General features: G+C 44.3%; 1 pseudogene; it reads right to left on the bottom strand.

Moving 5' to 3' along the window:
- Positions 1-14,103: 14,103 nt before the first annotated feature.
- Positions 14,104-69,840, bottom strand: LOC104670917 (annotated as a pseudogene).
- Positions 69,841-72,089: the final 2,249 nt, after the last annotated feature.

Here is a 72,089-nt window from a genome sequence, read left to right as displayed (position 1 = left end):
CTGTACAAGAATCATGCTGCCAGCATCTGCTTCTGGTGATAGCCTCAGGAAGCTTTTACTCATGGTGGAAGGCTCAGGAGGAGCCAGCATAGCACATGGTGAGAGTGTGAGCAAGAGAGAGGGAGGAGGTGCCAGGCTCTTTTCAACAACCAGATCTCACATGAACTCGGAGTGGGAACTCACACATTACCACGAGGACAGCACCAAGCCATTCATGAGGATTCTGACTCCATGACCGAAACACCTCCTGCTAGACCACGTATCCAACATTGAGGAGCACATTTCAATGTGAGATTTGAGGGGGACAAACATCCAAAGCATATCAAAGGCTCAAGCCCTCTCTAGGATTGGGGAACACACCAGGAAACAATGACATATGAATTGGCTGGGCAACGTTCAACTATTCATTTAACAAGCAGGTACTACAGGTGGGATAATAGGCTATCACTTCTGCCAGGCAAAAATGTAGTTATTCTTTGGCTACCACTACTAAAGGAGACATTTTTCTTTAGAAGAATATATAAACTTCACAGCTTGGATTTTAAGGTGCTTGGAACTGATTAGGTCCTCTCAGAACCCAGCCCATGGCCCTAACTCACAATTTCTCAGATGCAGCCAGAAAAGCCAGGTTCAAGGTGCTGTCATCCAGGACTCATTCTACATCCCTATCCTATGCTTATATATGAATAAAGCCTCCTTTTGTAGAGCTATCTATAGGTCACTAATATGTACACATATATACACACATACACACACATATATACACATATGTAGATATACATGAAAGAAACATTTCAACACATTTTTTGTGAATGAGATATTATGCCTCCCTTTGAAAAATGCTTGAAGTTTATATTGAACATGGGTAAGGGTTATCGATATGTGATTGATTTTATCTAAGTTTCCTGCCTGTAAGTGGAGCCACCAAAATGGTTATCGGAAGGACCCCCATGAAACTCCTACTCAATCTCACCTTCTTCCATGAGTTAAAAAAATAGACTGACATGAGAAGTTTTAGAAGAAATACCCTCAAGGGTGGTTCTTGGGACTTGGAGGAGGAAGCATTCATATTTGGGCTTGTAGAATCCCCAAATCAGGCAGAAAAGAGCCAACATTTCAGAGGATGATGTGGGGAGAGAACAGTTGATAGGGAATGATGCCAAAAGCAGTCTTCTCACTATGCTCTCTTGAAGGAAGGTCATTCTTTGCCTTCAAAGAGCAAAGTGCAATGGGGAAGACACAGTAAGTAAATAGGCAAATTCAATACACATGACCATCGCTTTCACAGCAACATGGGCTGGAAGCACATGCAAGACACACCTGGGCCAGGGGCTGTTTTCCTACAGGAAGCTGTGTCTGAGGCTTGAAAATGAGTGGGAGTTAGCTGAATAGCAGATTTGGGGTGGCAAAGTCCTTCCAGTGGAGGGAACAGTACCTGTGAGGGGTGGAGCACATTTAGGGAAAAAATAAACTTCCTTGTGGCTGCAGCACTGCCTTACAGGGCAGCAGTGGCAACAGTAGAAGTGAAGACAGATGCAAGGACCTTTACACCATGTTACAAAAGAATGGATTTTATCCTGGGGTCATGAGCTCCTTTCCCCTTTTAGCCTTCTAGAAAAAAAAAAATAGGCAAGAATCAGACACAGACACTTCCTCAGCAAGGTACATCCAGAAAGAGTAAACTGAGAAGAGTCCAGAGACAAGGAGATGGTGAAAGAAGGAAAGCCAGGCCCCAAAAAGCAACTCCAGCAGCAAAAAGGTGGACGTGGATGGTGGGCAGATGGGTGGGGAGACAAACAGGCCAGGAGACAGTAACAGAGAAAAGAGCCGTGAAAGACAAAGAATCTAACAGGAGAGGGCAAGGAAGAGGGTGTCAGAGCCCCCCAAGATGCCACAGTCACACAGGCAGATTCAGACACTGAGGCTCAGACCCCGCTGAGCACCCAGGGGCTCCCTTCTCTGACCTTACGGTTGGCTCCCTCCATTCTCAGCTTCCAGAGAAGGGAAGAAAGATGTCTGCAAGGATTCATATTTTGAGAGGGGGAAACAGAGTAAGGCCCAATTAGAAGGGTTGACTAAATGAGCCAGGGGTGGAAAAGTAGAGAGAAAATTTTGTTTCAGGAACATTGAGGGAAGGAACAGTAAGCCCTCCTGTCCCTTCTCTCCAGGACCAAAAGTGGTCTTCAGTAGCTGAACCAGTATCATGGAAGATTATTTGAAAGGAAGGAAAAAGAGAAAGCTGACAGGAAATGAAGTATTTTAAGAGACATTTCCAGTCACCTTGGAGAGGTGCAGGCATTAGAGCTCAGTCTCTGGCCAGACTGCCAGGGTTCAAGCCTTGCTATTATACCAGCTATGTGACATTGAACAAGTTACTTACAATCTCAGTTTCTCCATTTCTTAAGTGTAAAGTGAGGATGAAACAATAGTATCTACTTCGTAGGGACGTTGGGCAGGTAAAATGAGTTCCCTAGAAAATATTTGTAGACTGCTTCAACAGTTATCTGTTGCACAGCTATCAATGTAGCTGTTATTATTATTGCTCCTTTTTCCAGGCATGGCCTCTCCTGGTACCCACTGTGATGTCATGTACTTTCCAAAACCCCATCAGGGCTTCTCTGACTTACTAGAGAGTGGCAAACCCACTCCAGGTGTTTCATTAAAGAATATATTCCTATTCAGTTGTGGCTTATGGAATTTGATTTGCAGGAATAAATTTGAAAAGTCTTGGAAAGTGTGACTACTTTGTTAGCAAAGTGTGGCTGGGTGGGATTGGCATTAGGGCTAAAAGATCTTTTCAGACTCTTGGTCTTTGAGGGTCCCTACCATTGCCTCAAGAGTGTAGCCAAGGCCGGGCATGGTGGCTCACTCCTGTAATCCCAGCACTTTGGGAGGCCGAGGCGGGTGGATCACGAGGTCAGGAGATCGAGACCATCCTGCCTAACACAGTGTAACCCCGTCTCTACTAAAAATACAAAAAATTAGCTGGGCGTGGTGGCAGGCACCTGTAGTCCCAGTTACCCGGGAAGCTGAGACAGGAGAATGGTGTGAACCCAGGAGGTGGAGCTTGCAGTGAGCCAAGATCGCGCCACTGCACTCCAGCCTGGGCGACAGCGAGACTCCGTCTCAAAAAAAAAAAAGAGTGTAGCCAAACAAGGGCCAGAGAGCCTGAGAATTGTCACTGGTGGGGTGACAGAGATTTAGTCTCCTAGTGCTCCTCCACAGGAGGTTTTAGTAAACTTCTTGAAAGAGCTTGGAACAAAATTGCCAGTGGGGACTCTTAACTGCTGCACAGTCACAGAACTGAAAGATGAACCCTGAGCTGTTCCACCTGGCAGGGAAGCAAGGCTTTATAGATGAGGGGCCTTGTGGGAGCTGAAGACAGCAACAGATGGTGGCAGCCCCCTCCAGCAGGAGAGTCCTGGGAGCAGCCATGTCTGTGAGCTCTTTGAGGCTGATGCTATGTGGCATACGTTTGACCCAGCCCAATGCCTAGAATATAGTACCCTTTAAATGTCTGCTGAATGACTGAATGAAAAGAGGTGGCTGAGGAAAGCATATGCTGACAGGATCCTCTAGAAGCCTCCCTGATTAATAACGATCAGCTGCTCCCCAAGATCTTGAAGAAGAAGACAGTGCTAGAAGCTGCTGCCCAAAATATCTAAAAGCCCGCAGAATAAATCTATGGCCTCCATCGGGTCCCATAAGTAGAAATTTGGAAACCTTGATAAGTCTCATAGTTCCTGCAAGGGACTCCTTGAAATCTTAACATAAACTGTCTAAAACCTCTCAAAGGAAGTCTTGGAGCCCCTGCTGAAATCCTTGGAGAAACCCTCCCTGGAAGCCTTGGAGCCCTGTCTGGAAGCCCTGGAAACACTGCCAGGAGTGATGGACAACCTTTTGGGGCTGAGTCAGTCGCACGTGTGTATTAGGGTACTGGGCTCTGCCTTTGCAGCAAGGGTAGGAGGTGGGGAGGAAGGTCACTGTTGCTTTGTTTTAATACCATTGGCTGTGTCTCAGCTGCCAAAGAGTCCGGTCAAAAAGGAGAGGCCAGGGAGCTTCCATGTATTTTATCAAAATAGTGGGCTTTGGAAATATTGACTCTTAGTAGTGGTCAGCTGTGGGGCTTGAAAACATCTTTTTCTATTTTTTTCTGGTTTTTAAAATTTTGGGGTTTTGTTGTTGTTGTTGTTGTTGTTGTTGTAGTCTTACTTGTGTTTTCTCCACACATGCATGGAAACCACTTCTTGATAGCTTTTTGTTGAAGGATGTTAGTGTGTCTTTGTTGATATAATCTAGGAGAGCCTGCAGGCAGCCAGGTCAGGGCACAGATTTTGACAAACATGAGTACTATCTAATCATTTCTGACCCACTGGAGCCCGGAAACAACAACAACAACAAAGTTGTTCTTTGATCACAAATAGATGATTGAAGTAGTTCTGCTCATGTACTCAGGCGGATTCTTTCTCCAGGCCTCCCTAGAAAAGATGTCTTTGAATGCATTTAGCTGTGAAAGGAAGACACACAAACATTCAAGTGCTGAGATTATGTCAGAGACAAATACAGAAACAGATTCAAGAACAGCTTCAGAACAAACAAAAAATGTAGATCGATACCATAGCAGAGGGAAAGGGGAGAGATGAATCTGAAAAAGAGATTAAAAGAAGGCAGTGAAGACACAAATCAAAACTCATAGCATCAGAAATGAGCAGACAAGAAGAGCACTGCTATCAACTGGAAGACAGTCATTCAAACAGAAAATATAGCCCAATAGAGTCATTCAAACAGACTATACAGGCATCTCTGGTACAGTTGGTGAGCTTCTTTAGAAAGCATTTCTTTCTATAATTCTGAGAGAACAAAAATGAGATATGAGAAAAGTAGTTTAAGGGGTGTGTCTGAAAGGAGCGGAAATGGAAAGAGACAAGGATATATTAGGACCAAACAATAGAAAATTGTTTTTCTCCTTCTTCTCTCCCACTCAGCTTGACCCCTAAAAGTGTGGAACCCTAAACCCAAGTTCCCAGATAGCAGCCAAGGTATCCTTTTCAAGGATAGCAGTCTCAAGCCTACTATGTTAACTCTTTTCTGCACAAGTTGCTTCTGGTGAGTACTAGCTGATGTGCTCCCAACTAGCCTTCCTTTCTAATCCAGTTAAAAAGTTAAAATCCAGCCCTGACCTTGGGTACCATTTAAGTGACCTGAAACAGTGTAGGTGCTGCTGAGTGGCTTTGCTGTAGGAAAATGAACAGAAATGCTCCCAAGCAGACTTAAAATGGAGAAAAGTCTTAGAGTTACTTCTGAAACCTGACACCACTCAACCTCACCCCTACTCCTAAACTCACAGTCCCTCCATGACCTGATAGAAACAGATCTTGGACCTGGTTGCCTTAGGGTGGGATTCCTCTGGTTGGTAGCTTCTGCCCTGTATGACTGGGAGCCTCCTCTCAGTGTCCTCAGTATAGGGCTGGGCTCGGTGGCTCACGCCTGCCATCCTAGCACTTTGGGAGGCTGAGGTAGGAGGATTGCTTCACCCCAGGACTTTGAGAGCAGCCTGGGGACTTGGGAGGCTGACACAAAAGGATTGCTTGAGCCCAGGGAGTTGAGACTCCAATGAGCTATGATTGTGCCACTGCACTCCAGCCTGGGCAACAGAGCAAGACCCCATTTCAATCAATCAATCAGTCAATAAAAATCAGAAGATCAGCTTGTGAAATGGGGGACTGTATTCTTGCAGTACCCTCTTCCCACCTCTTCGGTACTCAGGGCTATCCTTTTCTACTGCATCTCCAATATCAATCATCCAGAAGGATCTAGAATCATACTGACATAAACAAGCTTTAAAACTGTATGAATAGTTTCTTTAAGGCTAGGCTATTCCCCCATGATGAGCTCTGGAGGTGAGCCTCCACCTGCAGTGCAGGGACTCAACCGCTCCACTTCCCACCTGAAGATCACACTGATGGAGTGGGATTCCTACTGGTTTCCCTACCTGTCCCTGGAGAGATGAATGTTCATTCTCCTGGTTGGCAAAATGGCTGGGGAAAGACAGAGCCATTATGGCGTTTATCACTGGAGTCATCCTTGGGGCAAATCTAATTGTCAGCAGCTCTGTCACCTAAAATCAGATAAGGAATGGCTGGAAATTAGGAGTTAAAGGCAATTTAATGGCTATTAGGAAAAAGTCAAAAAATAAGAGACACTGGAAAGGTTGTAGAGAAAAGAATGCTTATACACTATTGGTGGGAGTGTAAATTAGTTCAACCATTGTGGAAGACAGTGTGGCAATTCCTCAAAGACCTAAAGACAGATATACCATTTGATCCAGCAATGCCATCACTGGGTATATACCCAGAGGACTCTAAATCATTCTGTTATAGATACATGCACGCACATGTTCATTGCAGCACTATTCACAATAGCAAAGACATGGAATCAATCTAAATGCCCACCAGTGATAGACTAAATCAAGAAAATGTGATACATGTATATACACCATGGAATACTATGCAGCCATAAAAAAGAATGAGATCATGCCCTTTGCAGGAACATGGATGGAGCTGGAGGCCACTATCCTTAGCAAACTAATGCAGGAACAGAAAACCTAACACCACATGTTCTCACAAGTGGGAGCTAAATGATGAAAATACATGGATACATACAGAACAACAACACATACTGAAGCTTATTGGAGGGTTGGGGTAGAAGGAGGGAGAGGATCCGGAATATGGGTATACGGGTTCTAAGAGGCTTCATATCTGGCTGACAAAAAAAAAAAAAAATCTGTACAACAAACCTCCACAACACAAGTTTACCTATGTAACAAACTTGCACATGTACCCTTGAACTTCAAAGTTAAAAAATAAAAAATAAATACATGATAGCAATTTAAAATAGGAAAACTTGATTGAAATACAATTCTTCTGGTATTTTTTACAGTTATTTTGTTTAGGTTTAGGAGTTAGAATTTCCCTGATACATCTATCTTATGAGAATTCAAGGGTTTGCAGTAAGACCAAAATCAGATTTTAGGGGAAAAAATAAGGGACAGGGAGACCTCATAGCAGTCAAATCTGTGGGATCCAGGATTGGGACCAGAAACACACTCCTTGATGGGTTTATGTTGAAAGGTTTAGAGCTGGGGGCTGCACATCAGGAATTCAGACTCGCAACAATGCCTTATACTCCTTCCCCTGCTGACGGAGATTGGGAAAGCCTTAATGTAGCATAGCTAGAACCAGAAAACTAAACATCACTTGGAAGAGAGATTTTTCTAGTGTCTTTTCTGAATCCTGTGTCTTGTGACTTGTGCTAGGCATGTCTGAGCATCCACCTTTTTTAAGGGGAATTCGCATCCTAATTGTAGAAGGCAAATTCACTGTTTGCTTAGATCCCCCTCTCAGAATTCACCCTGGGCTCGTTTGTACAATGGGGAAGTTTGTTTATAGTTCTCTCGACCTACATTTTGTGCATGTTTTGCCCTTTTTAAAGAACCTCTTCCCCTGTACCTCTGACCTTCCTTTTCTGTCTCTCCTTCTTCTCACAACTTACTCATGTAGACATAAAGATCTGATCATTTATATCCCAGAGTGTTTAATGTTTAAGAAGGTCCAGGCTCTTCACCTAAGGATATGAAGCTGGTATACTCAAATGCATTATTAGCAGGGTTTAGTTTACTTATCTCATTAACAAAGTGAGGCTATCCTGATGCTGCTTAAATTCCCAAAATGCTGTCACAGAGACATGCTCCCATTGGTCAAGGAGCCTCTCAATAGTTCATATCAAGACCCTAAGGATGGTAGCTCTTTTCCCTATTCTCTAGGGCAGAATCTTAAGAAGATTCCAGGGAGGTCAGCATTCTTGATTCACAGGTATTGTGGCATGGGACAAATAGACATTGCAACCTCATCTTGACTTACGCTAGTGTGTTCTGCCTCTGTAATTGGTTAACTACTATACTTTGCCTTGAGTCCTTCTGCCCTCCATTGCTGAGTTGGTTCTAGTCTGCCTGTGACAGTGAAATATAATGTGCTTATCTAGGAAAATCAGCCAAACATGCAAGCAATAAAAGAGACACAAAATAGTAATTAAGAGTGACAAATGTGGAAAAAGACAAATGTGATGATAATATGTACACATATAGCAGGAAATAAATATGACAGGAGAAAATATGTAAAAGATGGGACAGTAAAGCATAATAACAGAATACAGAAATTTATTCCAGGAATGCAAGAGTGGTTCAACGTACAAAAATCAATCAATGTAATAATATAATATACCAATCGCATTAATAGAATGAAGAGAAAAGGTCTACGTGATCTTTTTTTATTTTCTTTTCTTTGAGACAGGGTCTCATTCTGTTACCCAGGCTAGAGTGCAGTAGCGTGATCTCGGCTCACTGCAACCTCTGCCTCCGGGGTTCAAGCAATTCTCTGGCCTCAGCCTCCCAAGTAGTTAGGACTACAGGCACGCACCACCACGCCCAGCTAATTTTTGTACTTTTAGTAGAGACAGGGTTTTGCCATGTTGGCCAGGCCAGTCTCAAACTCCTGAGCTCAGGCAATTCACCTGCTTTGGCCTTCCAAAATGGTGGGATTACAGGCATGAGCCACTGTGCCTGGCCCCACATGATCATTTCAATTGATGCAGGAAAAGCATTTGACAAGCTCCAATACCCTTTAGTGATAAAAACACTCATAAAACTATGACTAGTAGAAGGGAACTTCTTCAACATGATAAAAGGGTATTCATTTTTTAAAAACCACAGTTAACATCATACTCAGTAGTAAAAGACTGAAATATTTTTCTAAGATCAGGAACAAGACAAGGGTGCCCACTTTCACCAGTGCTATTCAACATTGTACTAGAACTTCTAGCCAGAGCAATTAGATAAGAAAAAGAGAGTGCATCCAAATTGAAAAGGAAGAAGTAAAACCATTCACAGATGACATGATTCTATATATATATATACAAAAATCCTAAAGAATCTACAAATAAAATTATTAGAGCTAAGAAATTAACTCAGCAGAGTCAGGGTATGAGGCAGAAATCAGTTATATTTCTATACGTTAGCAATGGACAACCCAAAAAGAAAATTAAGAAAAGAATTTCATTTGTAATTATTTCAAAAATAATAAAATACTTAGGAATAAAATTAACCAATGCAGTGCAAGATTTCTACACAGAAAACTACAAAACATTGCTAAAAGAAATTAAAGACACCAATAAATGGAAAAGCATTCCATATTTATGGACTGGAAGACTTAATATTTTTAAGATAGCAATAATGCCCAATATATATTTTAAAAATCCTAAAGAATCTATAAATAAAATTCAATGCAATCCCTATCAAAACCCCAATGATCTTTTTTGCAGAACTGGAAAAGCTCATCCCAAAATTCATATGGAATTGCAAAGGGGCCTCAAATAGAACAAATCTTGAAAAAGAGGAATAAAAGTGGAATTCAAACACTTCCTGATTTCAAACTTACTACAAAGCCACAGTAATCAAAACAGTGTGGTACTAGCACAAGATTGACATATAAATCAATGGAATAGAATTGAGAGTCCAGGGTGAAAGCCATACAAGTAGGGTCAACTGATTTTCAACAAGGATACCAAGACCATTTGAAAGAATAGTATTTTCAACAAATGGTGCTTGGACACATATTGTTGAATTTTGAATTGAAATACATTTCAAATATTGTTCAAAGAATAGTATTTTCAACAAATGGTGCTTGGACAACAGACAGCCACAAGCAAAAGAATGAAGTTGAACTCTTACCTTACACTATATACACAATGAACTCAAAATGGATAAATGATCTAAATATAAGAGCTAAAACCATAAAACTTTTAGAAGAAAACATAGAGGTAAATCTTCATGACTTTGGATTTGACAATGGTTTTTCTTAGATATGACACCAATAGATTCATTCTGTACAGCAAGCAACTGCTTCTTCCCTAAACTTTTCTATGTATTATAATGCTTTAGAAAATAAACTTAAATTTTAATGCCTTTAGGGAAGTTATTTTATTATTCAAACAGAGAACCCATGGTTCTAAGATGAATGAGAAATAGCTCCTGTACCATAGGTTCTTTAGAGTTAGTGGAGCTGATCTTAGGGTGAAGCTGGACTTGGGAGATGAAACTAGGATTCACCCCTTAGAGGTAGCCTCTGTGCATGTGTTAGGAAGTTGCCTAGAAACCTCCGAACCAAGACTAGGTTTGGGTATATGGAGTTCTCAGGTGTCAGTTTCTGGGGAAGCAAACTGTGGGAAAAACATGGAATTCTCTTGACTTTTGTAGAATGTATGTCTTCACTGCTGTTCAAAATTAGGGACTGGGTCTGCCTCTTTGAGGTAGATCAGTTAACAACAAAAACTGGGTAGTACCTGAAAGGGTTAGCTTCCATGTTGATGGTAACAGTAGGTAGTAGTCAGGAGGACAACTCAAAGGAGCCCAGAGAGAGATGAGATATAGGACACCCTTGACTGACCACTTCTGACCTACTGGGACAAAGCATGGGGAGGAGGGATGAATGGGCCCTGACCCTATGGGAAACATTAGATGATGCTCTTTCTCTTATCTCCTCTTTTACCGGTTGGCTCTCCTGAGGCCCTGCCATTCCTTCTTAAAAGAAAAAAGTTATCAGATGACAGAATAAGAGATCAAATTTGTAAAAATCAGACAAACAGATGAGATACGCAGAGAATGAGAAAAATAAAGGTAGATAGTCTTGCAAGCAAATAGGGGTAGAAATAAGGCCCCAAACAGGATAAGATCAGTGACATCAAAAGTGGAGAGAGAATGGGTCACTGGAAGAAGGATAAGGGCAAGAATAAGGAAAGAAACAGGCATGAAGTTAGTAAGAGGGCTTCAAGAGGGGAAAGAGTCATCTTGCAGTATTCTCTCTCCTTTTCATCGTTTAGACACAAGCATATTTTAGCTGTCTTCCAACTCTCTCCCTCTTCTCCCCTTTCTCCTTTATTCCATAATAAATAAGTGTTCACAGCCTGACCATACCATGCAGTAGGCCAGAAATAAAGAGGAAAAAGATGAATGAAACCAACTCCCTGCTCTTCAATCAGCTACTTGTTGTGAATTATGTGATGCTCTCCAAAGGGCAGGGATCACGATAATGAACTTTTAAGTTGGGCTGTAGTTGGGTGCAAGGCTGGGGTGGCTGGGGTATTCTGTGTATATATCAGAGGAAGACTGATTTTGATCACCCCGAATTTGGGTCCACGCTGCCAGATTGGCTGAAACTATACTTGGGCTAGGGAGCCCAGTGACCTGAGTAGTGGCTAAATATATAGACCCTTAAAGTTTACGGCTCCCCTGAGTGCTAGTTGGATAATTTAGGATTGCTAGGTAGGCAGTTGCGGCATCCTCACTCACTTATATACACATATTGTGGAAGAGATTATTAGATTTTATCCACTTTTCCTGAAATAATACATATTAATGAAATTAATACCCACAGAGTTAAATACTATTATCAAAATCTGATATAAGATATTTCACCATCGAATTATGGTACCTTGTCCTATCTTCTTTGGAACTTGCTCTCTCTGCTGCAGATGGCATCACTAGGGCCCACATTTGGAACCTCTCCCAAGATGTGCCCTGGAGTCTGTGGAGTTTGGGTGTTGTATTCCATCTCCTCCTCCGCCCCTTTTAAGGCTGACAGCATTCTTCAGAGCAGGCTCCTCTTAGGTTCCTGCACATAATCTCTCCTGCCCAAATAAACTCTCAGCCATGCTTAGCAAGAAGCTGCATAATTCATAGGAAGTGAAGTTAAAAATCTTCCCCATCTTTGCCTTTCCAAGCTGCTGCTCAAAAGAGAATCTAGTAATATAGACTGAGGTCTAGGATTTCCAAGGATCTGTACTTTCCCCTATATCTGGAGAGGGGTAGCTAATGTCACTTCTAAATCTCTGGCTTGTGAATAGATTCTTATTCTGCCTGTTTTTAAACATGCCACCCTCTCCCATGGTTGGCATCTGTGGGCCATATGGAAAGAGGGGACATTTTCTCTTGAGCTTCTGGGAAGTATGGTTTATTTTCTAGTTTTTCCATTTATTTTTTCCATGCTGAAGCATTTTTCAAGACTTCCTTTTAGTCAACAAGTGCCTTCATGTTTTGTCTCCTCTTCCCTTAGCAAAAGCAAAAGTAAGGTATCCTTTGGCAAGGAGCCAGGTATATCACGTCAAGGTAAAATGACCCATAGTTCCTCATTTTGACATTCAACTTATTGCCCAAAGGAAGAGTTCAGTAGCCAACAGGAACATTGCCCCTCCAAAGTGTGCCACCTCCAGTGAGGCCTCCCTGTCATGCCCGGCCTGTGGACAGCCAGCCCCCGCCATCCCTTCAGTCCCCTGCCAAGCATGGGTGTACTGTGCAGGCAGCCATGTGGCCTGACGGTCTCTACCAGTCCTTCTGTCCCTCGGCTGATAAACCCATTCTGAATGACGGGAAATGTGTCCTCTGCTACCTGCGTTTTCTGTGGAACTCAGAGGAGGGGAAGGGCCAAGCCATTATTAAGAGAGTGTTGTTGGGAGCAGTGAAAAGGCCACATCCTTTCCAAGGGACACTTTTCCTGGAAAGCCCCTGGAGCTTAGCTGGCTCATCCTGTGAAGCTGGTTCTCACCACAAGGGCGCAGGGCCATTAACTCAGCCTGGAGGAAGCCTGCAGGGCAGCTGGCACGCTGGAGGGACAGAAAAAACAGGCCACCAGGCACAGACAGGCAAGGGAGGGAGGAGGATGGAATGGAAGACACCTGGGCTGGATGGAAGTCAGTGCCCTTGGGTGCTGGTACCTGCCTTCCCAGCCACCAGTAGATCAGGCTTCTGAGCCTGTTGGCTGTCAGGGCTGGACTGTGCCCCACAGGCACCACGGTAGTCCCCGTGGAATCCCCCAGGTGTCACCAGGCAGTATACAAGTAACAGGCCTGGAAGGTCCCCATCAGCCCAGTTGGACATGTTCAGACACTCTGGCACTCCCCGTTCAGTGGCACAAACTCCAGGAGCCAGTGAAGGAAATAGGAACACACCAGGCTGAGCAGTATGGCCAAAAGCTATTTATTCCTAAACAAAAAGCAAAATAAACAGGAGTCTCATCACCATGGAGCCACAACCCCATCCCTGCCTCCTTCCTCTGCCATATGCTATCAAATAAGTTTCCCAGCCACGAATAATTAGAAACTCCTCCCCATGTGCCAACTCCAACCTCCGCTATGTATGACACAGGGGGCAGCCCTACCCCCAGAATATACAAAATGTTGCACAGATACAATACGTACACTGAGGAAGGGGACCCACCTCCAGCAGCTCGTGCCCTTGCCTGGTCTACATTAGCTCCATTGCCCTGCCTCAGCTGCCTCTCTGAGTAAAATGGGAGCCCCCATGAGGGAAAAATTACTTTGGTGAAATTAAGGCCATCAGAGAGGCCATGAGGCTTCCTCGAAAGAAATAAACTCTGAGCCTCTAGCTCTTAAATAACAATAATCATCATCCAGAAATTTAAGGACTCAGCCCTGGCCAAGGCGGCAAAGGGTCTGCACTTGTGTGTCTCACCCCATTAGACAGGGGGCTTGTCTTGCTACTCTAAGGGTAAAAGGGTGACTGGGAAGGGGTGATAGGGACATGGTAGGGGCAGAGTCTCCAGGCCCACTTCTCCAGGCTTTGCTAACAGTAGCCTGCTTTTTATTTTTTATTTTTTAAATTTTTATCCATGACTATTTTTTAATCCCATAACTTTTTTCTATAACTTTTCCATAACTTTTTTCCATAACTATTTTCATAACTTTTTTCTTACAACTTTTTTCATAACTTCTTTAATCCCACCCATAACTTTTATTATCCCATAACTTTTTTTCCCATAACTTTATTTTTAATCCCATAAATTTTTTTTTTTAATTTTGTGGCCTGTTTTTAGATGACAGTGATGTTCGCCTCATCTGTACCTGTCTCCCTCATTAGATAGGGGTCTTATTTTGCTACTGTAAGGGTAAAGGGGTAACTGGGAAGAGGTGGCAGGGACATAGTGGGGGAGACCCTCTGGCCCCATTTCTCCAGGCTTTGCTGACAGTGGCCGGCTTTTAGATGATTGTTATCCTCACCTTGTTCTCCTGAGCTCAGTAAAAAATGGGGATGCAGGGGTTGCTGCCCAAGCCTGGGCGCTCCCGGGGGCTCTGCACCTCATGAAGCAGCCGCATGATCTGCTGTGCAATGGAGGTGTCGTGGGGAGAACCCGCCCCGGCCCCTTCTTGTTCAGGCTCCACACTGTGGGAGATCTTTGGAGACGGGGAGGCAGGGCACAGAGCACCATGTGAGCCCTCCCCTCATCCTGCCAGCCCACCTTGTCCAAGGGCTCTACTCACCACCCTGCATGTCGGCAGCCCCAATCTCCTGGGGGGCTGGGTCCCCTGGAGCGGGCTCATCAGCAGGGTTCTGGGCAACTGCCAGGAATCTACCATGCCACTCGTTGTGGTCGCCCACAAGCTGCAACACCAGCTCCAGCAGCGTCACCTGGAGGGAGGGGTGCTCAGCTGCCACGTCCATGCCCACGCCCCCCCTATCCCAACCCCTGCAGAGATGTTGCACGCCCTACCTTCATCTCCTCCTCGTCCTGGGCCAACCTGCTTACGTACTCCTCCTCCTGGTGCCACGTCTTCAGCACTGACTTCTGGCTCTGGTATGATGTGATGTACTTTCCTGCAGGAGGACAGGGCTTAGACACTGGGGCCCCTCTGACCACCCTGCAGCTGCCCCTGCCATGCCTTGACCTCTCGCTCACTGATGGTGTGTTTCTCCAGACAGCTGAATGCAGCAACATTCCAGTTTCTTCACCCACTCCTTCTCCTGCATGAGCTCCATAAAGCAGCTCTGGAGTCAAAATAACGGGGTCACATCCCCACAACAACCTGCCCCACCCCCACCCTTCTTGGCCATGCCAGGAAAGACTCACTCACCTGCAGCTTCTCCATGGTCTCCTGCAAAGCCCCGTGGGTCTGCCCACACAGAATCGCCCCCAGTCCCTGGGGCTGAGGTTGCCGCCTCTGGCTGCTTTTGGGCCAAGGCCACCAGGTGAGAAGGCACTGGCAGTGCACCGTTTGCTTTTTCAGCCGCCCATGTGGCTGTGCCTGCTCCTCTTCGGCACTGGCTAAAGCCAAGTTTTAAAATGTCACTAGCGGGCAGGAAGTGCGCATTCTTGTAGGGGGATACACAGGATGAATGGGCCAGGGCAGTAGAGAGAAGCCCTTCCCTTGGGGCCTCAGAGGGTGCACCTATTGGTCTCAGGTGAAATGGTGTCTGACCACTGGCTCCGAGGGAAGGGGTGAGAGTCCAAATAAATCAGAAGGCAGAAAAACCAAGAGCATAAGGGTGTCTGGGAGGGAGCAGAGAGGGAGGCAGCAAAGGTGGGGCAGGAGGAGTCAGGCTCACTATGGCCTCCCGGCTCTCCAGGTCCTCCAGGATGCTCAGCATGGACCAAGGCTGCTCCTCCTCCTCCTCACTCTCCAGTCCATCTCCTATGGAGGTGGGGGGTGGTGACTAGAGGGGTCCTCAGACAACCCAACATGGGAGGTACAGTGGGCCCACCTCTGCTCCCACCCTCACTGTGTAACCCTAGGTCAGCCCCTCCCCAGAGAGGAATGAGCAGCTGTTCTGTATTTTTATTGTATTTTTTTTAGAGCCAAGGTCCTGTTATGTTGCCCAGGCACAGTCCCACTACCTATCGACCTGGGAGTTCTGACCTGCTCTATTTCTGACCTGGGCCAGTTTACCCATCCTTAGGCAACCTGGTGGTCCCCTGCTCCCAGGTCACCATACTGACGCCGAACGTAGTGCGGACACCTGGTCTGCATAATGATCCGCTGTTCCAAGGCTCTCTTCCAACTCCTCAATCCTATGCTGCTAACAGTCCCCCGCTCCTCCTGGGGTTCTCTCCTCTTCCTCTGAGTGGTCTCCCCCATACCTTCCTCAGGGAGAGCCATGAAGCTCAAATGGGCCTGTAGCTACTGGTTCTGCTTCTAGGCGCTCCTAAGGGGTCAGGAAAGAGAATGAGAAGGCACAGAGGTTGCCAGGTCTCATCCCCCCCCAGGGCAGCTGCCCTCAGCAACTCCGTTTCCTGGGTCTCCTGCAACTCTTGGTGGGCCATCTCTGCTACTCTTTTCTCTGGTGCTGCAGCTGGTCCACGAGCTGGATCTGCAGAAGTAACTGCCTGTGCAGTGCCTCTTTCTCAGAGATCAGCTGCTGATAGTACGGCTGCAGGTGACCCAGGCACTAGTTTCGCTGCTGCGGCAGGCTCTGAGCCTCTTGGCTCTTCAGCTCCACCTGCAGGAAGACGCTGGGTGTGAGGTCAAGCGGTGGCTGGCTTCCAGATTCTGGGCCCAGAAACAGGGTAACAAGGGCACCGTGGGACACTGTCGCCTGCCCAGGCCCCTGGCCCCTTGCTCCAGGCCTAAGTGACTGTCTCCCTTGCCGAGAGCCCCATGCCTCCTTCCCCAGCCTCAAATCACACACCCATTTTCCACCATTTACCCTGTAAGCCACAGGTGGAAAAGCAGGAGCCAACCCCCATCTGCTACGTGTGCTACATGCCTAATGCTTTCCACGTATTATCTCATTTAATCCTGAGCACCTCTGCGAGGAAAATGCTCATTTCCTTTTTAAGTGAAAGAAACCAAGGCTTAGAGATGGAAAGCAGTTCAATGGTGAGCAGTGGAGCCGAGGCCAGAATTCAGTTTGAATCTAAGGAGCCTCTTATACCACTGTCTTTTCCCTGTGATTGGAGGGCTCCATGTCTCTAGCTGGGATGTTAGCCAGCTAGAGGATATTGGGAGGAGTCCAAGGCTACCCACCTCTAAAAGTCAGAGGGCAGGAAGCAAGAAACAGTCACGGCACTGCCCTGGAGGGTGCTGGGGTCACCTGTACTGCTCACCAGAGGGAGCTGCCTCTGGCCTCCCACCTCCCTTCCCCCAGAGGCTGGTACCCACCTCCCTGTCCTTCTTGAATTGGGCGAGGGTTACCATCTCCTTCAGCTCGCCCAGATGCTTCTTCAGTTCGTGTTTCTGGGAGAGCGCGCGGCTGATGGTGGTATGGTTGTTCTGCACGGTTTGCCTGAGCGCCTCCACCTGCTCCTCCCAGAGCTCGGCCTTCCGCTCCAGCTCCAACAGCTTCTTCTCTTGTTCCGGCAACCTCTCCTCCTGCTCTTGGTTCAGGCGACTCAAGCCCTCATTTTCTTGCACTTGGGCTTAAAGCTGTCCTGTCAGATTCTCCAGCTCCTTCCGCAAGTGCTCAGCCTCTGCTTGTAGCTGCTGCTCCACCTTGGAGGGCTCTGCTGGGGACTCCGGGGGCGGGGGTTCAGCTGAGAAAGGAAGCGGCCTTCCGCTCCTGCTCCAGCAGTCTCTCCTCCTGCTCCAGCAACTTCCCCCTGCTCTTAGTTCAGGCGACTCAAGCCCTCATTTTCTTGCACTTGGGTTTAAAGCCGTCCTGTCAGATTCTCCAGCTCCTTCCGCAGGTGCTCAGCCTCTGCTTGTAGTTGCTGCTCCACCTCGGAGGGCTCTGCTGGGAGCTCCAGGGGTGGGGGTTCAGCTGAGAAAGGAAGCGGCCTTCCGCTCCAGCTCCAGAAGCCTCTCCTGCTCCAGCGGCCTCTCCTCCTGCTCCAGCGGCCTCTCCTCCTGCTCCAGCAGCCTCTCCTCCTGCTCCCAGTTCAGGAGACTCAAGCCCTCATTTTCTTCCACTTGGGCTTAAAGCTGCCCTGCCAGATTCTCCGGCTCCTTCCGCACGTGCTCAGCCTCTGTATGTAGCTGCTGCTCCACCTCCGGAGGGCCCTGCTGGGGGCTCCAGGGGTGGGGGTTCAGCTGAGAAAGGAAGCAGACAATAAGGAATAAAGGCCTCTGGATTCTCAAAAAAACCCTCCTCTTGGTGCATAGCTCATCTCAGGTTCCCCAAACTTGGCCTCCCTGCTGCTAACGACTCCTCGCGCCCTGATGGTAGCCAATCTTCCAAGCCACTTTCAGGTACAGACAACTGTGGGTGGCTGACAACAGGCACTTTTTCCTCTTGGCTGATGGAGGCATTGAGGCTCATGAAGATGACAAGACTTGCCATCTCCTGGCACAGACCTCTTTCCCTCTGCCTCAAAGCCCTTCCATGCGCCCACCTCCCTGGGGCATTCTAAGCCATCCCCACAGCCCTCTGACGCCAGTCCTGCTCCCAGGTCACCCCAGCCCCAGCTTACCCATCTGGTTCCTTGTTCAGCCAAGCTCGTCTCCAGCTCCTGTACTCGACTCATGCTATGTGCCCTCTCCTCCCTCAACGTATGCACTTGCCCAAAGCACGGGAGGAAAGGGCCCTGGAGAGCAGGGCTGGTGGCTGGACAGGCTACCGTCTCCCTCTCTGCCCCTAACTCCACAAAGCCCAGACCCATGACCACCTCTAGCTGTGCTCCGCCCATTTCACAGAGGCCTGGAACAATCAAGTGACCTATCTGTGGTTGGGACTGAAGGGTCAGTTCTCACCTTCTCTGACATCTCCCGCATCCTCTGCCACCACATGGCGCTCTCTCCATGCAGATACTCGGCATACCATGCTGGTCTCCCTCCATTTGCAGATACTTCAGCCACTCCATCACCTATAAGAATGGGCACAGAAGTCAGGAAGGGCTGCCACTGGTCCTCACCTGTTCCTGGCCCCCTGGGGTCACCTTCTTTCCACATCCCTCCCTCTGCAAAGCCTCACCTGCCCCAGGTAGATTCCAGCTGTGCCCATTCCTCCATGGGTTGCTGTAACTGCTGGTTAGCATTAGGGCCTTCACACCAGCTACACAACTGAATGGTAAAGAAAGAGAAGTTTCTATCTGAGGAGCCTGGGCCGTTCCACACAGTGCCCCTTAAAAGGGCTCAAGCTAGGCTCAATGTACAACTTGGTCAATAAAGATCTCTACTGTGAAGCTGCTTTGCTTTAGAAATAAAAAATAATTTTAAAGAGATCTCAGGCTGGGCATGGTGGCTCGTGCCTGTAATCCCAACACTTTGGGAGGCTGAGGTGAGTGGATTGCTTGAGCTCAGGAGTTCGAGACCAGCCTGGGCAACATGGCGAAGCCGTGTCTCTACAAATACAAAAATTACCCAGGCGTGGTGGTGTGTGCCTATAGTCCCAGGTACTTGAGGGGCTGAGGCAGGAGGATCGCTTGAGCCTGGAAGGTGAAGGTTGCAATGAGCCAAGATCACGCCACTGCACTCCAGCCCCGGTGACAGAGCGAGACCCCATCCCAAAACAAACAAACAAACAAGAACTCTACTCTCTATTATTACCGTGGAATAGTCGAAGTGTTGGCTTGAACCTCAGAAGGAAATAAACAGACTCATGAGCTAGCCATATAAGTGTAATCTATAAAATAATGGTTTTCATCTATGATAGCATTAAAAAAAAAAAAAATTTAAGCCCTAACCCTAAGATTCTGATTCCCTAAGTCTACGGCAGGGCCCCAGTGTGTAGATTTTTAGCAGTCTTCAGAGGATTCTATGACAGGACCAGAACAAGGACCTAAATTTTCCAGCTCTTGGCTGGAGCCTCCCCATACCGTGCATGATCCCTAGACCATGTCCCCAGCTGGATGGGGCTCCCACCACCCCTGGGGCTGCAGCCTATTGCCTGAAGCAGGAGCTCAGCCCTCTCTCCAGCTTCCTGTGCAGGTCCTTCAAATTGAGTCAAATCCCTGACTTCACGGTCACTAGGACTTGAAGCTTTTCTTCTCGTTCTGAGTTCTTCTGCTTCAGGTCCTCATTATTTTGGCTATGGCCAGAGGCAGGAGAGAAAGGAATGAACGAAGAACAGAAAGGACTACAATGAAGAGCAGAAAGGACAGCTCCTCTAGCTTCGCCCCACAACCACAGAACCGTGGCACTGGAAGGGACTTCAGGAATCAAAAGTCACAGGTGGCACGCCAGAGAGAAGACATGAGTTGCCCAAGGCTATACCATGAGTCAGGGGCACAGCCAGTACTAGAGCTTAGCCTGTGCACACAGACAAACCTGTATGACCACCTCACCACGCTCACCTGCACCCCTCCCACCTCCCAGCACATCACCCATGCTAAGGGCCCCAGACCTCCCATCCCACCGTCCCCCATCCTACCTGTTCTTACATAACTTCAGCCTGAGGGCATCACTGTCTCCGGTTAACTGGTTGTTGTACTAAAAATACAGAAAGGTGAAGTCAGGATACAGCAGGCAGAGAAGCAGCTGGCAGACTAGGATCGACAGCTACAGTGACTATTCCACAGTAACACTTCCTCACTCTCAATCACGCTTGACACATTTTCAAGGCATTTCCAAGCCCACAGTCTCATTTGTTTCTCAAAGAACTCAGTAAGGGCGGAAGGGACAGGGAAAGAGATCAAATTTATAGCTGGTTACCACAGGCCCAGAGAGAAAAGAGAGTATTGCTGTTGTTATTACCATTATGACTGTCACTGTGGGAACCTTTATTGAGTGCTTCACCAGGCACCATGCTAGCAATCCCATTTAATCCTCACAACCACCATAGCAGGCAGTTACTATTATCACCTCTATTGTGTAGTTGAAAAACATGGGGTGTTAGAGGTTAAGTGCTTGCCTAAGATCATCAGACAGAGTTGGGATTTGAACACTCAGGTATATCTGATTTTCTAAGACCATTTTTTCGCTATCAGGCAGGAAATTAGGATCTGGACGCAGGGAACATAAGGCCTGTTCACACTTCAGCTATAACAGGAAATATCCTCCCTATGGGGCCTATGGCTAAATGACTTTGTAACTTTACTTCATGCTCTCCATTTACATAGGGCATACCCGAAGTAACCAATGGAATCCTCTAGGGGGTAAACTCCCAAAAATTCTTTAACGGTGCCTTTGAGCCCCTATGCTCAGGTGCACTCCCACACTGTGGAGTGTGCTTTCAGTTTCAATAAATCCCTCCATTCCTTCCTCACTTTGTGCATTTTGTCCAATTCTTTGTTCAAGACGCCGAGAAGCTGGACACCCTCCACTTAACAGCTGGGGGTGGGGGCACAGAAAGAAAGGGGGATAATCTGGTGTTCAGTTTTTGCAGGGTACATTCCCATAGTCCAAAACTCAGAAAATACAGAAGGGAAATATCTCCCAGCCACCCCGTTCCTCTCTCCTAAGTTTTTTACAAATTCTTGCAGACATGTTTTATGTATATTATCATCGTACACACACAAACACATACACACATGTTCCCTCTCTCTACACAAATGGTAACATACTAAAGATACTCTTCTGTACCTTCACAGTGCAAGTACCATATCCCCCACCTAGGACTTGGCCAAGGCCACAGCCAGGTAAGGGCAGGGTAGGCACTTGGCCTCCAAGCTCTGCATCCAGTGCTCGCTCCCAACAGTGCCCCCAACTCACCCACAGCAGCCGACACAGCCCCATGCTGACTCTAACAACCACGCACAAAAGCAGCAAGAAATGGCCCATGCTGCTTTCTGGGCAGGACACTCCATCCTGCAGAAGGGACCTAAAAGTCCCTCACTCCTCCATCTGGAAAGCAGGGCTGCCAGGGTATGGGGCAAGTGGTTGGACTTACCCTATCTGCCTTCCTCTGCTCCCGTTGCAACTCACCCACATGCTTCCAGCAATACTGCAGATGGCTGGCCAGATCCTCGGCCTCTTCTAGAATGAAAGAGGTTGAGATGGGGCCCAAAGGCCTAAAGGCCTATCAAAGCGCCAGGTTGAAGGATGATGGGTGCCCAGATTCCCACCTTCAAACTGCCTGGCAGCACGTTCAGTGTGATACAGTGCTGTCTTCAATTCTGCTTTCTCAAACATCAAAATTCCAATTACCTGATTTGAACCTTTGGGAGAAAAGCCAAGCAAATGCTGAAAGAAAAGGAAAGCAACATTCTCCAGAGGACAGGAGGGAACTTCACACCCTCCACTCACCTGTAATTGCCTCTCTAGGGCTCCCTGGTTTTGCTGGCTTTCTTGCTTTTCCTGTAGGAAGAGGAAGACAGAGCTCTTACTAGGGGGAGGCAGAGATGGCCCAGCAAGGGACTTGCCCCCTGAATGCCACCAATGCCCCAGGACAGGCCCACCCATGGGACCAGGTTATCAGGGACCCTGTGGGGATGAGGTGGAATCTGGGGGGTAAGCCTTCTTCTCCAGGCTGGGAGTGGGCAAGACGAGACTGGGGCCTCTACATCTGAGTGCCCCCCAAACCCAGCAGTCATGCTGTGAGCAAAGAAATCACGTTACTACTTCGATGAGATCCACAGTTTCTTGGATGTGTTGTTTCCTTGGGAGAGTCAAAGGAAGGTGACCAAGGGTGGCCCCTTCAACTCTATTCCCCAGGCCATGAAGCGGTAGGCAGAGGCCAGGAGTGGATTTTAAAGGCAAAGTTCTCAGACTCACTGGGATCATGAACTGGCCAACTCTCCTCAAGCTCCCAAGGACAGAGGATTTGAGTCTTTGTTGGTTTTGGCCCACAGCCACAGAACTGAAAGTCAGAATCTGGATTCTCCCGAAAGGACAGTAATATAAAGCTTTAGAGATGGAGTTTGAGAAAAGCTCACCCTTCTACCAGCTTGTGATTTAGAAAGGTGCATTCACTCAACAAACATTGACTGAGCACGTACGGGCCAGGTATGGTTCTTCACAGCAGACATACAGGACAGAAAAGGACAGACAGGATCCCTTGGCCCTGAGGTTTACATTCTACTGGACCTTTAAATCATGGACTCTCAGAGCTAACAGAGACTTTTGATGCTCTCTAACTCTACTTCCTTGGAAAACACAAGCCCAAGAAGGAGAGGTGGCTTATCTAGAATCAAAGAACAAATTAGGGCCTGAGTCAGGGTGGAAATACAGGGCTCCTGAAAACCAATCAGGCCAGTGCTTCCCTGAGAAGCCACAACCCCATGGCATGTGTGGCAAGAGCTGGAGCAGGGGTGTCTGGAGAAGAGACAGTAGGCAAAGAAGGCAGCGACAGAAGAGCCATGATGCATGCTCTGTGCTCTGGGGTCCCTCCACCTGAGGCCATGGCCCCCCAGCTCCCCATTTGCCCTTGGCATCAAGGACCCCCAGTCCTTTCTTCAGGGCCCCAAGGGGAAACTGCTGGAGCCCAGGACTTGCCGTGTGGAATCAGCAGACCCCATTGAACTCTTACCAATGACTCGATGGTTTTATTCAGTTGACTGAGTGTTATATAACTCGAGCCCAGGGCGACTGTTACCTCTTGGTATCTGCTCTAAGGCACATGAAGAGAGGAGGAGTTGGAGGAGGATTAAGGGGAGAGGTAGAGAGAGCAATCATTAGGGTTGGGGTGTGCGTGAGCTGTCTCAGCTGGCAGAGGGGCACCCAGCCCCCGCTGTGGGAGGAGGTTGGAGGGCTGGCCTGCAGGGTCACTGGGTCATGGCCCAGGGCCTCTTACCTCCAGATCCTTCAAGGTAGCAGATGATGCAGGACCCTCCGCATGGATACATGTTGCTGACTACAAGAGATGAAGGTGTGCATGGAGATCTTCTGTCCCCTCAGTGTCTAAGCCCTCTGACTTCCTTTCTTCCCCAGCAACTGGCAACATTTTCTTTTCTGCGTAACTCAGACCCTTCATCCCGTAACCTCTTTATGCCAACTTCTCTCATGGTTCTTATCTCCCCACCATCCCTCCCTCCCAAGCACTCTCATCTGGTGTTTCTACAGCAGGATAAAATGATGTAACCAGCCACGGGGTCCAACTCCTTCAGATGAACAGCTTCAAGGAAGAAGCCTCAGGGAAGGGCCAACTTCCTCAACATTGCCCAGCAAATTGGCTGGTCCCAGGATCTTTCCTCTCTCTTGTGATCCCTGCCTCAGCTTCTTTCTATCATACTTTCCTTCTCCCCGCACTCCCCTCTGGGCCACAATTTCTGAAGTACCTCAGAAGCAATGCCATTGAGCTGTTGGGAGAGTTGTTGCAGGCTCTCGGTTGATGAGAAGGTCCTAAGGGCAGAGACACAGACGTCAGGAGTGCAGGTGGCTCAATGGGAAAGAAGGTCTTAGACAGTGGTCTCCCTGACTCCCTCAGTCTAGAGACTGCTGCCCCGATAGGAGACACTCACTTACTTTCATCCTGAGATTGGGGCTAGTATCATGATTCTGTGTGGGAAGAAACATATGAGATGGTCATTCAATCTCTGTAAGAATCACCGAGGGCAGGGTGAGCCAAATTACCAAGCTCATTCCAACAATATTCTATCTCCCCAAACCTCAAGGAAAAGCCCAGTTTCAGCCTTCCCCCATCCCAGTCCCCAGGAAGGGCACTTCGCCCTAGGGAACAAACTACTTGTGAAAAAAGAAGAGAATCCATAGTAGGTACAGGAGGGTGGTGGGCAGAGGAGGAGGAGGCACGAACCTGAGGTGCCGCTAAGCTAGCGAGACTGGCACCAGGGCAAGGGACACCACCAGGTAACACGGTGTCATCAGCAGGTGGCTATACAGACACAGCATGGTCTTTGGCATCTGTCACAGAACAGAGCGCAGGGCATTAGGGGGCCATGCAGGAGAGAAGGTGCCTCAGTGCCATGAACACAAGAGTGTGGAACAGGTAGGACAGATGCTGGTGCAGTCAGACTGACAGTCACGCGTGCTTGGAGCCACTTGGGGGTGTGGATATGGTTTGCCCGGGCCTTGGGCTGCTAGGCAGCATTTCGAATGGCCAAAGCTCAAAGCAGGGGCTGCACAGCCTCCTTCATGAACACATGAGGACCTCACTCCCCCGGAGCTCAGCAAAAGACAGCAGCCGGTTCTGACCTGTGGCAGCCACAGCAGGCTGGAGGAAGGTGTACCAAAGTCAGGGCGGAGAAAGGCACTGTTCTTCCAGAAGGCCAGTCTGTGCCGCAGAGTGACCCTAACTGGGCCCCTCCTGGGCAGAGGACAGTGATGAGGAAGTAGTAGTCTGGGCAATGTACAATGTAGCTGTCTGCCTCTCTCTTCTCCCTTGCCTTCTCCCTTGCAGTGGCATAATCAGCAGGGATTACCATCTCCTACAGCTCACCCAGCTCCTCCGGCAGCTCCTCCTTGACGTGCTGCTCAGACTAAAGTGCACTGGTGATCTCCATGTTCTCATTGTTCTGGACAGAGACAAGCAATCACGCCACCCACTGCAGCTGGAGATCCCAGAACTTGGTGTCTGCTTCCCATGGCACCGGGAAGGATGGAGGCAGATTAGAAAAATGATCCCCTCTCCCCCACAGCCATCAAAGCAGGGCTCTGGCTCACAGGTCCCTTCAGAAGTGCCACTTCACATGAGGGCTACACTGCCCCCACTTAACAGGTGGGGAAACAAAGTCTTGGAGGGCTAGGGAGGAGGACAGTCTCCCCAGGTGGGATGCATCAGTTTTACAAAGCTGCTCTCTGCAGCTGCTCCTTGAGCTCAGGGTTCTGGGAGAGTGCAGGGCTGATGGTGGTGAGGTCGTTCTGCATGGTCCCCAGGGTTTGCCTGCATACCTCCGCCTGCTCCCCTCAGAGCTCAGCTCCAGCAGCCTCTCCTCCTGCTCCCAGTTCAGGCATTTCAAGCCCCCATTGTCTTGCATGTGGGCCCACTGGAGCTGTCCTGCCACACTCTCCAGCTCCTTCCACAGGTGCTCAGCCTCTGCTGGTAGCTGCTGCTGCAGCTGGAGACCCCAGAACTTGGTGTCTGCCTCCCATGGCACTGGGAAGGATGGAGGCAGATCAGAAAAATCATCCCCTCTCGCCCACAGCCATCAAAGCAGGGCTCTGGCTCACAGGTCCTTTCAGAAGTGCCACTTCACATGAGGGTTGTGCCCCCTGCTGGGGGCTCCAGGAGTGAGGATTCAGCTGAGAAAGGAAGCAGACAATAAGGGCCTCTGGATTCTCAAAAAACCCCTCCTCTTGGTACACAGCTCCTCTCAGGCTCCCCAGACTTGGCCTCCCTGCTAATGATTCTCAAAAAAAAACCCTCTGCATTCTCAAAAAAAAAAAAAAAAAAAAATCCTCCTCTTGATCCACTCCTCCCCTCAAGCTCCCCAAACTTGGCCTCCCTGCTAATGATTCCTCACACCCTGATGGTAGCCAATCTTCCAAGCCACTTTCAGGTACAGACAACTGTGGGTGGCTGACAACAGGCACTTTTTCCTCTTGGTTGATGGGGACAACTGAGGCTCATGAAGATGACAAGACTTGCCATCTCCTGGCACAGACCTCTTTCCCTCTGCCTCAAAGCCCTTCCATGCGCCCACCTCCCTGGGGCATTCTAAGCCATCCCCACAGCCCTCTGATGCCAGTCCTGCTCCCAGGTCACCCCAGCCTCAGCTTACCCATCTGGTTCCTTAGTTCAGCCAAGCTCGTCTCCAGTTCCTGTACTAGACTCATGCTATGTGCCCTCTCCTCCCTCAACATGTGCACCTGCCCAAAGCACAGTGGGGAAGGGCTCTGGAGAGCAGGGCTGGTGGCTGGACAGGCTACCATCTCCCTTTCTGCCCCTACCTCCACAAAGCCCAGACCCATGACCACCTCTGGCTGTGCTCCTCCCATTTCACAGAGGCCTGGAACAATCAAGTGACCTATCTGTGGTTGGGGCTGAAGGGTCAGGTCTCACCTCCTCTGACATCTCCCGCATCCTCTGCCACCACAAGGTGCTTTCTCCTTTCAGATTCTCAGCGTGTTGATCTTTCTCCATCTGTAGTTGTTTCAGTGACTCCATCACCTGCAAGAATGGGCACAGAAGTTAGGAAGGGCTGTCACTGGTCCGCACCTGCTCCTGGCCACCTGGGGTTATCTTCCTTCCACATCCCTCCCTCTGCAAAGCCTCACCTGCCCCAGGTGTGCTTCCAGCTGTGCCCGCTCCTCCATGGCCTGCTGTAACTGCTGGTTAGCATTAAGAGCTTCATAACCGGCTTCAACTCCTCCATCTGGGAAGCTGGGCTGCCAGGGGATGGGGCAGGCTGTACGACTCACCCTGTCCATGTTCTTCTGCTGCATGGAGACAGCAAAGAGAGTTCGTTCCAACTCTCCCGTAAACTGCTGCAAATACTGCAGGCTGCTGACCAGATCCATGGACTCTCCTGAAATGAGAGAGGTTGAGATGGGACCCAAAGGACTACCCCTAAAAGCCTGTCAAAGCGCCAGGTTGAAGGATGATGGGTGCCCAGATTCCCACCTTCAAACTACCTGGCAGCACGTTCAGTGTGATACAGTGCTGTCTTCAATTCTGCTTTCTCAAACATCAAAATTCCAACTGTCTGATTTGAACCTTTGGGAGAAAAGCCAAGCAAGTGCAGAAAGAGAAGGGATTCTCCCAAAAGGACAGTAACATAAACCTCTATGAGGCAGGAAAATAGGGTCTGGAGGCAGGGAACCTAAGACTGTTTCGTGCCGACTTCCTAGAACCAAATCGAATGGTAAATAGTGAGAAGTTCAGATCTGGGGAGCCTGGGCTGTTCCACATAGTGCCCTTTAAAAGGTCTAGAGCCTGGCTTAATGTACAACTTGGTCAATAAAGATCTCTACTGTCGAGTTTCTTTGCTTTAGAAATAAAAAATTAAATTTTTTTTTTAAAGATTTCAGGCCAAGGATGGTGGTTCATGCCTGTAATAACAACACTTTGGGAGGTTGAGGTGGGTGGATTGCTTGAGATCAGGAGTTCATGACCAGCCTGGGCAACATGGCAAAGCCCCGTCTCTACAAATACAAAAGTGTAGTCCCAGCTACTTGAGAAGCTGAGGCAGGAGGATCGCTTGAGCCTGGGAGGTGGAGGTTGCAGTGAGCCAAGATCACGCCACTGCACTCCCGCCCTGGTGATACAGGGAGGCCCCGTCCCAAAATAGAAAACAAACAAAAACTCTACTCATTATTACCGTGGAATAGTCGAAGTGTTGGCTTGAACCTCAGAAGGAAATAAACAGACTCATGAGCTAGCCATATAAGTGTAATCTACATAATAATGGCTTTCATCCATGATGCAATTTTTAAAAAAATGTAAGCCCTAACCCTGAGATTCTGATTCCCCAGGTCTATGGCAGGGCCCCAAATGGTAGATTTTTAGCAGTCTCCAGAGGATTCTATGACAGGACCAGAACAAGGACCTAAATTTTCCAGCTCTTGGCTGGAGCCTCCCCATACCGTGCACTGATCCCTAGACCATGTCCCCAGCTGGATGGGGCTCCCACCACCCCTGGGGCTGCAGCCTATTGCCTGAAGCAGGAGCTCAGCCCTCTCCAGCTTCCTGTGCAGCTCCTTCAAATTGAGTCAAATCCCTGACTTCACTCACGGTCACTAGGACTTGAAGCTTTTCTTCTCGTTCTGAGTTCTCCTGCTTCAGGTCCTCATTGTTTTGGCTATGGCCAGAGGCAGGAGAGAAAGGAATGAACGAAGAACAGAAAGGACTACAATGAAGAGCAGAAAGGACAGCTCCTCTAGCTTCGCCCCACAACCACAGAACCGTGGCACTGGAAGGGACTTCAGGGATCAAAAGTCACAGGTGGCACGCCAGAGAGAAGACATGAGTTCCCCAAGGCCACACCGTGAGTCAGGGGCACAGCCAGCCACCTCCCAGCACATCACCCATGCTAAGGGCCCCAGACCTCCCATCCCACCCTCCCCCATCCTACCTGTTCTTGTATAACTCCAGCCTGAGGGCATCTCTGTCTTTGGTTACCTCCTTGTTATACTGCAAATACAGAAAGGTTAAGTCAGGATATAGCAGGCAGAGGAGCAGCTGGCTGACCAGTAACAATAGCTGTAATAACTATTCCCCAGTTAACACTTCCTTACTCTCAATCACAGCTGACATATTTTCAAGGCATTTCCAAGCCCATAGTCTCATTTGTTTCTCAAAGAACTCAATAAGGGTGGAAGGGACAGGGAAAGAGATCGAATTTATAGCTGGTTACCAGAGGCCCAGAGAGATCAGAGAATATTGCTATTGTTATTACCATTATTGCACCACTGTTTGAACCTTTGAGTGCTTCACCAGGCACCATGCTAGCAATCCATTTAATTCTCACAACCACCATATGAGACAGTTACTACTATTACGTCTGTTGAGTAGATAAAAAACATGGGGTATTAGAGGTTAATTGCTTGCCTAAGATCACTCAGACAGAGCTGGGATTTGACCACCCAGATATATCTGATTCTCTAAGCCCTTTTTTGTAATAGGGGTTGGGACACAGAAAGGAAGGAGGAAATTAGTCTTTCGTTCACTTTTTGAAAGGATGATAAATTCACATAGTCCAAAACTCAGAAGGTACAGAAGGGAAATATCTCCCAGCCACCCTGTGTCTCTCTCCTGAGTTTTGTATGAATCCTTTTGTGGCAGGCCAATTCTCCCTGACAATCACACAGACAGGCCTTCATAACAGTCACACAGACAGCCCTGCACAGCACTCCAGTTTACACAAACAAATTTCCACAGAGCTGCCTTAACATTGAGCAAATAGTTAAACGTAGAGAAATTCATGCCCAGGTATCAAAGCTAGAAATGAAACATATGGTCAGTAGGACCCTTGCATAGGCTTCTCCCTAACCTGGAGCAAGTCAAAATAATAGAGACAGTCTTATAATCCTAGTCTCGGGTTGACGGAATCTGAGACGAGTCAAGGTAACAGAGGCAGCTGTTTGAATAGATTCATTGCAGAGTCTAAGGCAGCTCTCCAGACCAAGCTGTGAGGGAGATAAGATAGAAATAATCACTCTGGTACCACAGTAGACAGGCCTTGAGGGTACCAGGGCCCTCACAGCTTAATCAGACTTAGCCAGCACTTTTTGCCTCTGACTTTCTAGTTGAAACAAAATTAGTTGTCAATAGACTTAGGGGAATGCTATGCTGCACGTAGGCACATAACCCCAACCTATATGAGCACTAAGAAAATTGTAACACTTCGAGTTGGTCTGGTGGGATTATCTCCAGCCTTCTCCCTGTATCCGGTTACAGCAATAAATTCCCTTCTTTCCTAGTTTGTTTCTCATTTTTGAGCCTCAAGAAAACACAGCCAGTGGCTCTGAAACCACTTTCAAGCATGTTTTATGTATATTATCATAGTACTTACACACACAGACACACACACACACACGTATTCCCTCTCTCTACACAAATGGTAACATACTAAAGATACTCTTCTGTACCTTCACAGTACAAGTACCATATCCCCCACCTAGGACTTGGCCAAGGCCACAGCCAGGTAAGGGCATGGTAGGCACTTGGCCTCCGAGCTCTGCATCCAGTGCTCCACGTCCAAGCTCTGCTTGCTCCCCCACAGCGTTCCCCAACTCACCCACAGCAGCCAACTCAGCCCTAGGCTGCCTCTAACAACCACATACAAAAGCAATAAGAAATGGCCCATGCTGTTTTCTGGGAAGGACACTCCATCCTGTAAAAGGGACCTAAAGGTCCCTCACTCCTCCATCTGGGAACCTGGGCTGCCAAGGGATGGGGCAGGCAATCGGACTCACCCTGTCCATGTTCTTCTGCTGCGTGGAGACAGCAAAGAGTCCAATCCAACTCTCCCACACACTGCTGGGAATACTGCAGGCGGCTGGCCAGATCCGTGGACTCTCCTGAAATGAGAGAGGTTGAGACGGGGCCCAAAGGACTCCCCCAAAAGTCCTGTCAAAGCACCAGGTTGAAGGATGACGGGATGCCCAGATTCCCACCTTCAAAGCTCCTGGCAGCACATTGCATATGATAGAGTTCAGTATTTAATTTTCCTTTCTCAGACATCAGTATGTTGGTTCTCTGGATTTGAACCTTTGGGAGAAAAGCCAAGCAAGTGCTGAAAGAAAAGGAAAGCAACATTCTCCAGAGGACAGGAGGGAACTTCACACCCTCCACTCACCTGTAATTGCCTCTCTAGGGCTCCCTGGTTTTGCTGGCTTTCTTGCTTTTCCTGTAGGAAGAGGAAGACAGAGCTCTTACTAGGGGGAGGCAGAGATGGCCCAGCAAGGGACTTGCCCCCTGAATGCCACCAATGCCCCAGGACAGGCCCACCCATGGGACCAGGTTATCAGGGACCCTGTGGGGATGAGGTGGAATCTGGGGGGTAAGCCTTCTTCTCCAGGCTGGGAGTGGGCAAGACGAGACTGGGGCCTCTACATCTGAGTGCCCCCCAAACCCAGCAGTCATGCTGTGAGCAAAGAAATCACGTTACTACTTCCAGTTGATCCATAATTTCTTGGTTGTGCTGTTTCGTGGGGAGGGTCAAAGGAAGGTGACCAAGGGTGGCCCCCTCGACTCTATTCCCCAGGCCATGAAGCGGTAGGTAGAGGCCAGGAGTGGATTTTAAAGGCAAAGTTCTCAGACCCACTGGGACCATGAACTGGTCAACTCTCCTCAAGCTCCCAAGGACAGAGGATTTGGGTCTTTGTTGGTTTTGGCCCACAGCCACAGAACTGAAAGTCTGAATCTGGATTCTCCTGAAAGGACAGTAACATAAACCTCTATGAGGCAGGAAAATAGGGTCTGGAGGCAGGGAACCTAAGACTGTTTCGCGCCGACTTCCTAGAACCAAAATGAAAAGAAAACCCTAACTTTCCATGTCTGAGTAATGAAAGAACCAGAGGCTTTCACCTTTCTGTGAGGTGAAAAGAACCTTTCACCTTTTCTGTGAGGCAGATGGGAAATTGGCTGTCTGCAACAAGTTAAGACTGATTGCTGGTCAAGTCTTCATCTGCCAAGAAGTATAACTTTGTAACTTCACCCTAGCCTCTGATTGGTTGCTGGTTGCTTTTTGCAACCAATCAGATAGTTTGCACAGGAGTGTGACTTTTGTAACTTTACTTCAGCCTCTGGTTGGCTGCTTTCTGCAACCAATCAGACTGATTGCGGCTACCACTTCAGTTACACGAGGTGAGCATGAAGTGGCCGATGGGAAACTTCTGGCAGGTATTTGGACCCAGAAAGATTCTGTATCCAGGCCCTTGAGAGGTTCCTCAGGCCCACTCCCACACTGTGGAGTGTACTTGTGTTTTCAATAAATCCCTGCTTTGGTTCTTTTGTTGCTTCATTCTTTCTTTGCTTTGCTGGGCATTTTATCCAATTCTTTGTTTAAAATTCCAAGATCCTGGACAACTTGTAGTCACGACCTTCTACCAGTGACATGTATAGATGGAGTCTGAGAAAAGCCCACCATTCTGCCAGCTTGTGATTTAGAAAATGCATTCACTCAATATTGAGCACATATGGGCCAGGTACAATTCTTCATAGCAGGGATATAGGACAAAAAAGAACAGACAGGATCCCTTGGCCCTGAGGTTTACATTCTAGTGGACCTTTAAATCTTGGACTCTCAGAGCTAGCAGAGACTTTTGATACTCTCTACTTCCTCAGGAAATACAAGCCCAAGGAGGAGAGGTGGCTTGTCCAGAATCAAAGAGCAAATTAGGGACTGAGTCAGGGCAGAAATATGGAGTTCCTGGCAACCAGTCAGACTAGCACTTCCCCGAGAGGCAACAATCCCAAGGCGTGTGTGGCAAGGACTGGAGCAGGGGTGTCTGGAGAAGAGACAGTAGGCAAAGAGGGCAGCAACAGAAGAGCCATGATGCATGCTCCATGTTCTGGGGTCCCTCCAGCTGAGACCTGGGCCCCCCAGCTCCCCATATACCCTTGGCACCGGGCATCCCTAGCCCCTTTCTTCAGAACCCCAAGGGGAAATTGGAGCCCAGGATTGGCAGAGTGGCACCAGGGGACCCTACTAGACTCTTAACAATGTCTCAATCATTCTATTGAGTTGATTGTTTGTTAGATAGCTGGAGTTCAGGGTACAGTTACCTCTTGGTATTGGCTCTGAGACGCATGCAGAGAGGAGGAGCTGGAGGAGGACTGTGGGGAGAGTTAGAGAAGGCAATAATTAGGGCTGGGAGCTGGTGGGCTGTCTCAGCGGGCAGAGGGTCACCCAATTCCCACTGTGGGAGGAGGTTTGAGGGCTGGCCCAGGGGGTCACTGCACCTTGGCCCAGGCCCTCTTACCTCCAGATTCTTCAGGATAGCAGATTGTTAGAAATGAAAATTTGGAGTTGCAAGGTACACGAACACACAAACAAAAGATTTCTCAGCAAGGCAATTTTACTTCTGCAGAAGGATCCTGTTTGCAAGCCAGATTGCCATGAGAGCATACCAAACAAAGGAAAGTAGGAGTTTTTATCCCTGATGCATCAAGACCCTACTGCTGTGTCCTATCTTCATTGACTAGAGCTGGAACTCACAATCTAAACTGATTCTGATTTGCTAAAATCTTAAAACTTTCCTAAATAGGTAATGGCATGATGGAGAACAAAGAAAGGGAGGGGGTTACTTACAGGAAACTAGGATAATAATAACATTTCCAAATAAAGAAAAGGCATAGGCTACGAGCTGGGACATGCCTAGGCATGTCCAAGCATATCTAGGCAGACTAGAAACTAGAATAAACAGGCTTTGTTTAAAATATAAGGACATAGGAAACATAGAATACACTTATTTCTCTACTATATTTAACAGCTACCCAGGGCATAACAAAGAGTCATTAGTAAACTAAAAGATTTATTAGTTTGTAGCATAAAAAGAAAACTTTAAAGAAGTTTTTAAAAGGAACTATTATTCTTAACACTTATTGTTTTTAAAAGCAGAAACTTTGAAGAGGAACTTTTTATTCTTAACAAGATGATGCAGGGCCCTCCCCATGGATACCTGTTGCTGACTACAAGAGATGATGGTGCGCATGGAGATCTTCTGCCCCCTCAGTGTCTAAGCCCTCTGACTTCCTTTCTTCCCCCGCAACTGGCAACATTTTCTTTTCTGCCTATCTTGAACCCTTCATTCCACAACTCTTTTGTACCAAAATATCTCATGGTTCTTATCTCCCCACCATCCCTCCCTTCGGAGGAGCACTCATCTGGTGCTTCTACAGCAAAAAATGATGCAACCAGTCACGTGGTCCAACTCCTTCATGTGAACAGCTTCAAGGGAGAAGACTCAGGGAAGAGGCGACTTCCTCAGCATTGCCCAGCAGCAAATCAGCTGCTCCCAGGATCTGCCCTCTCTTGTGAAAACCCGCCTCAGTTTCTGTCCTACTTTCCTCGCCCCTGCACCCCACTCTGGGCTTCAATTTCTGAGGTACCTCAGAGGCAACACCATTGAGCTGTTGGTAGAGTTACTGCAGGATCCTGGTCGATGAGAAAGTCCTAGGGGTGGAGACATGGGTCAAGGGTGCAGGTGGCTTGATGGAAAAGAAGGTCATGGGCAGGGGTCTTCCTGACTCCCTCGGCCTAGAGACTGCTGCCCCAATAGGAGACACTCACTTGGTTTCATCTGTAAGATGAGGGGCATTGTCAGCATCATGTTTCTGTGTGGGAAGAAACATGTAAGAGGGTCATTCGATGTCTGATAACAGTCACCCAGGGTGGGGTGAGCCAAGCTCCCAGACCTCAAGTAAAAGGCCAGTCTCAGCTTTCCCCCAGCCCCATCCCCAGGAAGGCCACTTGGTCCTAGAGAACAAGCTACCCGTGAGATAGCGAGACCCTGTCTCTCTAAGTTCTCACCATGTTGCCCAGGCTGGTCTCAAACTCCTGGGGTCAAGTGATCCTCCCACCTTGGTCTCCCAAAGTGTTGGGATTATAGGTATAAGCTACTGCACCTATTGACTGTGTTTCTGATTCAGGCCTTTTCAGGGAAAAAAAAAAAGTTGCCCAACTAGAAGCCTCTCCCCACTCTCTGGAGGTAAAAAGAGAATCAACCATGGTCACCACCCCTACCCTGTCCTTTTACATCCAGAAACATCAACCCAACCAAGAAACCATCCAAAAAAACAGAGGTAAGACATCTGCCCTATGGCTCTTGGCAACTTAGAAATTGTGAGGCCTCTTTCCTGGAAACAGCAGCTGGGGACTATCCTAGGATTCAGGACTTGGAGTCATGTGGAGCCTCTCCCTTGCCCCTAGCTGGACCTACTTGCTTGACCACAGCCCCACCCAGCCTGTCTCCAGACTCTGGCCTTACTCTTGGCCCAAGCATCTGGCTCTAGAGATCTTCTAATATCCAACAGGCCAGGTGAGCAGACAGTGGAAAAAGCTGGCTGACCAGCTAAGCTTGACAAGAGAGAAACACCAAGGAGCCAGGGCCTGGACAGGAAGCTGGGTTTGGGGAAAGTGGCTACACCTCACTCCAGGGAAAGGACTGCCTGCTTACTGGACCCTTCGGTCCTGGCCTCTGAAAACCTAAATCTGCTTCCCTCCTTAGAGCAAGTGCTGCAGAGGCTAGCAGAACTTAAGATAATTTTAAGTCTTGTAGCTAAGAATGGAGTTAAAAAAAAATAAAGCCTACTCTCCTCAAATGGTCCCATCACATTAAGATATTTTTCTCTCTCTCCATTATTCCCTACTTCTGGAAATGTTATCAGCTCTACTCAGGATACTGCAATCACAGATCTGCACTCCTGGAGTAGAAAACCTACATGGTTGGCCGGGCGTGGTGGCTCACGCCTGTAATCCCAGCACTTTGGGAGGCCAAGGTGAGTGGATCACAAGGTCAGGAGATCGAGACCATCCTGGCTAACACAGTGAAACCCCGTCTCCACTAAAAATACAAAAAATTAGCCAGGCGAGGTGGCAGGCGCCTGTAGTCCCAGTTACTCGGGAGGCTGAGGCAGGAGAATGGCGTGAACCCAGGAGGCGGAGCTTGCAGTGAGCTGAGATCACGCCACTGCACTTCAGCCTGGGCAACAGAGCGAGACTACGTCTCAAAAAAAAAAAGAAAGAAAATTTACATGGTAATAAAAATGAGAAATTTAAAAAAACTTACATGGGAAACAGTTATGGATATAGAGAAGGTATAGAAGCAACAAGGAGCCAGGTGCAGTGGCTCATGCATGTAATCCCAGCACTTTGGGAGGCCGAGGCTGGTGGATCACTTGAGGCCAGGAGTTCCAGACCAGCCTGGGCAACATAGCAAAACCCCGTCTCTACTAAAAATACAAAAAAATTAGCTGGGCACAGTGGTGGATGCCTGTAATCCTAGCTAGTCGGGAGACCTGAAGCACGACAATCACTTGAACCCAGGAGGCGGAGGTTGCAGTGAGCCAATATCCCACCACTGCACTCCAGGAGAGAGAGCCAGACTCTGTCTCAAAAACTAAAACTAAAACTAAACAGCAAAAAGGAAATATGGGGATCTGGGCCTTTGTTTCCAGAACAGAGAGACTTGGGCTGGACACAGAATCTCAGAGCATTAGGAAACAGGCTCCAGACCCCCTAATCCACTGGACCACTGGCAGAGAAAAAGCCAAATACATGGCTGCAGGATGCCTCTAGGCCTGTACTCTGCACTATACCACTCAGTATCTCCTCTGAGCTGGCAAGGTGAGTCACAGCACCTGGACAGACCTGACGGACTTGGGGGCGGGCGGGTAACAGGTGTGAGAACTGAAAAGTCTCTAACAGCAGCCAAGGGTGCTCTGTCTCAGTCCCCCTCCCCATGCCCATCTTCAACAGGATCTGGCGCCATTTGTGCCCTGCTCCTCTGGCTTTTCAGGAGTACCCCAGGCAAGTTAGATATGAAGGAAATGCCAAATCACAACCAGAGGAAGTCATCTCCTAGCCTGTACCCCCATGCCCTGCCCCCCACCAGGCTCCCTGTGCTCCTGAAAGGTGCTCTGTGAGTTCATAATTATGGCCATGACCTCACCGCTCTCCCTGCCTCCCCTACTCCCCTTATGGATGAATGTTTACCCACCTTTAATCTTCAAATCAGCCTCAAATGCCACTTCCCCCAGCCTCGAGTCCATTCGGAACCAAGCTACCCCAGAACTGAGCATTTAGAATGTTCCAAAATTCTCTCTTGCCTCCTTCAGAGGAGTCTGCCTCCCTCAGTGTGCAGCCTAGCTTGTTCATCTATTCTCTCCATTGTTTATTTAGCAAAGTGCCTTTGCTATCAAGAGCCCAGTGAATATCGCTAAGTGTTCATTTGATTTTAAAGAGATTAGGGGCAGAATGTTTCAGTCATTTATCTGTTTGGTTAACCTCGTATCTTTTACAGTTATTTCCTCTGAAAAAATAGCTTCAATCCTTCCAACTATAACGTGAACTCATTTTCTCTTAACCCTGTGTTTTCTCTCTTAAACCAAAGTGAATTAATTTTAAAAAGTCAGAAACTTCTATGTGGTCTAATGATCTTTGCCTTTAGGGCAAAACCTAAAGGTTGGTTGGGTTTTTTCCCTCCATCCCTCCTAGTCTGAGAGCATCACATTGGGCATTCAAAAGCCCAAATCTCAGGCTGGGCATGATGGCTCATGCCTGTAATCCCAGCACTTTGGGAGGCCGAGGAGGGCAGATCATTTGAGGTTAGGGGTTCGAGACCAGCCTGGCCAACATGGTGAGACCCTGTCTCTACTGAAAATACAAAAACTAGTTGGGCATGGTGATGGGCACCTGTAATTCCAGCTACTCAGGAGGTGGAGGCAAGAGAATGGCTTGAACTCAGGAGGCAGAGATTGCAGCAAGCTGAGACCGTGCCCCTGCCACTGCACTCCAGCCTGGGCAACAGAGCAAGACTCCATCTCAGAAAAAAAAAAAAAAAAAAAAGCCCCAAATCCCACAGGCCTGCTCTGAAAGTTATTCTCAAATTGTTGTTAAACTTTAAGGTATGTCTCACCTTCTCTAAAATGATAAAAGATGTGGGGGAAGGAAAAAAAACAATCAAACGGTGAAGAAGTAGACACAAACAGGCTGAAGGTTAAGGCAGCAAGATAAAATAAGCCGAAGACAAAGTATTCCCCCAAACCAAAGAAGCCTAAGGGCATGCACAGCTGGAGAGAGCAAGCCAGAGAGAAGTCTCAGCACTCCCTCACCTTCCACATGTCCAGTGTGGGGAACGCAGCACCTTCACAAGGTCCTGAATCTACAGGAAGCAAAAAGGGAAAAACAAGGGCAGGGGGAGAAAGAGTTGCTTAGAGAGAGGCAAGAAAGTCAGGGAATGAAGAAGATACAGGTTCAGGGAAACGAAATGCTGAAGAAGAGTGGAGGATGTCAAAATCACGACCTGTGATTGTGACCTCCTCCCACCAAATGCCACCTGCTGCCTTGCCAAGGACAGAACAGATAGATGGGAAAGTCCCCTAAGTGATGCAGTCACATGGAGTGGGGTCACCTGACCAGCACAGCTCTTCATAAGCTCACCGGACCCCTCTCCTCAGGCCCAGGACATGGGTGATGAATCTGGGAGAGCTCCAGAAGACCTCCACCTCTATTTTAAAAACCAGACTTTTGAGTAAGGGTTCACTTGAACAAAGGAGTCTCCAGCTAAAAAACAAATTTGGAAGATACTGATCTTATCTGGTATCATCTTACAGAGGAGGAAACTGAGGCCCAGTGGAAGAAGTGATTTTTCTGTGATCACACAGCAAACTGATGGCAAAGATGAATGCAAAAGTTAGATCTTCTCCTAACCCTAGTGCCTGGGGTTCTCCTTACCACGTGCTGGGGCCCTTTCAGTGACTCCTAAAGGGACAGCCTGATGGCAAATGGCTGTTCTCATTGGCCTGGTTTCCCCTTGAGACTGGGGATGAGGAAAATCAAACAGTAACTACCATTTCCTGGGTGTCCTGGGTGTTTACAGGAGGCCCTGTACTAGGGATTAACATAAAAACAACAGCAATAACAAATCTCATTTAAACCTCACAAATATATATAAAACAATACCAACCCTATTTTACAGATGTGAAAAAGGAGGCCCAAAGAGAGCTCAAGCAATTTGCCCTAAATCGTATCCCTAGCAGATGGAGAGGTAGGATTTGAACCCAGAATTCTTAACCAGTACCTGACAGTTTTTCCACAATCTTAACAATTACCCTCTACTGCCCCTTGGGCCCCTTGTCCCCAGAAGCCTGGCCAGCCAAGACTCATATCCCCAGGTGAGTGGCAACCACCAGAAGTGGTTCTCAGTGCTACTGCCATTTTTTTTTCCTTTTCTTCCTCTTTACTCCTGCCGAACACAAGGGCTGTTCCTCTGCTAATATTCTGTCAACTTTGGAAAAGAAGAGCAGTAATACTCATGAGAACTATAAGCCCCTACAGTCACATCCTACGTTACGGTTTTTGCAAAATACTCTTATACATCATCTGATTTAATGCCACCAACAACTGTACAAGGTGTTGTCACAATCAGTTAAGGACAGGGATTGATACGATGGCTAAAAAAAAAAAACAAAAAGGCAATAATGAAACTTAAACTCAGTCTTCTGACTCTGAGCTCTGGGGTTGTGCCATGAATCAGCAGCTGCCAGGGACCAAAACCAGAGGCAGAGAGAAAAGTAAACATCAAGTAGGCAGGAACTGTACACTGTGCAGTTCAGAGTCACACATCGTCACACATCTGTTAGTGTAAGAAGTACACCAGCACCTCTCAAACTTTTACATCAATGTATCCTCATGACAGAAGGCAGGCTTTCTGTTAAATCTGGGAATTTATCAGAAAGAGGACAACCCAAGCCTCATTTCAGAGAGAAGTCTGGTATACTCTTAGAAATCTATGTGACTGTCACCCCTAAGTATATTATTTTTTCTCTTTCAAGAGAATCAAGCCAAACTGATGCTTCAGAAAGATGCCCCATATTTATCCTGTGCCACTCAAAGTACCCCAGGTTGAGATGACATGAGGAAGATTCAAGCTGTCAAGTTCAGTTTCCCAAGATCTGTTCCACAGAAGATGAGCAGATCTCACTCCAGAGACCACTGACTGAAAGGCACTCTGGTCTCAGAACCATGGAGAACTCAAATATGAGGTAGAGAACTCAGAAAATAAAATGCTAAAGTCTCTCTTAAGAGTAGAAGCCTGGAAGGAAACCAACCAATCCCATTCTCCCATTGACAACAGTCAATGTTTGCTCACTGGTGCAGGGGGAGGCGACGGTGGGGAGTATAAGCTTTTCACACTGTCAGTGTCTAAGTTAAGGGAGTAAGGCAACCTGAAACCTCTTGCTCCCAGGTCCCATAGTTCCCATTCCCCTTCCAGCTGGAAATTTGTGCTGCAACCGGAGGAACCAGAAAGGGGGTGAGAACAGTTAGGGGACTGGGTCCTAAGATCAAAGGCCAGTCTTGTGGCAATAATGACAGTTCCCAAGGGGATTGTGACTCACTACATTCCATTCCTTGTTGGAATGATCAGACCCTACACCAGGCCATGGGGGCTACGAAGTCCAGCAAAGTCAAAGGAATGAGAAAAGACTAGTTAAGACATAAAGTGGGACCAGGGGGCCAACGCTAGTATGGAGACTGTGAAGACCCCGAGCTCTGGGAGCCCACACTATTTATTGGTGATCAAACAAAGAAGCAGGTAGTAAGGATGTGAGTGTTGAGAGAAAGCAGTGCATCAAGTGAATGAGCTACAGCTGTGACGGTTTAGCATTTTCTTTGAAGTATATGGAACACATTATGCTACTTGAGATAATGGGAAACATGTTCTTCTAGTTTAAGATACAATCGTTTTATGAACCTGGGATTGCTAGAAGCAAGGAGCCAGCAAGTCTAGACACATTCCAGAGACCACGAGGGGTTTTATGCCCTGAGCCCTGGATTCCATCCAAGCCACAAGGGGTTTTATGCCCTGGGCTTAGATTGTGGTGCGGCAGGGCAGCCTTCCACTCTTTAGCACAGGGCTTGGTATTCCAAAGGTCATGAGGGGTTTTATACCCTGGACCCTGGACATGTTCCAAGACTCTTTTGCATTATGTCAGACATGCAAGCCCTGCCTCAGCTTCTCTCCCAACACTCAGCTTTTATCCCAACAACTCCTTCCTTGGTGGGGGCCACATTGCTCTGCAGTGGGGGAGGAGGTGCTTGGAGATATGAGCTCAAAGAGCACAGGGAGGTCTGGCTTGGGGTGGCAGGAGGTGAGGACCAAATCTGGAGTGGGGAGCCTTGGGAGTCATTAGCCCAGAGTCAGCCAGGGGTGACCAGTGAGGGTGGGGGCTGGGCTGCTGATGGGGTGGGGCTGGCTGACAAGACTTTGGCTGGGGAAGCCCAGAGGCCCAGCCCGGTATGCCTCAGAAGTGGCACAGACTCTGGCAGTGGTCCTACTGTCAGAGAGGGCTTGGGGCTGGGTCAGGTAGCCATGACCCCGTGCATTTTACCTTTCTTTCTTGGCCGTGGCCAATTGGCTGCATTTTACCTTTTTTTCTTGGCTGTGTCCAATTCACTGTGTCAGTTTCTTCCGACACCACAGGGCAGGGAGGGAGGCGGGGTTGGGACCACATCAGTGTGATCCTGGCAACCACTGCTAAACACTTCTAGCCAGCTACCACGCAGCTGTGCGACTGAGCCAGGGCCGCACTAGAACGCAGGATAAGGGCATGGCCTCAATGCTGCAAGCCCATTGGTCAATGAGAAAGGAGGTAAAAGCGAAAAAAAAGGGAAAGGAGACATGGCCAGGTGGCAGTGTGGCCGGAGGGGCCTGTGCTTTCACAAGGAAAGGTGCACAGGCAACTGCTGTCCCTGCCCACTCCAGGAGAGGGGCAGGGCTGGCTTACACTTTAAAAACTTTAAAACTTAAAAAGAAAATCTGCGCGTACTGTATATATGTGTGTGTCTATGTATGTGTATATGTGTTCCTTCAGAGCTATCTTCATTATACAGCTTCTATGCCAGGTCTTTGATTTTGGCCTTTATTATTCACCTTCGAATGGAGCACAAGAATTACCAGTATTACCTCAATTGTAGAACAAATCCTATAAAAATGGAAAACCCATAGCATGCTTGATGATTAATGTAGCAGACTATATTATCCAACATTCCAATAAGATAAAATAATCACAATGATTTCTGTTTTTTGGAAAAAGATTATTTTATTCTCTGACATTATTGTTAAGACTTTTTAAATAAGAAGCATGTCTAATATCTTTAAAAACACACAGTTTTCAATTTAATAAGCACTCAAAGCTCTTTACCAGTTTAAAAAAAAATACAACGTCCTTCTAAAGTAAGGCTAAATGCTAAGTGATGGGGGAGAGAAAAAGGATATAAATAACTCCTACTCTCAAGGGGTTAATCACTAAATCCTATTTGACGAGAATCACCTGGCCTCTCCAAACCTTGCAAATGAAACTGAATTTCTCACTCCATACTTGGCTATGACTTGTAATCATGAAAACCAAGAATCGTGTTATGTCACTGTGTATTGCTTGTTAACTGAATTCCACACTAGGCTGGGATCAAGGGCTGAATCGTTCATGATTTGCTCCATAACCTGTGTGCTTCTTGTCCCAGACCAAACTAAGCTTTCTTCTAGAGTTCTACAATTTACAGTTAGTATACAAGAATGGTTCTCAAAAATGTAGTCTCTGAACCAGCACCACCAGCATCACCTGAGAACTTTTTATAAATGCAAATTCTCAGGCCCCACCCTAGACCTGATGAATCAGAAACTCTGGAGTAGGGTCTAGCAATCTGTGCTGCAATAAGCCCCACAGGTGTTCAGGAACCTCTGGCATACAGCAGGTAGAAAAATGTGTTTCCTTCTGTAGGCCCAAAGCAAGGGATACTATATGTTCTGTCTTGATATGAAACAAAGACATGCAATTAAAAGACATAAATCTCCTTCCTACTCCCACCCTCCAGCTAATGTGTTTTTTTAAATAAGTTAAACAGAAAAACAAGTGGCAATCAGAGATTTAATCCAAAAAGTATGTTTACAGGTATCTGTTCTTATCCAGTCTGATCTTACACAATACCACTTACATCCTACATCTAAAGTTTTAGAAAGGGACCTTCACAATATAAGTCTAAGGCACACTAGGAGTTCTATAATAAAAGACCAAGTAGATCTGAATGTCCAAACTTACTAGAGAAGAAAAGTGGATCACTGGCTGTATTTTCAAATTGCATTCAACAGGAAATTAAAGTTTTGAATTTTTTTTCACCTTCATACTTCCAAGTTAATAGACTTAAACCAGAATATTCCATTCTTTCAAAGCCTCTAGCCAGGCAAAGTTTTACTTTATTACTTCTTGCTTTTGATTGATATAAAGCAGAGTCCTGGTAGGCATATTGTGTTTACTTGCAAAGATGCAGAACTAAAGTTGTTAATATTAAAACAAAAATCCTGTAAACTTCAGATGGTGAGTGTAATACTTCAGCACTAGCACTAAAGCCTCAAATATGAAAAGATACCAAAAACGCCACTAGCAAACAAAAGTAAACTCTCAGCCGGAAGCAGTAGTTCATACCTGTAATCCGAGCAGTTTGGCAAGCTAAAGTGGGAGGATTACTTGCAGTCAGGAGTTCAAGACTGGCCTGGGCAACATAGCGAATTCTTATCTCTACAAAAAAAATTAAAAATTAGCTGAGCCTGGTGGCACACGCCTGTAGTCCTAGTTACTCGGGAGTCTGAGGTGGGAAAATTGCTTGAGCCCAGGAGTTCGAGGCTGCTGTAGCTACGATCATGCCACTGCACTCTAGCCTGGGTGACAGAGCGAGACCTAGATAATTACATTCTGTCCTGCTCCTGTTTACACTAAAATCACTGAGTTAAAATGCTTTCATTCAGCAGGATAAAAATTAAGTGAAATGGCAGGGTGGGGTGGCTCATACCTGTAATCCCAACACTTTGGGATGCCGAGGTGGGTGGATCACCTTAGGTCGGGAGTTCGAGAGACCAGCCTGACCAACATGGAGAAACCCCATCTCTAATACAAATACAAAATGAGCTGGGCGTGGTGGTGCATGCCTATAATCCTAGCTACTCAGGAGGCTGAGGCAGGAGAATCGCTTGAACCTGGAAGGGGGAGGTTTCAGTGAGCTGAGATCACACCACTGCAGTCCAGCCTGGGCAACAAGAGTGAAACTCCATCTCAAAAAAAAATTAAGTGAAATGTGGCCAGGCACAGTGGCTCACGTCTGTAATCCCAGCACTTCAGGAAGGTGAGGCAGGCTGATTACCTGAGTTCAGGAGTTTGAGACCAGACTGGCCAACATGGTGAAACACCTCCTCTACTATAAATACAAAAATTAGCCAGGCGTGGTGGCAGGTGCCTGTAATCCCAGCTACTCAGGAGACTAAGGCAGGAGAATCACTTGAACCTAGGAGGCAGAGGCTGCAATGAGCCGAGATCATGCCACTGCACTCCAGCCTGGGCGACAGAACCATACTCTGTCTCAAAAAATAAAAATAAATAAAGTGAAGTGTGATTTTCGAGGCTGGGTGGCTAAAAAAAGGAAAGAAAAAATATAGCTAAACAACAAATTACTTACTAGGAGAAAGTTTTTGTAACCTCAGTGACAGAAAAAGGTTTATATCCCCAGTTCATAAAGAAAACTTTAAAATTACTCAGAAATATGATTTTAATAGATAAAATTATTTTATAATTTTATAAAATTACTCAGAAGAAAACAAATGGGGCCGGGCGCGGTGGCTCAAGCTTGTAATCCCAGCACTTTGGGAGGCCGAGACGGGCAGATCACGAGGTCAGGAGATCGAGACCATCCTGGCTGACACGGTGAAACCTCGTCTCTACTAAAAAAATACAAAAACTAGCCGGGCGAGGTGGTGGGCGCCTGTAGTCCCAGCTACTCGGGAGGCTGAGGCAGGAAAATGGCGTAAATCCGGGAGGCGGAGCTTGCAGTGAGCTGAGATCCGGCCACTGCACTCCAGCCTGGGCAACAGAGCGAGACTCCGCCTCAAAAAAAAAAAAAAAAAAGAAAAGAAAACAAATGGTTTCCAACAGAAAATGGGCAATGGAGAAACAGACACTTTCCACAAGAATAAAAATAGCCAATAAGCATATAAAAGATTCAAAAGCACTAGAAATCAATGTAATGAGAACAATGAGATTTTCTGCTTAAAGACCAGCAAAGATGACAAATGGAAGGGGGAAGCTGGAGCTCTGTCTCTGTTGGTGGGAGTATAAACTGAACCAAATTTCCTGCACGATAATTTGAAAATTTCTATTAAAATCCCTAAAACTGTTTTATATTATTTTCCTCCAGAAATTCTACTTCTATGAATTCAGTCGTAAAATGCTTGCTCGAGTCCATTAAAATGTACATATGAGGAAATTCACCTCTGGGGTGCAATGATTAACTTAATATACATCCAGCTATTAAAAATGATGATACCAAGATATATTTATTGCCATAGAAACATGCCCAAAATATAATGACAAAAGACTATATATTATGATTCTACTTTTTACAATGTTTATATGCATAAAGTCTAAAAAGCAACAAACCAGAATGTTTTGACTGGCAAAATTAAAGATGTTTCTTTATATTTTGTCATCCAAATTACTACAGAATGTGATTTCCTTTATAATCAAGAAGAAGTGTTATTTTCATTTATTTATATTTAAATTTCCTTTTCTTACTTTTTCTCATGTACATATCCCATGTAGGCTCTAGAGGTAGAATCCTTGCCTCTTGAGGTCAATCAGTCAATTTTTGGAATGTGCATTACACGAAGCTGCCCCATCTTCCTTTTATTTTAAAATATCTGGAAATATTTTTGTTTTAAATTGTTTTATTGTTCTCAGTGTTTTTTAAAATATATGAAATTGAGGAAAAGACAAAGGAAAGGCTGACTTCCCACCTTCCTGGGGTTACTCTTCCAATTTTTGCTGCTCTTGCTATGTATTAATATTCACTGGGTACTAAAAAGATGGGCAGCCCCTTAGATCCTTTTGTCTTATCTCTTTCTCATAATCTCACTTCATTCTTTCATTCACTTATTCTTAAAGGGGTAATGCATACAAACACATAGTTCGAAAAATTTAAAAATATAACTACAAAAGTATGTGGCAAAATCCTATTCATATCCTGTTCTCCCTCCACAGCCAAACACTTTTAATTGGTTTCTTATGTATCATTTCAGAATTTACATTCGCAAATACAGATGTATATTCTTATTCTACTCTTATCTCCCAACACAAAAAGTAGCATACCATATACACCATACCATTCTTTGTTCCTTTTTAAAAACCACACAATATATCTGAGTTCTTCTACCTGAGTGCATAGGTCTTTCTCATTCTTCTTTACAACTAACAGTATTCCATTGTTTGGATGTATCACAGTTTATTTAACCTGTTCCCTGTTGGCAGACACTGAAGCCATCCTCATCATACTATCACAAACAATAATGCCAAGGATAACCACCCACACACCAAGTTCATTTCTGAATGTGCCTTTGATGAAGCCTCTATTTAAATCAGCACAAGATCACAAGGCTGGAAAGTTAACTCCTTTTTTAGTTTTCATTATGTACAGCAGTATGTAGCAAAAGACTCCCTTGAGCAAAGCAAATGTACTCTTTGAGGATATATTTCATAAAATAAATGGATAAACAGAACACCCAGGATAACAATTTCTATTTAACAATGCATATGTATGTACACAATACATGCTTATGTGTAGAAAGTATAAAATAAATCCATCAAAGCATTAAGCATTGTCTCAGTATGCTGGACCTACGGAGTGCTTTGTAGATCCCCGCCTCCTTGTCTATCAATTCTAATTTCACAACAGTGAATAGGTACAATTTTTGCAATGTAAAATTTCTAAAAATGTTAATTCAAACTAAGGTGGATATATTCTTTCAGTCTGTCCTATATTTGCATAGTGTTCCAGTGTTCAAATATCACTTCATTTAAAAATATTTTTTTTCAATATAGAGACAGGCAGGGTCTTGCTCAGTCAACCAAGTTGGTCGTGAACTCCTAGATCCTGCTGGATCCTCCCACCTCTGCCTCCCAAAGTGCTGGTATTACAAGTGTGAGCCATCACGCCCGGCCAGCTTCATTTGAGAAACCTTTCCCTAGCACTCCATATATTACTAATTATTCCTTCTTCATTTTCAGATAGCATTTTCTTCATATCTGTATTACCTCACTTGTCACATGATAATCAGGTACTCACCCATCTGTCTTCCTTGATTGCTCATGGGCTCTTTGAGCAATGTGCGACCTTGAACAGTGTGTGACCTTGAACATACATGCCTCCTACACAGAGAAGGAAATGATTTCCCAACAGTATCATCTTTCCCAGAATTCAATACCTTTATTTCTAAATTGTTATAGATACTCTGCCAACAACCTGAGAATGTTATGCTCTTTCCCTAAAACTTCCATCTGTTACTGAGTATCTACGGCCATAGTTAAATCAATTGTGACATGCGCTCTGGCCAAGCCCATTCATAGTTTTTTCTGTAGGTGATTTTTAATTTTAATTTTTGATTTTGATTGTTTTCTTTTTGGTATTTTTTTAATCTAGGAGTGTTTGGTAAACTTCACCATATCTATATTTCTGTGTCTCTGCACCTGCTGGTCTCTGCTGGGAATGATGTCTCAAGGTTTTATTCACCTAGAAAGAATTCCTGCTCACCCTTAAACAATCAGCTTAAATTAACACCTTCTCTGGGAAACCTTTATATCCTCCCATTCTTTCAGTAAGAGTTGAGAATTCCTTAACTCTTGAAATGTTTGTGCCTCTATTACTATGTATCAGGCACTGAACTAAGTGTCTAGGATAGAAAGATGAAACTGTAGAACCTGCCGTCATGGAGCTCAGGGTCTAGTATGGAAAAACAGCCATATTAACAAGTAATAACCACACTATAGTATTAACTACAAAACCAAAAGGGAAATGTATTGAATATTTGACATGTGTCAATCACCTTGTTAGATGCTTTATTAACAATTATCTATGATCATATTAGATAAGTATTTGGACAGAAGGCCATGAAACTCTAGGACTGCTAGAGTTTGTTAGACTCTCAATTGTCTTCTAAAGAAACTGTCTCCTAATGGTTCTTTCTGAATATGCTATAGTCATACAACTATTGTGCAACTGTAGCGTACACAAAAAGCATATCTGTAGCCTATCTATGTGACCAACAATACATAAAACCAACCTTACTTCTTTGGCCACAAGTAACTGGGCCAAGGCTCAGTGTTTCAGCTAAGAACAACACAGAGGTTGAACTTAAGGGAGATCAATCACCAAGAACATGGCGTGGCTCAAAATTCTCTCTAATAGGGGCCTTCTGTTTTTAGGAGGTGACAGGCTAATCCAATCAGATATTCTCTCTTGGAAAATAGAAATGTTGGGTGAACAAAGGAAAAGAGGGCAGGTCTTCAGAGCTCAAATCCTATCCTATATACTGCTAAATTAATGTTCTGTGAAGTTTTGAAAGTACTAGGGCCAAGAAACAATATGGCTACTTAGATGACTTCCCATCCAAGTTTACATTCAGCCCTCATTACCAAAGATGATATGTGTGTGCCTCTTCCTTGCAACCCATCAGGGTCTAACACATCATATCACCACTTCTGAAATTAGGAAATAGGCTCAGAAGTCCAAGAGCTTGACCAAAGCGATTCAGTTGGCAGGTAGCAGAACCAGAATTCAAAGAGAAAGTCGGCATGATTCTTCTGCGATATCCTGCCAGTTACGTGGGCAAGTGGCCTCAAAATCAACAAAAGACAAGTAGAGGTTGACATGCGTCAGTGGAAAGAGGCTCAAAAGGAAGAGTTTATACCCAAGAATAGAACAGAAACGTTCTGGAAGTATGTCTGGGGATGTGAAGTAGGAAGGGGCACACCAGATTTCACCTTGGTCAAGTGACTGTCTACTTCCCCCGAGCTCCAGACTTAGCTATCTGTCTTTCTTACCGTAATATAAAATCCACAGGGCAGGACCTTAATCTCTAGCTTCACCGCAGTTCACAGCAGAATCTGGCTTAATGTAAGTGCTTAATAAAAATATGAATGAATAAATGAATGAACTATCAAAGAAGCTAAAGAAACATTCCACATTGTTGTGGGAAAGGGTTATCATGAACCAGACCCTAGCAGTCACTTACAAATACAGTTGATCTTCATTATTTGTGAATCCTATATTTGCAAATTTGCTTACTTCCTAAAATGTGTTTGTCATCTCCAAATTAATACTTGTGGAGATTTCAAGGTGATTCATGAATATACACAGAGTAGTGAAAAATCTGTCACTCCTTGCACGCGTCCCAAGCTAAGGTCAACTAAGGTGACCCTGAGCCTTCTTGTCTCAGCTCTCATACAAATATGACCCAAGGATAGAGACAGCAGAGGGCAGTGCAGGGTAGGGCAAGAAGCTCTGGCTCTGGGACCAACTGGACTGGAAGTCTGAATCTTAACTCTGGCACCTGTTAGTGAAGCAGCCTCAAGCAAATCACTTAACGCTTCTGTACTTCCTTTATTCTTTTGTAAATAAAGAAAATTCAATCTACCAGGACGAGTTGTTTTTAGGAATTAAGATTATAACCTATGTGAGATATGTATATATGTGCCTATTTTCCCTGGGAACAAGGGTTTAGTATTTCTTTTTTCTTTTTTTTTTTTGGAGACGGAGTCTTGCTCTGTTGCCCAGGCTGAAGTGCAGTGGCGCGATCTCAGCTCACTGCAAGCTCCGCCTCCCAGGTTTACGCCATTCTCCTGCCTCAGCCTCCCGAGTAGCTGGGACTACAGGCGCCCACCACCTCACCCGGCTAGTTTTTTGTATTTTTTTAGTAGAGGTGGGGTTTTACCGTGTTAGCCAGGATGGTCTCAATCTCCTGACCTCGTGATCTGCCCGTCTCGGCCTCCCAAAGTGCTGGGATTACAGGCTTGAGCCACCGTGCCCGGCCTAGTATTTCTTTAATTCAGTGTTCTAGGCAACTTTATAGAATATAACTGCTGCAAATAATGAGAATTGAATGTAACTATTTATAAGGAAATAACAGAGAAGTAGACAAAACAATTATTTGGATGAGGTAGAGACAGGCTTCAAGAAGATTTTGAAGAAACAGAACTTACCAGGCACATAAGGTGTGGAAAAGGCTTGCTAGGAGAGAGAATGGCACCTACAGAGAGAGGTCCAGATAGTGGAAAAAAAAGATAGGTTCAGGACATGGTACTTCAGGAAGTCTAGAGCAGTAGAAGATGAGGCCAGAACATGATGCCATAGTGCTTCTGCACCCTGCATACACCCTGTACTTCAGAACCTCACTCTACATTTAATCTTGGTTTTCAGTTCTCTCTTCTATTAAACGGTGAGTTCTCAAGTTCCAAGTCTCTAAGAAATCATAGCTAGAGTCCTCTAAATTTGCAAACAAGTTATTACTAAACACAAATACACCCAAAAAGACTGTACAAAAATACTTTGGTTTTCAATTGCAGTCATAGCAATTCACAACTGAGACACATTTGCAATTTGTCCAGGGTTTTTCTCTGATGACTGCTGTAACTCTGTCATAAACTATTTTCATTGTTTTAGACACCCAGACATTTGTTAGAACAGTGTTAAGATCTTGCTCTTTTTAGTGTAACTGATTGGTTGGTTGATTGACTGAGATGGGGTCTCATTATGTTGTCCAGGCTGGTTTTGAACTCCTAGGTTCAAGCAATCCTCCTGCCTCAGCCCTCCAGGTGGCTGGGATTACCGGCGCACACTGCTGTGCTGGGCTCTAGTGTGATTTATTAACAAGGCTTCAACATACGGTCCATTAGACAACGCTTCCACCTCAGAGTAAATATTTATTTTAATTCACTCTGACTTACTTCTCTATATGCAAGATACAGTTTACTATAGTAAAATACAAGGAAGCATATTGATATACATATGTGACAAACAGGATAAGGAAAGCAATATAATTTTTTCCACAAAAGCTTGCAAAATCCTGGCCAAAGCACAATAAACATGATGTTAAACTCACAGCTTACATTTCTCCACTGAGAGCTAGGAAAAAAATAATTCCAGTTTTTGTAAAGTCACAAAACTAAGCACTGAGAGAATTTATAAGATTTTGTAAACTTGTGTATTCTCCCTAACCCCATACACAAGCAGCCAAAGGAGCCTATCAATCTTACCCCGATACTTCAATTTCCTGCAGCCTCCAAAATAAAACTCTCACTGTCCAGTATCTCATTTGAAAATTTATATTTTCGGCCGGGCGCGGTGGCTCAAGCCTGTAATCCCAGCACTTTGGGAGGCCGAGACGGGCAGATCACGAGGTCAGGAGATCGAGACCATCCTGGCTAACACGGTGAAACCCCGTCTCTACTAAAAAAATACAAAAAATTAGCCGGGCGAGATGGCGGGCGCCTGTAGTCCCAGCTACTCGGGAGGCCGAGGCCAGAGAATGGCGTAAACCCGGGAGGCGGAGCTTGCAGTGAGCTGAGATCCGGCCACTGCACTCCAGCCTGGGCGACAGAGCGAGACTCCGTCTCAAAAAAAAAAAAGAGGCCGGGCGCGGTGGCTCAAGCCTGTAATCCCAGCACTTTGGGAGGCCGAGACGGGTGGATCGCGAGGTCAGGAGATCGAGACCATCCTGGCTAACACGGCGAAACCCCGTCTCTACTAAAAAATACAAAAAACTAGCCGGGCGAGTTGGCGGGTGCCTGTAGTCCCAGCTACTTGGGAGGCTGAGGCAGGAGAATGGCGTAAACCCGGGAGGCGGAGCTTGCAGTGAGCTGAGATCCGGCCACTGCACTCCAGCCTGGGCGACAGAGCGAGACTCCGTCTCAAAAAAAAAAAAAAAAAAAAAAAAAAAAGAAAGAAAATTTATATTTTCAAATGTCTAAAATCTTAAAATTAAGAGCAGCGCATTAGCTTTTCCCCATAAAAATTTTTGGTATAATTTTACTTAGGCACAACATAGTTTGTACTACTATCTAAAAACATATGGATAGAGCCAACATTACTAGAAACCAAACGAATATACCATGAAGATGAAAAGGGAATAGAAAATGTTGTTTTTAAACAGATTCAGTGCTGTTATTATCCACTCATAGGTAGGGTGTGATGAACTCACACTGTGCTGTACAGCTAAGTATATCCTGTATTTTACGACAAAGTAGGGTAACATTATTTATTGAGGATCTGTTGGGTGCACAGAGGTATGCTAGAAGCTGTAAAAGGTTTGATTCTTGCCATCAAGAAACGTCCAAGGTTATAGACTACTCCCAAAACAAATGAGTGACGCTCTCTCAACTATATGTACAACCAAATGTGAAACGGAGGTGAAGACGGGGAAGATCTTAGGCTCAGAGACTGTATTCAGGCCTTTATGGTGGCATTTCTTGATATCATTACACATTTTAAAAAAATAAGCTAAATTGTCATCAGTTTAGTCTGAAATTTATAGAGGCTTTTGTTGGTGAGAAACGTATTTTATCTATTTATCTATTTATCAATGTTATCTATTAAAGACTGCAGTTCACAATATTTCCCCCGTTAATAGTATGTACCTTTTTGGAGCTGATCTGGAGCAGTTCTTCCCAGAGTATCTGTATCCCGATTTTCAGATTCCATTTCATCCGTGGGGCAAATTTACAGGTCAGCATAGGACAAGTTTTAAACATTAATGGAAAAGAGATTGCATTACATTTATATTGTCTTTCTAATCTGGCAGCCTTGAGTTTAATTTAGAAAATTCCTCCATTTTTAATTTACCTTTGTTTTGATATATTTTACTATTATCCTCTTTTTCTTGACTTCCTCGTCAACTAACATATTTTCAGAAGCTTCTTGTTAACTTCTAATTACAGGTAAGTTCCGTTTTCTGTTTGCTTAACAAGCTCATTGACATTTTATTTGCAAGCACAGTTCTTGCATCAAATGGAAGATAACAAATGAAACATTTGTGCATTGAGGTCAATATAGGAAAGCTTAGCAGAGTGATTACTTATTTGTTTTCTGTTAATGTCCATGCAACTGCTCTGGGAATAAATGAAATGGAAGTACAGGGGACAAAATCATTCTGATTAGAGATTTACCTGGAACCTTTTTTAAAAATTCTATATATATGTCCTACTTCTCACCCTGCCAAAAGTGCCCCCACCTCGTTTTTGCCTTGATCCCCCACCAAATAATGTAGAAAATGTGATGGGTTCATTTACTTAGTTAAAGAAAACCTTGTAAAACAAGGAGACAGAGAAACAATTTTAGTGCAAAGTAGTATATGGCATATAAAAATATGTTCTACATGATTTTAAAAGGCTTTATAAAATTATTTCTTGTCTTGTTATTTATGAAATTATTTCAAGTCTAGTTGTTTTTTTTAAATCTCACTATTAGAGACAAAAACTCAAAACATGCACTGTGAATAAGGTATAAGCAAAATTTAAAGACCACTAAATTTATGAGACATTTTAGATTTAACTTAAAAAAATTTACAATTCAATACTCAAGTATATACTGAAATTAAACTATTCTTACTTGAATAGATAAATATGTAAGACTGTCAAAAGTATTAAGTATAGTCTGAAGATGTTTCAGAACAGCGAGTCACGATTCTGATTGCATTTACCCAGTTACAACAAGAACTCCATCTATAAAGAATTGCCTTTAACTCAATTCCTAACCTAAGACCATTGATTTCGAGTAAGTAGAGTGGGTCATTCATTAAGGCACTTAAAAAAAAAATATTGATTCTGACTTGGAGATACCTAGGTTAAGTGTACAGGATACAAAGATTTTGACTGAAGCACAGTGTTAAAGATTCGTTAAAGTATTTTGTATGCAGCACAAGTTAAAATTTTTCACTAAGTAACTGTACTTTTTTAAGAAACTAAAGCAAAAACAGAAAACTAAAACAGGGTGAATATCAATACGGTATTAGTTCGTTTTTATGCTGCTGATAAAAGACATACTCGAGACTGGGAAGAAAAGGGGGTTTAATTGGACTTAACAGTTCCACATGGCTGGGGAGGCCTCAGAATCATGGCAGGAGGCGAAAGGCACTTCTTACACAGTAGCAGTAAGAGAAAAATGAGGAAGAAGCAAAAGCGGAAACCCATGATTAACCCATCAGATCTCGTGAGACTTACTCACTATCAGGAAAATAGCATGGGAAAGACCAGCCTCCGTGATTCAATTACCTCCTCCTGGGTCCCTCCCACAACATGTGGGAGTTCTGGGAGATACAATTCAAGTTGAGATTTGGGTGGGGACACAGCCAAACCATATCAAGTACATTATATGAAACATCCTAAATGTCAATAAACACATTGTATTAAACATACTGTTTTTCTCATGTATCTGTACAATGGAATAATAGGATTGTTGGGCTCTTCCTAGATTATATGGATTCTGAAAGAGACACATGTTAAATCAAAACTAATTAAGTGAAAATTATTACAATAAATTTATGAATGGATTACCACTGTGCCTAAAAGTACACAGGAAACTGAATATTTCAAAAACAATTTTAACTTAATAGTCTTATTTCTCAATTCTCTACATTTTTATAAGAATAACAAAACCAAAATTGTACCCCAATAAAAATCAACAAATCTCACAGTTCATTTTTATAAGTCTTCCTACCACTGGACAACTACAAAGCTTTCTGGTTCTAGAGTCTATCTCCATATTGAGGAATCAAGTTAAAGGACGCTATCTGGATGTTAATAAAACTCAAACTCCCTTCCTCATAAATTCCATTAAAACTACAAAATATTACATTCAGATAAGAAGATATTAAGTTTCCATGACTACACATATGAATGACATTTTAAGTTAGAAATCTAAAGAATGGGCGGGGTGCGGTGGCTCACGCCTATAATCGCAGCTCTTTGGGAGGCCGAGGCAGGCGGATCGCGAGGTCAGGAGATCGAGACCCTAATGGCTAACAAGGTGAAACTCCGTCTCTACTAAAAATACAAAAAATTAGCCGAGCGTGGTGTCGGGCTCCTGTAGTGCCAGCTACTCAGGAGGCTGAGGCAGGAGAATGGCGGGAACCCAGAAGGCGGAGCTTGCAGTGAGCCGAGATTGCACCACTGCACTCCAGCCTGGGTGACGGAGCGAGACTCCGGCTCAAAAAAAGAAAACAGAAAAGAAATCTAAAGAATGCCCATAATTACTAAAGGAGTCCTCTTTTGGTAAAAATATACCTTTTTTTTTTTTTTTTTTTTTTTTTTTTTTTTTGAGAGGGAGTTTCACTCTTGTATTTTTAGTAGAGATGGGGTTTCACCGTGTTGGCCAGGCTGGTCTGAAACTCCTTCCTGACCTCAGGTGATCCACCTGCTTCGGCCTCCCAAAGTGCTGGGATTACAGGCATGAGCCACTGCGCCTGGCCCTAAAAATATACAATCTTTTTAAGGAGCTAAATCGAGGGTTAATTTTGTCACTGTAAGTACAACCAACCTGTACCTTAACTTCCAATTAATATACCATCAGCATTCTCTGTAGCGGTACACATGTATCTACTATATTATGTCACAGAATTTTTTGCGTAATAAATTCACACAGTACAACACTCAAAAATGTCTATATCCTAAGTGAAAACTCTCCCTTCTACTCTTGTCCTCAAACCACTCAGTTTCCTCTCATTCATTCTCCTTCCTCCACACAAGTTAACCACTATTCTTGTATGTTCTTCTTTAAGATTATAGAAGAATTTTCATGCATAGCCAATTGTTATTGGCCACCGTCCCCTGCTTTCCCTCAAAAAGAGTAGCATGCTTACAGACACTGGTCTGCCCCTTTTTTCATTTAACACATCTTGAAGAATGTTCCATATCAGGACACAGAAAGGTTTACTTTTCTGTCTTAAACACTGAAATACTTCTATTATATGGATATTCAAATATTTAATCAGTCCCCTATTGGTGGACAACCAGGTTGTTGTCAGTATTTTGCTGTTTTACAATGTTGCACTGAGCAACATTGTACATCTATCTGCTGAGTACTGGTAAAAACGTCCTAGAGTAGAGTTGCTGGGTCAAAAAGATATATATGCCTTTGTAATTTTGAGATATTGCTAAATTGCCCTCTACAGGACTGTATATTGTGTCTGCCCACCAGCCATCTATAAGAGTGCCTCGATACAGCCTCGCCAACACAGTACCTCAAACCTTTGTGATTTTTGACAACATTCTAAATGAAAGATGGACTCCTAGTATAGTTTTCATTTGTATTTATATTATTGAGTGAGACTGAGCATGTGTCCATTATTATGTTCATGAGCCATTTATTTCTATTTCTGTAAACAGACTTTTAATATCCTTTTTCTCTCTCTCTTTTTTTTTTTTTTTTTTTTTGAGGCAAAGTCTCTCTCTGTCGCCAGGCTGGAGTGCAGGGGCACAATCTTGGCTCACTGCAGCCTCTGCCTCCCAGGGTTCAAACAATTCTGCCTCCGCCTCCTGAGTAGCTGGGACTACAGGCGCCCACCACCACACCCAGCTAATTTTTGTATTTTCAGTAGAGACAGGGCTTCACCATGTTGGCCAGGATAATCTTGATCTTCTGACCTCATGATCCACCCGCCTCGGCCTCCCAAAGTGCTGGGATGACAGGCGTGAGCCACTGCACCTGGCCCCTTTTCCCTTTTTTTTAAAAAAAACATGACATTACATTTACGTAAGCACTTTTCCCATTTTTCTACAGAGTAGTCCTTTTCAACTTCTAAGAGTTCTTTAAAATAGTAAAGCCCTGCCATAATGCACCTAAAAAACTAAGATATAAAATGTATAGTAACACATTTTTCTTAACATCAATGAAAAAGTGTTTTTTTAGTCAGTCTGTATTTTCACAAAAAGGACAAAAATAAAAGATTCAGAGACAAACTATGCATAAAAAGTACAAATACCCTGAAACTCCGAAATGATTGTGAAGCAGTCACTTCCCAATCCTACTGCCCATCACCCAAAACACAAGGAGAAAATAAGAATGTTGGCCTTTCCCAGTCTCCATCATCAGTAGCAAGGTACACAAAGCCCAAGTTAAAGGAATGTTTCTGCAGAGGCTTTACCGTAATGGGGATTTAGCCCTTTCTATTTTTCTAACTCTCTGAATTCTGCATGTATATCTTTAATAATCTCCCCCTTCTTTCCTTCGGGTTTTCTGATTGACAATGAGTTAAGAGGCTTTATTCATTTTCATTCTTAATGACACAAGGATTTTAAGGCAATGAACATTCCTCGGAGCTCTCCTTTAGTCTCTAGTAAGTAATAATTGCATTATTGCTATTTTCTAGGTATTCTGCAGTTTTCATTTCAAATCACTATTTGAGCTAAGGGCTGTTTGCATGAGTTTTAAAATTCCACAAATATTTGTTTTCTGGTTTTGTTATTAACTTATAGATTTAACTAAGATCAGAGAATGACATCTGTCCTTTTTCTACTTTTCAGTATTTGAGGTGTTCTTCATTGAAAAAGATTAGCTTCATGAATGTTCCAGATAGGAAGAGGGGGAGAGAGAGGAATAGATAGAAGTTTAGAATTTTAATTATGGTTCAGTTCTAAGCATTTAAAAATTTAATTTGATTTTTTAAACCATGATTTACAAGGGTGTTGAATTTCCAAATTCATGTAGATTTTTGTTAATCTCTTCATTATTGCCTTCTAACCCTAATTGCTTCATATTTAAATTATAAATTATATGGTATATATGCTACCAATTGTTTTTAAATCTTCTGACTTGCTTTATGGATTACTATATAATTTTTCTCCCATAGTCCATATATGCTTGAGAAGAATATATAATATCTAATTATTGGGTACAGAGGTCTATATTTGTCTGTTATACCATGCCCATTGAATGGTTATTCGAATCCACATATGGACAATCTGTTTAACTTATTTATGGTAAGCAGGGTATGTTGAAATCTCTAAATATGATAACAAACTTGTCAATTTCTCCCTGTGGTTTTATCAGTTTTTCCTCTGTATTTTGAGCCCATTTTGATAGGTACATGAAGTACAAAAATTGCTACATCCTCCTAATTAACAGACTTTTATCATCTTTTATCATCTAATTAATAGATGCTTTTATCAAAGCATCATTTTTACTAATGCTTTCTGTTCCAAAATCCTATTTTGTTTGATACTAAAGCTATATCACTTGGTTTTGGTTAATGTATACTGGCATATCATCATCACTCTCTCTCCTTTATAAAATCTTTCAATCTTTTTGTATCCTCATATTTTAAATATTATGGATTAAAACAGCTGGGTTTTGTTTTTCTAATTCAATCTTTCTAACTGGTAACTTTAGTCCATTTACATTTGTTGTGACTGATTTATGTGGACTTGCTTCTATAACCTTTAGAACTTCTATTTCTGCCACTTTCTAATATAATTTTAATACCTCCTCCTAGGATTCCACTATGACATATTTTAGACCTCATTCTGCTGTCTCTCTCCCTGCCTCCACTTCACCAACTTCTGCCCTGTCATCCATCCTCATGTCTCTCTGTGTAACATTCTGACTTATTTTTTGGAGATAATTGTCTAATCAATTCTATTTTCTGATGTCTAATCCATCTACTGAGTTTCTTATTTCAACAATTACATTTTGTATTTATTTTATTTTGAGACAGAGTCTCACTCTGTCACCCAGGCTGGACTACAGTGGCACGAACATGCCTCAGTGCAGCCTTGGTCTCCTGGGCTCCAACGATCCTCCTACCTCAGCCTCCTCACCTCCCACCTCAGTAGCTGGGACTACAGGCACGTGCCCCATACCCAGCTAATATTTTTGGGGGGTGTGGGGGGGTGGGAGTTATCTTTTATAGAAACGAGTTCTCACCATGTTCCCCAGGTTGGTCTCAAACTCCTGGACTCAAACCATCCTCCTGCCTCAGTCCCCCAAAGCGCAGAGATGACAAGTGTGAGCCACTATACCCAGCTATATATTTTCATTCTGTAAGTTCTATTTCATCCATTTTCTTTTCAGATCTTCCTCATCATTCCTGGTGGTCTTACTGCTTACTCAGTTTTATGATTCTTTTTTTCTTTATATTAGATTTCACATGTAACTATTTTCTCACAATTCTAATATCTAAAGTCTATGTTCTATATCTGATGATTCCAAAACCTATAGTCTTTGGGAAACGTATCTATTCATTATTTCTGACAATTCTCAAATATATTGGGTTGACTACTTGACTGCTATGATTGGCTGAATTCATACTTACCTGCTTTTAATCTTTGGGAATCCTACAGGCTTAAACTAGAGATGCTTTTCCTACAAAAAGTATCTGTGTCTGTTTCTGATGAGAGGTGTAGAAACAACTAACATGAGACCACTTTACTATCTTGGTTAATCTCGAGATTCTCTTGGATTCTCTTGGAGAATCTCAGGATTACTCAAAGTTCTAGAATTTGACTCCCCATCCTTGGTCATTTATAAACAGAAGACTAGACTGCTTAGTATAGGTGGTGACCACTTCCTCCTACCCTGGAAAAAGCAAAAATAAATCTCTCATCTGAACGTGATCACAGACTAGGGGATTCTGTAGGAGAATAACTGGAAGCTGAGGACAGCAGGGAAAAATAGGTGTCTTTCCTGACCGTACAAATAGGTTAGTAGCTCCCCTAAAGGCTGTGTGCTCCAGGGTTTCACTATTTCACTCAACTACCATTCCCTCCATAATAGTGGATGGAAGCTGTATAAGAACTGTATAAGTACAAGATACTACATCAGCACTATTTCCTACAACTCTTCTACATGAATCCTACCCTTCTTGTGTTATAGCTCAGACTGGTCTGGTGTACTCTGAATACCTCATTCTTTTTCCTAGATACCCAAATGTGTTTACTTTTCACCTGTGTAAATCATTTTCCTCCAACTTCCACCAGCTGACCAAACCCCACTCACATTTCACTGCCTAGCTGAGATCCCACCTACTTCATGAAGGCTTCAGGTCACTATTGGCAGAGCAACTTTTTGCTGCTTTAAAGAGAAATTAAGTCCATGCTTAGCATTTTATAATCAACGGAGTACTCAGTACTTTTAATCCCCTCTGATATAGGGGGCATTTGGTATAATGAAAAACACTTTATTAGGAATCAGAAGATTTATTTGGGTAGGTCACAAGCTGACTTACTCTAATTACTCATTTGAATAATGACAACACACTGTGGCAAAAAAAGAATGAAGAAACTAACGGATTTTAAAACTGAAAATGGCATTATTCGTAACTTCATGTATTTGTCTCTATTGTAGGTGGTAAACTAAGATCATAAACTTAAATTCTTGGGATTCTTACAACAAAATGTTGAAAAACTATACTGGTCAATTTTATTAAATTGATTTTAAAATGTTTTTAGACATTTATCCTGAATTTGCAGGTTTTTTTCCAAATCTTTTCTTTGATCATTCTTTTTTCTCTCAAATAAGGTTCTGAACAAAAAATGACCTGTCTTCCTTTTCCCATGCTTATGGGACTACTGAGTAAACATACACAATTTTATAAACAAGCACATAAAACTTAAGCACAATAGTTATGCCTTTTCTCCCCAATCAGTAAGGGCTTCATTAAAAATATATTTTAACATTAAACTATGAAAAACATAACAACTATGGCTTGGTAGCTCCTAAAAGGCTGGTGTTGTGAGGAAGAGACAAAAAGGTTAAAACTTCACTATTTCTCAGTCCTGTGTTTATTTTGGATATGTAAATATGTGGCTGGGCTACCTAACATTCAACTTCCAAAACTGATCACGAGGTTTTACGACAAGAGAAGTACTTTTATAGCAATTTTACTGCCTAATCGAAAACAGTCTAGGGAAGCTTTAAAGGTAACAAAATGAAACTTTACACAATTATAAACAACTCTGTTTCACACCCAACCTGGGACTTCCACTCACTATAAAAGTATATTTGTGATCAACTTTGTAAAAACCTGTCAAAAGAGAACTCTAACATCTGCCCACTAAGGAATCACATCAGCCTTTCTCCCTCTGTGGCAGAAAACACATGGGAATCACTCAGAACTCCAGATTTCCAACAAAGCATTTCCCAGAGAGTAAGCCAAAGGACACCATCCTCTGAGATGCTGTCTGGTAGATTATTAAACAAATTTGGGAAAAATAGAAAATAGCATTAAGGCTCCAAGAGGTCCTTTAATAAAAGATATTTTGAACCTGGCTTCCCCAAAACCTTGCAATCCCCACAAAGCAAACATCTATTAACACACCCCTATATTTGCACTCACAGAACATTTTGGGAGATATGGCAAAAATTAGTCTGCAGGTGTCAGGTAAGTAAACAAAAAACAATATTGAAAAAATTTAAGATTTTAAACAAAGCAAAAGCAAATGATAAATAAAAATGTTTAAAAATATCGGACTAGGGACAGTGGCTCACACATGTAATCCCAATATTTTGCAAGGACCAGGTGCATGGATTGCTTCAGCCCAGGAGTTCGAGACCACCCTGAGCAACATGGAGAAACCCCTGTCTCTACCAAAAATAAAAAAATTAGCCAGGCATGGTGGCATGTGCCTGCAGTTCCAGCTACTTAGGAGGCTGAGGTAGGAGGATGGCTGGAGTTTGGGAGGCAGAGATTGCACTGAGCCATGATTGCATCATGCTGCACTCCAGCCTGGGCAACAGAGCAAGACCCTGTCTCAATAAACACATAAACAAAAATAAAAAACAATATTCCTTTACCATGTGGCAGAAATCAAAATGAGCTCAGCACATCCATATGTAATACTAAGGATTTTTTAACAAAAATAATATTTTTTGTTTCTCTGAGCTTTACAGGTGAACATCATGCCCAGATAACTATTCTGTGGTATCAATACCACAGTTAATATGTATTCTGACTATATAGAAATGATTCTTAAAAGGATGTTAGCCCCCAAAACACATATATAAGCATGTAAAGCAAATATAACTAAAAATAACTGTAGGAACAAAGAACTTCTAGAGAAAGTTCTGAAGTCTTACGTCATCACTCATATTTTTACCCTAAATGCAACTATTACTATCCCAACCATAGAAATGATCAAAGTAAGGACTGGATATATTTAGATTTTAATCACCATAATGTGGATTACATCACATAATAGAATTAGAGTGTTTGAAAATTCTCGTTAAATTACTCGTAATTTGAGGGTCTACAAGAATTTCATAACTAACCCAACAAATTGTGATCTTTTCCCCTCCTTCTATAAGATTTCCAATCACAAGAAAGAAGCAACACAAACTTCAGTAAAACTGCATGAAAATTACCATTTGAATCTACTAAACTGCAACTATTACCTCTAGAAGTAATTAGACAGTCAGCTTCACAGGTCCATGAGATTTCCTATGCTTATTCCTAGAAGTATCAATTATGATCACAGGCATGTGGGGACCCCTCTGTAATCGTAACATTCTCTACACCCTCTATCACAATTTACATTTGAAAAACATTTGTTTTTTATGGTAAAAAAAAATATATGTGTGTGTGTGTATATAAATATATGTATGTGTGTGTATATATATGAATCATTAAAACTCTACCTATTAACAACAACAATGGTTTATAACCAATGGTTCCAGATGCTCTTCCATAACTCTGGAATGGCAATGGTTCCATATGCTATTCCATAAACTCTGTACCCCGGAACTCAGGAATCCAGATTTTACAGAATTAAAAAGAGTTATTCAAGGAGGGAAAAAAAAAAAAAAAGGTTGAGGGCGTAATCCCAGCTTCTCAGGAGGTTGAGGCAGGAGAATCGCTAGAACCCAGGAGGCAGAGGTTGCAGTGGGCTGAGATCGTGCCACTGCACTCCAGCCTGGGCGACAAGAGCAAAACTTTGTCTCAAAAAAAAAAAAAAAAAAAAGGCTGAGTGTGACTGTTAAAATGAAGTTTGAGTTACCCTAGTACATGTTAACTCAGAAACAGACTCTTAGGCTGTACAAGGATCTCATGAAGTTATATGATTTCTCATTTAATATCTCAGTCTTCTAAGTTATTAAGGATGAAGAACATTCTATTTTTTAAAGATCACATCACCAGATGGTTCTAAATAATTACAAATTACTTCCTTATATTGAGTTGAAAATCACCTCTTTGTAATTTGACTTATTAGTTCTAGTTTCATGCCCTGTGTCCACCAAAAACAAATAAAAACTAATGCTTCCACATATGTAGTCCTTCAAGTAGTTGAAGACAAGCTATGGTGAACCCCCTTGTTTTCCTCTCTGAGTCCACAATAATTTAACCAGCTATCCTAGCACATGGAATAGAATCTCTTCCCAATCCTGGCTATTATTCTTTAAAGGAACCTAAATTTATCAAATAGAGCCTTCTTAAAATACTACCACAGAATTCAATTCAGTAATTCACATGTTGCCTGAAACACCAGAAAACAACTTCCTTAAAAGCATAGCAAGTTGGATTTACCCAGTGGCTGATCAGATCCCATTCCTTCCTGCCCCCACTCCCATCTTTGTGTTATGCTTTATCTCAAGTTCCATTTTGCTTATTATTCATTACTCTCAAGTTGTCACTGTGGACATCAGAGGCCATAAATATATATGGTTCCGGCTCCTTCCTATAAATCTTTTTGAGTCATACCTGCTATCCTCCAAAGTCTGTGAATCCTGAGATTAATAACTTGGCAATTCAGTTTAAGGTCCTCTTCATAAGACCAGTTAGCTCAAGGCAATCACATTCTTCCCAGGCCTCTTAAGAAATACTCCAACCCCAGAAAAGGCCCTTCTCTCTGGTATTAGGAGCTATAGGCCACAAACACAAATCCAGTGGTCACAAACACAAAATCAGCCATTTACCTCCCAGATCATCCCCTCCCTGAAGTTCTACCTAGAGCAGGAAAAAATAATGAAAACACCACCTGCAGTCACAAATCCTCCAGTTTCCTGGCCAAGATTTCATATTCCCTTTAAGGTACCTCCCCAAAAAAAAACACTCTCAGATTCATTGATTTTTTTGAAGGGTTTTTCATGACTCTGTCTCCTTCAGTTCTGCTCTGATCTTAGTTATTTCTTGTCTTCTGCCAGCTTTTGAATTTGTTTGCTCTTGCTTCTCCATGTCTTTTAATTGTGATGTTGGGGGTGTCGATTTTGGACGATTCCTGCTTTCTCTTGTGGGCATTTAGTGCTACAAATTTCCCTCTACACACTGCTTTAAATGTGTCCCAGAGATTCTGGTATGTTGTGTTTTTGTTCTCATTGGTTTCATTATTTGTGTCTTAATTTTGTTATTTACCCAGTAGTCATTCAGGACAGGTTGTTCAGTTTCCATGTAGTTGTGCGGTTTTGGGTGAGTTTCTTAATCCTGAGTCCTAATTTCATTGCACTGTGGTCTGAGAGACTGTTTTGTTACAATTTCCGTTCTTTTGCATTTGCTGAGGAGTGTTTTACTTCCAATTATGTGGTCAATTTTAGAATAAGTGTGATGGTGTGCTGTGAAGAATGTATATTCTATTGATTTGGTATAGAGAGTTCTGTAGATGTCTATTAGGTTCGCTTGGTGCAGAGCTGAGTTCAAGTCCTGGATATCCTTGTTAACTTTCCGTCTCATTGATCTAATATTGACAGTGGGGTGTTAAAGTCTCCCACTAGTATTGTGTGGGAGTCGAAGTCTCTTTGTAGGTCTCTAAGAACTTGCTTTATGAATCTGGGTGCTCCTGTATTGGGTGCATATATATTTAGAATAGTTAGCTCTTCTTGTTGCATTGATCCCTTTACCATTATGTAATACCTTCTTTGTCTCTTTTGATCTTTGCTGGTTTAAAGTCTATTTATCAGAGACTAGGATTGCAACCCCTGCTTTTTTTGCTTTCCATTTGCTTGGTAAATATTCCTCCATCCCCTTATTTTGAGCCTATGTGTGTCTTTGCACATGAGATGGGTCTTCTGAATACAGCAAACCAATGGGTCTTGACTCTATCCAACTTGCCAGTCTATGTATTTTAATTGGGGCATTTAGCCCATTTACATTTAAGGTTAATATTGTTATGTGTGAATCTGATCCTGTCATTATGATGCTAGCTGTTTATTTTGCCTGTTAGTTGATAAACAGAACCAATGGCAAAAACCACATGATTATCTCAATACGTGCAGAAAAGGCCTTCAACAAAATTCAACAGTGCTTCATGCTAAAAACTCTCAATAAACTAGGTATTGATGAAACGTATCTCAAAATAATAAGAGCTATTTATGACAAACACACAGCCAATATCATACTGAATAGGCAAAAACTAGAAGCATTCCCTTTAAAAACCAGTACAAGACAAGGATGCCCTCTCTCAGTACTCCTATTCAACATAGTGTTGGAAGTTCTGGCCAGGGCAATCAGGCAAGAGAAACAAACCACGTTCAATTAGGAAAAGAGGAAGTCAAATTGTCTCTGTTTGCAGATGATATGATTGTATATTTAGAAAATCCCATCGTCTCAGTCTAAAATTTCCTTAAGCTGATAAGCAAATTCAGCAACGTCTCAGGATACAAAATCAATGTGCAAAAATCGCAAGTATTCCTATACCCCAATAACAGACAGAGAGCCAAATCATTAGTGAACTCCCATTCACAATTGCTAAAAGAGAATAAAATACCTAAGAATACAACTTACAAGGGATGTGAAGGACCTCTTCAAGGAGAACTACAAAGCACTGCTCAAGGAAATAAGAGAGGACACAAACAAATGTAAAAACATACCATGCTCATGGATAGGAACAATCAATATCATGAAAATGGCCATACTGCCCAAAGTAATTTATAGATTCAATGCTATCCCCATCAAGCTACCATTGACTTTCTTCACAGAAGTGGAAAAAAAAACTACTTTAAATTAATATGGAACCAAAAAACAGGCTGCATAGCCGAGACAATCCTAAGAAAAAAAGAACAAAGCTGGAGGCATCACACTACCTGACTTCAAACTATACTACAAGGCTACGGTAACAAAAACAGCATGGTACTGGTACCAAAACAGATATATAGACCAATGGAACAGAACAGAGACCTCAGAAATAACACCACACATCTACAACCATCTGATCTTTGACAAACCTGACAAAAACAAGCAATGGGGAAAGGATTCCCTATTAAATAAATGGTGTTGGGAAAATTGGCTAGCCATATGCAGAAAGTTGAAACTGGATCCCTTCCTTACACCTTATACAAAAATTAACTGAAGATGAATTAAATACTTAAATGTAAGACCTAAAACCATAAGAACCCTAGAAGAAAACCTAGGCAATACCATTCAGGACATAGGCATGGGCAAAGACTTCATAACTAAAACACCAAAAGCAATGACAACAAAAGCCAAAATAGACAAATGGGACCTAATTAAAGTAAAGAGTTTCTGCACAGCAAAAGAAACTATCATCAGAGTGAACAGGCAACTTACAGAATGGGAGAAAACTTTTGCAATCTATCCATCTGACAAAGGGCTAATATCCAGAATCTACAAAGAACTTAAACAAGTTTACAAGAAAAAAAAAGAACCCCATCAAAAAGTGGGCAAAGGATATGAACAGACACTTCTCAAAATAAGACATTTAGTAGCCCATCTAATTTTTGTATTTTTAGTAGAGACAGGGTTTCACCATTCTACTACTATTTTTAGTAGAGACAGGGTTTTATCATGGGGTTTTTAGTAGAGACGTTGGTCAGGCTGGTCTCAAACTCCTGACCTTGTGATCCGCCCACTTCAGCCTCCCAAAGTGCTGGGATTACAGGCATGAGACACCATGCCCGGCCTCCATTTTCCTTTCTTATGTCTACCTTCTCTCTTACCACCCCATTGCCCTCTCTTCCTCAGCAAGATGTCAGTTAAGCAGTGTTAATTATGACTGCAACAGGCACCAGTGCCCAACACATGCAGCCCTACCATCATCCGCCTCTCATTTTATAAACCTCTAAAGTGGATTCACTTTCTGATATTTAACCTCCATAAATGTACATGTACCTGTGTCTTATCTACATTTTAACTTGGAAGACTGTTGTACTGGCATGGAGCTGACCAGGATGCTGGGGTCACATCACAGCCCCCACCCTTTCTAAGTTGACATATGGCCATCCCATTAGATGGAATCCACAGATACACCTAAGGCTGTGGCACTGGAACAGAATAGATTTTCCATTTGAGAGGTATTTTCTGTGTGACTCTTGTTTGAAGGAGATGGTGATGGTGGCGAGAGGTGAAGGAGGTAGGCAGTGCCCTCCAAATGCAAAAATAACAAATATAATGATTGACTATCTGGGCATCCTCACGCATTGATTTGTTTTTTAAGCTGTTGCCACAAACCCCCTTTTGTAGCTTTTGCTTCAGGTGCGGGTAGGAAGTAAAGTTTATTCAATCCTGCCCTGGGTAGGGAGAAAGTTCATCTGTAACAGGATAAGCCACAGACAAAACCCCTCAGACACTGAGTTAAAGAAGGAAGGGCTTTATTCGGCCAGGAGCTCTGGCAAGACTCATGTCTCCAACAACTGAGCTCCCCGAGTGAGCAATTCCTGTCCCTTTTAAGGGCTCACAACTCTAAGGGGGTCCGCGTGAGAGGGTTGTGATCGATTGAGCAAGCAGGGGTACATGACTGGGGGCTGCATACACCAGTAATTAGAATGGAACAGAACAGGACAGGGATCTTCACAGTACTTTTTTTATGCAAGTAACCAATCAGGTCAGGGGTCAATCTTTAACTACTAGGCCCAGGGTGTGGCGCCGGGCTGTCTGCTTGTGGATTTCATTTCTGCCTTTTAGTTTTTACTTCTTCTTTCTTTGGAGGCAGAAATTGGGCATAAGACAATATGAGGGGTGGTCTCCTCCCTTAAATCGAGCCATGTGATTTTCAGAAAAGTAAATGGAACATGCTGCCTCTTCACTTCTGTTAGTGCTTCCACATGGAAACAAAATGCAACACAATTTTTCCAAAACCTGTTCTGATTTAGCTCTCCTCTCTGGCAGTGTTACCCTTAGGGGAAAGCCAACTGTCACAGTCCACCAGAGTTTTCTCTGGGCGTTTGTTTCATTGCTCCTTCTCTTGAATGAGGCTATTTTATTCTTTCGGTTTTAAAGGAGTTTATGGTGCCTGCCCTTTTTTTTTTTTTTTTTTTTTTTTTTGAGATGGAGTCTTGCTCTGTTGCCCAGGCTGGAGTGCTGGAGTGCAGTGGTTTGATCTTGGCTCACGGCAGCCTCCACCTTTTGAATTCAACTGATTCTCATGCCTCAGCCTTCCAAATAGCAACCATGCCTGGCTAATTTTTGTATTTTTTAGTAGAGATGGGATTTCGCCATGTTGGCCAGGCTGGTCTTCAACTCCTGACCTCACACCATCCACCCACCTCAGCCTCCCAAAGTGCTGGGATTACAGGCATGAGCCACCATACCTGGCCTATGGTCCCGCTCCTGAATTGCCTTACCCCACCAGGTCTGTCTCCTTTGCTTTCTGCAGCCTGAATCGATTGTGTTGATGGGCTCTCCTAAGAGCTTTTCTGAGTTAGTTAACTTTGACTCACCTCTTCGGTGGTCTTCATGCTCTACAGGCAAGGCTGAGATGCTAAGATTTTAAAAAAGAATGCTGTTTTAGATCAAATTGATAGCATTTGTTCTCAATGTGCATTTTTAAAGCATTTTTAAATTTACGGTTCACTTAGGCATATGAAAGAAGTGTGATTGTATTCAATGACTAGAGCAGCACTGCAACTCTGGCCCTCCCCTAGGGGAGAGAGATTGATAATACTCCATCTTCAAGGGCATTCTTTAAAGTGAGCCAGGTTAGTTCTTTTCCTGCTGGCATTTCTTTTTTTTTTTTTTTTTTTTTTTTTTTTTTTGAGACGGAGTCTCGCTCTGTCGCCCAAGCTGGAGTGAAGTGGCCAGATCTCAGCTCACTGCAAGCTCCGCCTCCCGGGTTCACGCCATTCTCCTGCCTCAGCCTCCCGAGTAGCTGGGACTACAGGCGCCCGCCACCTCGCCCGGCTAGTTTTTTGTATTTTTTTAGTAGAGACGGGGTTTCACCGTGTTAGCCAGGATGGTCTCGATCTCCTGACCTTGTGATCCGCCCGTCTCGGCCTCCCAAAGTGCTGGGATTACAGGCTTGAGCCACCGCGCCCGGCCTCCCCTCTTGAAAGAGCCCAAAATATCACCAGCTTTTGCTCATCTGGCTAGGCCACTTAGGTAGTTAGAATCCACCATCCCCTGATGCAGAAACCTTTCAGGTGGGGTAAATGTGTTTGTTTGTTTGTTTGTTTTGAGACAGACATTCTGTCACCCAAGCTGGAGTGCAGTGACACAATCTCCGCTCACTGCAACCTCAGGTGAAGTAAATTAACAAACATTTTAAACACCTATGTGAGTTTGGCATCACACAGAAACTCCTCTCTGGGAGGCTGGGCGGGGCTTTCCCAGTCAGACTAATGGGTTTTTGGTTTCTCTCAAGACTTGCAGCGCATCAGTTTAAAGGGTGAGTCAGCCAGTAGAAGGAAGGGGCCCCACCTGGAAGGGGCCCATAAACATCAAAGAAATGTGAAGAGTGACTTTGCTAGACTCCTCCTCAAGGATACTCTTCTTGAGGTCCCCAGACCAGAAACATCAACATCCATCAGCGTCACCTGAGAACTTGTCAGAAATGCACATTCTTGGCTGGGCACGGTAGCTCACATCTGTAATCCCAGTGCTTTGGGAGGGTGAGGCAGGTGGATCACTTGAGGTCAGGTTCAAGACCAGCCTGGCCAACATGGTGAGCCAGGCATGGTCGCAGGAGCCTGTAATCCCAGCTATTCCGGAAATTGAGGCAAAAGAATGGCTTGAACCAGGGAGGCAGAGGTTGCAGTGAGCCGAGTTGCGCCACTGCACTCCAGCTTGGGCAACAGAGCGAGACTCTGACAAAAAAAAAAAAAAAAAAGAAAGAAAGAAAGAAAAGAAGGAAGGAGAAAGAAAAGAAATGCACATTCTCAGTCCCCACTCCAGGCGTACTGAACCAGAAACTGCGAGTGGGGCCCAGCAGTCTGTATTTTAACAGCCTCCAGGTGATTCTGACTAATTCTCAAGTTTGAGAATTCACTTGGGGCTTGCAGGGGTCACTCTTCAGCTGGCCCCTAATGCTCACTGGTGATATGGGTCCTGTGTGCTGCTGAGCTCGGCATCGTACGGTCGAGTGGGCTGACTGTACACAGGCATATGCTCCCACCGCTGAGAAGCCACTGAGACCTCCTTCCCTCATCCTCTGCAGCCTCCCCAACAAATGACTGCCAAGACATCAATGAAAAGTCTGTATGATGTGGATCCAAATTATTAGCCTGCCTACCACTCCTTGTGCATCTCATCAGTTGAACCCATCTCTAGACCAAGGGCCCTTTAGGTGAAGAACCAGCCCAGAAGGGAAAGAGAAAATGATAGAACCAAGGGACCTCCAGATGGGAGCGGCAGTCGGTGAGCAGTTTAGAGTCAGGGACATGTTAGCACCCTGGATACGTGCACATGCCCTGATCTTTGCTTTCCATCTGTGGTCAACGCCCATGTGGCTTTTTCTTATATGCTTTAAATACATATCTGACTTAGTATCACCTCACAGAAGATAAAGAATCATAGTGAAGCAGCAACGAGCCACAGACCAGTGTACACTCACACTGAAATCCTCTTTTTCCCACCCTTTCCCTCAAGAAAACATCCCTGCTGACTGAGCAGCATGATGGCCATAGTGAAGCAGAGTGGCCCCCAGGGGTCCCGCTCTGTCCTCGCACAGGCGCACACAGGAGGAGCCAATGAAGTGGATCCAAGGAGAGATGACAAGCGCTGCACAGGAATGTCTGTCAAAACTCTTCTGGGGGACACGAGTGCTCTACCAAGGCCATAAGTATGTCCTGAATTTCCGCAGCTGAAGCCACATAGTCTGGTGACCAAGCATTTGGTTCCTAGTTTCAGTCTTTGGTTCAAATCCCTGCTTGGCAACTTACTACCACACATTACTACCAAAATGTGACCTTGAGCAGTAACTTCCTTAAGCCTCAGTTTTCTCATCTGTAAAAGGGGGATGATAATCTAAATCATGAAGTTGATGGAAGGATTAAATGAGAGCAATAAATGTGAATGTATAATGTCTGGCTATGGTATGGCTTTATAAATGTTAGCTGTGTTAGAGATGTGCTTTTCAAACCATGGATTACAACCATTCATGGTTTGCAACCAGTATTTTTTTCAAGAAAAAATTTTAATGTATTACATATTGCAGGATAAGTATTATTTTATGACACTTTAGTGGTTGTGTGTATATGTGTTCTGGAATGTAACAGAAAAATATTTCCTCTTGTGAGTCACAATATAGAGGTATGAAATCTCATTTTAAAAAGACAGAAAAAAAGGCCGGGCGCGGTGGCTCAAACCTGTAATCCCAGGACTTTGGGAGGCCAAGATGGGCGGATCACAAGGTCAGGAGATCGAGACCATCCTGGCTAACACGGTGAAACCCCCGTCTCTACTAAAAAATACAAAAAACTAGCTGGGCGAGGTGGCAGGTGCCTGTAGTCCCAGCTACTCGGGAGGCTGAGGCAGGAGAATGGCGTAAACCCGGGAGGTGGAGCTTGCAGTGAGCTGAGATCCGGCCACTGCACTCCAGTCCGGGCGACAGAGCGAGACTCCGTCTCAAAAAAATAAATAAATAAATAAATAAAAAATAAAAAGACAAAAAAATAACCAACAGATGCTAGGCTTAATCCTGGATGATGAAATAATCTGTACAAGAAACCCCCATGACACAAGTTTACCTTTATAACAACCCTGCACATATACCCTGAACGTAAAATAAAAGTTAAAACCAAAAAATAAAACAAAAAAATAAAAATTGGCCAGGGATGGTGGTGTGTGCCTACAATTGCAACTATTCAGGAGGCTAAGCCAGGAGGATCACTTGAGACCAGGTCAAGGATGCAGTGAGCCATGATCATGCCACTGCACTCCAGTCTGGGCAAGAGAGCAAGACCCTGTCTCAAAAAAAAAAAAAAGTATTTATTATTTTCAGTTGACAGATAACATTGTATGTTTTATTGTATAGAACAGTATGTTCTGAAGAACATTTACATTGTAGAATGGTTAAATCCATCTTCTAGTACATTTCTGAGGGTGGGGATGGTCTTGCAGACCTGATACAGTTTTTCAGTTCCCTCTCATCCAAAACCCCATTAGCTCTCTTGAACGAATGCAGCTGACTTTTTAAATAACCCATTGAATGAAGCCTACTAATTTCTTGTTCCTAATTTTTAATATCTCTTTTAGCTATACGATTATGCAAATTGAAGAAAAGCAAACAGTGTTATTGAAGTACTCCAGAGCTTAAAAGAACCTGTTGAGTACATTAAAGAAAGTATTAACCAAAAATTATCCCTTTAAGTGTCAAGACTGTTCTTAAAAAGAACAATATTACTTAAGAACAG

The sequence above is a fragment of the Rhinopithecus roxellana genome, chromosome 5, assembly GCF_007565055.1.
Source record: "Rhinopithecus roxellana isolate Shanxi Qingling chromosome 5, ASM756505v1, whole genome shotgun sequence".
NCBI lineage: Eukaryota > Metazoa > Chordata > Mammalia > Primates > Cercopithecidae > Rhinopithecus > Rhinopithecus roxellana.
The sequence above is the reverse complement of the archived record's forward strand: the minus strand, read 5'-3'. Positions and strand labels throughout refer to the sequence as shown.